Source organism: Arvicanthis niloticus, chromosome 11, assembly GCF_011762505.2.
Source record: "Arvicanthis niloticus isolate mArvNil1 chromosome 11, mArvNil1.pat.X, whole genome shotgun sequence".
In the NCBI taxonomy this organism is placed as follows: domain Eukaryota; kingdom Metazoa; phylum Chordata; class Mammalia; order Rodentia; family Muridae; genus Arvicanthis; species Arvicanthis niloticus.
Window position 1 is genome coordinate 41,569,916 of NC_047668.1, and position 61,972 is coordinate 41,631,887.

The 61,972-nt window shown below is 42.9% G+C and overlaps 1 protein-coding gene across 1 annotated transcript; it reads left to right on the plus strand.

Annotated features, from left to right (window-relative positions):
• The first annotated feature begins 31,958 nt into the window (after positions 1-31,958).
• On the plus strand, positions 31,959-59,633 carry Ywhaq (tyrosine 3-monooxygenase/tryptophan 5-monooxygenase activation protein theta). The gene is made up of 6 exons (XM_034514040.2): positions 31,959-32,137; positions 32,509-32,842; positions 54,246-54,369; positions 56,366-56,529; positions 57,146-57,241; positions 58,564-59,633. Exons 2-6 carry the CDS (start codon positions 32,549-32,551, stop codon positions 58,621-58,623), a joined length of 738 nt encoding a protein of 245 aa, XP_034369931.1. The 5' UTR covers positions 31,959-32,137; positions 32,509-32,548; the 3' UTR covers positions 58,624-59,633.
• Positions 59,634-61,972: the final 2,339 nt, after the last annotated feature.

The following is a 61,972-nucleotide window of genomic DNA, read 5'->3' on the forward strand; positions in this document are numbered from 1 at the left end:
TATTGGAGTCAGCCTATCTGAGGGCAGAGTCTTTAGAGACAGAGCAAGTATCTAGAGAAAAGAAGGAGAGGCACATACCTGATCTCCCCATCCCCCCACCAAGTCCAAGGGCTGTTCTCCTGTGGGATGCTGCCACGAGGCACCTACAGCCTGAGACAGAGATAGCTCGAAATAACCTACAGTTTTATCCAAAGAAATGAAACTGTGACAGCCACATTTTGAATGAGTAAATTTATAGAACAAGCAGCAAGTAAACGTCAAAGAAGAAACAGCAAGCAGAGGAGAGACAGCGCCCAGAGAGGTGGCTGTGGAGACCTCAGGAGATGGTCTTGCTGGAGTTCCCAGCTGAGAGACTTTCAGGCAGAGCAGAATGGTCTCTCTGTGGATACATTTCTGTATTCTTGTTCCTGCTATGAGCATTTTTATATCACTGGATAAACAATAGTAACCTTGGTTAGAAACAGTTTACCTTCTAGCTGTTCTCAAGGGCATGATGTTTTTCAGGCTCTTAGCTGCTTGCTCTTCTCCTTTCTCCCCATTTGAGAGCCAGGAGGCCAGCCTGACCCAGGAGAGAGTTTTCAAGAACACTTAAATTAATCATGCTTGAATCTGAGGTAAAGAAGTCCCATCTCTTGTTCTCAAAACCAGCTCTCAAGAAGCACAAACAGTATATAACAATTTACCAGTATACTTTGTATAATACCTGTCCAACACCTCAAAGGGACAAGTCCTCAACTGGGGCCTGTCCTAAACCATAAGGATGGACAGTTGTATGTAAAGCATACAAGGTGCCAGAGGCTCTGGCTCAAGACTGTATTCTGCTCACTTTTCTTGCTCTTTGGGGGCTGTATGGCCACTGGATATCTCTCCAGTATCTCCATCTACTGTCTCTCAAACATTCCTAGAGCACATAACCTTTATTCCAATTCTTTTCTTTTCCTTAGTATGACTTGCCTCTGAGCCAAAGGCCGTCATTTGGGTTTTTGAATACTTCCAGCTTTCTTTACTCCGGAACCACTTCCAAGTCAGCGCAACAAGTGTTTATTGTCTGTCTATAACTGAACACAGAGAGTAAAGACAGGCTACAGTAGTATAAAAGGGCCATGTGCAAACACCTGCTCTGTATGACCTCCACTCTGTCAGGAAAATGCAATGAATGTTGTGGTATGACTCCTCAGGAAAGCTGATCAGTCTACATGGAACCCAGCAGCTAAGACATGGCCAGGACATTGACATGACCACCATTCGCCAGGGTCTCATAGGTGATCGATCACTTGAGTCACACAGATGATCTAAGCTGACAGATGAGCTGGTCACAAAAGTGTAAGCCAGAGGCAAATAGGAGATTGGTTGGATTCTGGACAGCAAGGCCAATGAGAGGGACGAGAGTCACATATCCCCAAGGACTATCACACTTACTTGCTTCCTACAAAAGTTAGGGTTAGAGCCATCACACACCAGCTTCTCAGGACCAAAGGCTCTCTAGCCTCAGACCTTTAGTAGTCTCTATTAACCTGTCACTTTGAGCTACAGTAAAGTGTTTACTGCACAAGCATGAATATCTGAATCAAATCCCACAGATAAAGAAAACAAACAGAAAATCTACATCACAAAAACGCCAGGTACAACAGCCGCAATCCTAGTGACTGCAATCCTAGTGCCGGGAAGGTAGAGATGGGAAGCTCACTGGGACTGGTCTAGCCTAATCAGTGCTTTCAAGTTCAGTGACAGAGTTTGTCTAAGATGAAGAGTGACAGAGGAAGACACCCACACTGCCTATAACACACACATGTACATACGCACGCGCACACACACACCACACACAAAACCGTTTTGTGCTGTTACTGGAGTTAGGGTCAGAGCCTAGACCCAGACCACACCTTAACAAAACACATAGTGATCACAAGTCCTCAACAGACCAAGTAAACCATTAGGTAACAGTGAAAATCAAATAAAGGATATTTATTCTGTGTAGCCATGTTGGGTGGAAGAGCAAAGAGGTCCAGTGACCCATCTGCTAAGTCTTCATATGAGGTTCAGGCCCCACTGTGTGAAATCTCTTTGGGGGAGACAAACTCTCCCTCTGCCTGACACCATGATTCAGCCTTTTCCTTCTCCCAGCATGAGATTCCTGGGGAAATTCCATTTTCCTGGGGCCCTTTGTTTCATATCTGATAGTCCAAGGGAGAGCACAAATGTCTTTTTAAAATATAATCATTTCCACCAAGATGGCTATGGTATCTCTGATAGGTTATGGTCACCCCAAGAAATCCTGTCCTGATGGGAGATATCTTCCTTTTGTCTACCATGTATTCTTTTAACTAGCTTTGTAGAGTGAAAAGTTATAAAGGCCATTTTATGAAATATGTGTAGATTTCTCGCCTTAGAAAAACTTACTTTCTCGAGAGTACCTGAGCAGGAAAAATGCAGACATTCCTCAAGCCTCTCCCACAGGTGGGAGAGGCTCAAGGTAGGAAGATATTCCTGATTACAGATAAAGATGCTACCACCTAGGTGGGGCTATAGCCCTATAGCCAGAAAAAGTAAAGATAGTAATCTGAAATGGCAGGATAGGGCACAATGGCATGGTAAAAACCACATTTTTGAGAAGAATGCAGGGCGATTTCCACATGATACTAATCATTTAGAGTGAGTACCTCTGAATTGTTCCACTGTTTTCATGTTTTGTATCTTTGACAACCCCTCACCCCCCTTCCCACTCCCCTGGTTTGTGGTTTTTCCCTTTAAAACCCCCCAAGGACTGGCCGAGGAGGTCGGACCTTGACTCCAGCGCGAGTACCTGGTCAGACCGCTGGCTGCCAGCTCTTTCCCTAATAAACCTCTGCTGATTGCATCCAGGTATGGTTTCTTGTGATCTTTGGTTGGCCACAATGTCCTGAGGCTTGAGGAAGGGTCTCCAGAGTTTGGAGCTCTTCAGCTTGACTTGGTCTGTGGACACCCATCTTTGTTACCTTGAAGATGAGACAGGTTGGATATCTTGTCACCTTATGTTTTTAATACATTTTTTCCTTTGAAAGTTCCATACATTTATATTTAGATAGATAGGTAGATAGATAGATAAGTGATAGATAGGTAGATAGATAGATTATAGATAGGTAGCTAGATAGATGAGAGAGAGAGAGAGATCTCCATCAGTACTTCCCTCCAATTCTCTTAAGTACCCCAAACCCCATCGCCTTCTGTGATGTCTAATCTTGGTTGGCAACTTGACATGTATTGGAAGAGAGACCTTCAACTGAAGAACTGCCTCCATCTGATTGACCCATGGGCATGTATGTCCGTGAAGCATTGTCTTGATTGGTGGGCGGGGCCACCTCTGGGCAGATGATCCCTGGTTCTATAAGAAAGCAGGCTGTACACAAGCCGAGACACAAGCCAGTAAACCATTCCTCCATGGTTTGTGCTTCCAGCTCCTGTCTTTGGTTCCTGTCTTGATGCTGATGTAACCTGTAATCCAAATAAACCCTTTTCCCCAAAATTGATTTTGGTCAGTATTTTATTACAGGAACAGAAGGCAAACTAGGACACCCTCCCAGCTTCATACCTTTTTATTGTATTTTGTTATTAATAACCCCCTCAGTCCAATTAATGTGGCCCATACACATAGGAGTGTGTGGTCATTCACTTAGGCAAGAGCCCAAAGGATAATGACTCTATTTTTCAGGTTATTTTGAGACAAGGTCTCTCACTAGGGGCATTTTGTTAAGCTGTTAAATACTGTTAAATACCATCAAGAATGGCAGCGATTATGTGTGCATTTGCATCATCATAGCATCCATTGGGAGTCAGAGGATAACCTTGTAGAGTTCAGTCTCTCTTCTTTCTTTAGATGGGTTCTAAAGATTAAATTCAAGCTGACAGGTTTGCATCATTAGGGGACAGGAACCTTTACCCACTGAGCCATCTCAAAGCCCTGGTGATTCATCTTTACTGTAAACACTTTGAACCTTTACTACTTCAAATAAGCAAAGCTGTTAGGAGTGGGTGGTTTGATTGACAGTAGTCTGATCCTTGCCTGTGACTGGTCACCTGGAACAGGGAGCTGTCACCTGAGTGTTCCCTCTCATGGTAACCGGCCAGATGGTCACTATGGCAACACTTCAAGCAAGACAAGTCTCTACAAATGTTGGGTGACCCTGAAGCTATTCCCACACAAGATGGGTTGTGGGAAGAGGTAGGTGCAATAACAGATGTACTTGAGAGGCTGAAGCAGAAGGTCACAAGTTTGAGGCCATTCTGTCCTACAGAAAAATGAAGAGGAGTGTAAGAAATCTGACTGCAGTTCAGAATAGACCACTCGGGACCATGCGGTTCCAAGGGAGAGGAGGTTTATTCAGGGGAAAGGGCAAAGGTGGGGAGAGGGAGGTGGAAGAGATAAGAGAGAAGAGAAGTAGAGGCCAGCCATGACCACGTGGAGAGAGAGGAAGGTGGGGGAGGGAACAGAGAGGCAAGAGGGTAAGAGAGAGAGTAGGAGAGTAAGAGAATAAGAGAGGAAGAGGAAGAGGAGGGGGCAAACAGCCCCTTTTATAGTGGATTGGCCTACCTGGCGGTTGCCAGGTAACTGTGGGGAGGAGCATACCTGGCTGTTGCTGGGTAACTGTGGAGGTGGAGTTTAGACAGAATACTAACATTGAGGAAAATGAGGAAGAAGAGAAGGAGAAGAAGAAGAAGGAAGAGAAGCTCCTAGTCATTGGTGTAATACTGGACTTGTACTTGGTCCTTATGTGGTGGAACTGGAAGCTGTGTTGTAAATGGTGCAAAAACAATCTTTCATTTGAATGTCACATTCCCTTTCTGACTTTATAAACCGGCCAGTTTGGCTTTCTCTCTGAGTCATCCAGGAGACACCCTCCTGTGAGGCCTTGTGGTTTTGTAACACTGGACCACATAAAAGGCTTCTCCTGGGTGATCTTTGCTTATGTGTGATCTTTATCATGGGTAGCGTAGGCTGACATGGTCACACAAAGAGGAAATAGTGGCAATGACAAGTGGTGGCAGCAATAGTAATAGCATCAAAAAAGTAGCTGGGAGCTAGAGTAGAGCCGAGCTAGTGCAGTGCTTGCCTGGTCCCATGGCATGCACAAAACCCGGGCTCCAGCCCAAGCATTGCATAGACATTCAAGGCCATACTCAAGTTTGAGGACTTCAAAAACAAAAAACAAAACAAAAACAAAAGGGTAGTTGAGGAGTTTCAGAGAGCCACTGGAGGTCAGACACAGATGGGGAGGTCAGACACGGATGGGAGCAGAGACAGCAGAAACAGTAAAGGAACATAGGAGTATCCAAAAGGCTATGAAGAGTTAAAGATGAGGAACTGTGGGCCCCAGTTACTGAACAGGTTCTGTGGAGCTGCGGAGCCCTAAAGGGTAAAGATCCTGGTGTCCAAAGCCCAATAGCTGTAACATAGTCACTGCAGGGTTAGCAGGTCCTGATACCCGAGGCTCCAGAGCTGTGGCATTAACACTTAGGACCTTCACTTAGGCATCGTAGACCTAGAAGGCAGAGATGGTTGTTAACTATCAGCTGCTGTAGAGTGAAAAATTATAAAGGCCATTTTATGAAATATGTGTAGATTTTTCGCCTTACAGAATGCGGAACTGAAAATAAGATTTCAGGCCTTCACATTCCAGGTGAAGGACACTTGCTGGATTACATTCCTCAGGCCTCACCCAAGGCAGGAAGACACATTCCTGACCACAGATAAAAGATGCTGCCACCTAGGTGGGGCTATAGCAGGAAGAAGCAAAGATAAGTTAATCTGAAATAGTTGGTAAATGGCAGGATAGGACACAATAGCATGGTAAAAACCACATTTTTGAGAAGAATGAGTGTGCAGAGTGATTTCACATGACTCTAGATCATTTGGGCTAGATTCCTCTGAAATGTTCCACTGTTATTGGTTACCCCTCCCTTGGTCTTCCCAGTGCTATGTTCAAAATTTGTAAAACAACCAATCATGTGTAAGCGCGCGAAAATGCGACCATTCATGTGTAAGCACGCAAAAATGCCTTCCTTTCCCCACCCCATGCTATAAAAGACCCTTTAACCCACCACTCGGGGTCAAAACCTTGCTCTTGGAGCTAAAGAGCTTGTAGTTTTGACCGCTGGCTTACTTCCCTAATAAAGCCTCTGATGATTGCATCCAGGTATGGTTTCTTGTGATCTTTGGATGGTCGTGATCTAAGACTTGAGGAAGGGTCTCCCGAGTATGGGGGTCTTCACTGCAGCTAAGAGCTGAGGATCACATGAGCTGCTGAACAGTGAGCTTTTAAGCCTGAGTGCCTAGAGCCACCCATCTTTATGAGCCAATGGTTCTCTTGGAGCTATGAGCCAACTTGTTCTGGGAGACCCTCTGTGTCTGCCTTCCAGAGCTGGTATTACAGGAAGGCTGTCTTGTCCACCTGGTGTTTCCCGTGGATTTCTTCATTCTCACACTTACATATCAAGTGCTTTAATCACTGAGCCTCTCTGCCCCAGGCCCTATCCACAGAAACAAAACAAAAGAACCCTGGACTGCTGAGTAGTGAGAGGAGAAACTCAGTTGTAGTGACCCAACAAAGCATACTGGGCTAAGTGTCCAACTAACACTGGGGAGGAACAGGTAAAGATCTAGAGAATGTCATGGACCAGATTGGTTTCCCGTCACATTTTGGAAAGTGTTGGGGTTTGAACAGGTAGAAAGTAGAGGGAGATATTTTAAGTGGAGAGTTAAAGGAAAGCAAACCCTGATACTCTAAGGAGAAAGTTACAAGGGAGAGGATAAGGTAGTTGTGGGTCCCAAGGTGTTCACATAAAGAGACACCAGGGATCCCTTGAAGTGCTCATGCCAGACAATGACACAGTCAGGTATGACTTTAGGAGAGCTTAGCTGGAGGTGGAAGAGGGAGACTGTAAATGTAACTCTTGGGGGGTTTCCAATGCCCCTTTTTGCTACCAAGTAACTGCACTGTGTTTCTTTGCCCCATTCAGCCTATTTTGGCTCCTGAATAAATGACACAGAGATTTGGTATATTTATTAAGCTGCAAGCCTAAGCTAGGCAGGTTCTGAGCTATTCTAACCCATCTAGGCTGTTAATACCCAGATAAATGCCCTGTTACTTGCCATCTGGTCTTGCTCTGGCTCCCTAAGTCCTTATGTGTCCTCATGGCTGCTCTCTCATCACATCCTCCTGGGGAATCTTCCTGTCCTCTCCATGTGGTTTCTCTACATCATCTTCTCCTCCTGGTCCCTCTCTACTCTCCTCCCTTTCTGGTCTCTCTGGGACAGACAGACAGACAGACAGAGCACCAATATACTTCTATCTTCAACAGCACCAGGCCACAGAACACTGTTCAGCAAGCTTCACTGTTGTCTAAAGAAGGGATTTTTCCAAATTCTTTTGTTCCTTTGGCATAACAGCATGGGAGCTGGGAGAACTCAGCCCACAGAGTTCCCTGCAGTGTGTAGCACAGAGCCCAGCTCACCATTAAAGATTAGCTGGAGGCAGGATAGAGGAAGATGAGATGGGAAGAAAAAAAAGAGAGGTTCGTGTTTCCCTGGCTTAGTGTCTGGAGGAGAAAAAAGGAGGAGAGAGGGGGGCAGGCAAAGGAGGAGGGCAAGGGATGCCCACTGTTCCCTGTGCACAGAGTGTTCAAGGTGACATCAAGGGCAGAGAGGCTACTATGACAGGATGAGGTGGCCATGGCAGAAGCAAGTAAGAGAGCGGAGTACAGGACAGAGAAGCTTCTCAGGAAACTGCAACTGGAAGCAGTACACACACCCACCTCACATCCGCAGGATGGAAAACATTCAGAGGGACCAAGCCCTTCCTGCAGGTAGAGGAGGACAGGATGCTGTCATTGAAGACGTCATGCCTTTGCTGCTACTGTAAAAGGGCATTTATCCCCTACACACACACACACACACACACACACACACACACACACACACACACACATACACACACACATTGTCCTTCAGGCATCTTGGAGTCAAAGGGGGTTGTCTCAGACACTGAACACTATCACAAATAAGTTTCCTAAAGAGGTCACTGACCACTTCAGATCAGAAGTCTACATAAGATGAAATATTAAACTGCCCCCTTCTCTGTGAATCAACAGGTGGAGACGGAAGGGATCCCAAAAGGAAGGTCATATTAATGCTGAAGAGTTACACTTTACCTTGATCAAGAATGATCACATTGTGGTCTAGGTATTAACCAAATGGAAGAGACAGGAGCTATTAAAATGAAGAAGTCAGAGGGAGACAGAGAGAGTTTGTAATGGGCAGCCTCTTAATAATTGCAATATGATGTCATCTGCAAATTTGTTGGGCTGTGTTTGGAGCTATCTCTGGATGAGTGTGGCCCACAGGCCGCAGATCGGACACACAGACATGGAGTGATCAGAAGAGTGTAGACAACACATTGGAAATGTCATCAAATAGTACAGCAAGGCCAGCAGTCGTGCAGAACTTGGTGGCCCTACATACCTCTTTTGTTTCTGCCGAAGCTGCTGTTAAAACACCAACCTCCCCATCTTATATATAAGGTTGGTTACATGGGGACAGATTTCCAGTATCTATTAGTACTTTGCAAGACTCAGCTCCCCAGCCTGCATGCTAATCACTGTGACACAAGCCTCCAACCTCAAAGAAACAAGCCAGTAAGGCAGGAATGTCTCCACAAAAATCTTCTTTTTGGAAACTGTAACTCTAGTGTTGAACAGACAGCACTTATTTCTATCCTAGTTGAAGCTAGGTTTGTTGGCTTCTATGGTAGGAGACAGGAGGAGTTGAGATTCAAACTCCCAGAAAACACAGGAAATGACAAGTTGGGGGAAAACCCATCTTTGCTGCTGCTCCTCGGAGTTGGAGGAAATTTATACAGTGGCCATCAGGAACTCAGGCTGTGACAGCTGGGAGAGCAGGAGCAGGAAGAGTCATTTTACAGTTGCTTTGGCTGCCACAGAATATTGCAGCAGGCTCAGCTGATGTGAAACAGGCCACAGGCCACCTCATCGCATTACGGTCTAGGTATTAAACAACTGCTCTTCTGAAAACAGGGAGGGAGACAGGTGACCACCTTGAAAGTCTCTCTCTCTCTCTCTCTCTCTCTCTCTCTCTCTCTCTCTCTCTCTCTCCCTCCCTCCCTCCCTCCTTCATTTTCTCAACACTCATTGTTACTCATCCCAAGCACAGCACAGGACACTACTGAAGATTCCAGTATTGCAAATATCTTCCAAAGATAGGATTTTAATTTACCTTTAAATACAGCTACTAGGACCTCCTGCATTTCTTTTTAAGTAAAATAGCTACATGGCAGCAACCTTAAAGGAAAAGGTATTTAAAAATCAAAAGTACCCATATTGCCACAATTTAACGTCAAACAGCCATTTCCCATTTTACAAATTACTTTCCACATTTATTTTCATGGCCATGTAATCAAGCACACATATAATTTGATGCTCTCCTTTTGTTTTCAAGATATCAGATAACATATGACCATTTAATATATTGTTGACACTATGTCAAAAGTATTCACCTACATTTTCATAAAGTTGCTTAGTAATAACAAATGATTGCATCATATGTCAAAACATAATATACATAGTTTGCATTTTAAGTTCAAGGCAAAATGCTCTGTCCTAACTATTGCACCGCCAAAGGTCATAGGAAGAATGAAGGGCTTGGGGTCCCAGAAGACACAGGAGTAGGTAAACTGGAATCAAGTCTGTCTCCACCCTCTCCTCTGAGATGAAGAAAAGTCATAAGACAGTGGTCAGGGGTTTGGGCTGCACCAACTGGGACTATTTTGCCACCGTTAGAACCTCTCTGTTCCCAAATCTCTGTTGGGAAGTCTGGTATCTGACCCATGAACAATGACAGTGTCAATATTAACCTAGGCTTTAAAGATATCCGTGTGGATGGTGCACGTGCACATTTGAATGAGTAGGTGCAGGTGTATTGGTGTCACAGTGTGAAAGTAGAGGTTAGAAGACAACTTTGGTTGTTGGCCCTCACCTTCTACTTTGTTTGAGACAAGGTGTCTTGGTCACATATGCTAAGCTAGTTGTTAACAGCTCACTGTAGGAACACCTGGCTTACAAGGTTACACTATCACATATGGCTCTCCTTGGGTTCTGGGATCCCATCCCTTGTCCCCACACCTGCACAGCAAGCAGTTTACCCACCCAGCTCTCAAGCTCCAAATCAAAACCTTCAATGGTCTCCACAGTACCTATCTCACTCAGCCCACAACCTTTACAGCTGACTGTCATGGTGTGTCCTTCTCCAGCCTATTCCTCACAACGTAAGTGGAAGCCCCAAAGGCCATTGTCCCAGCCTCCCTAAAGTTGGGTACACGGAGTAATATGGGCCCTGCTTCCAGGATGGAGGCTTGAAAGGGGCAGGGGACCATCTGGAGTTCTAAGTGCCACTGCCTCGGGCCTTGCAGGTCACAGGGGCCACAGCAGCAGCAGAGCCACATTTTCTTGTGTTAAAAAGTGGCTCCAGGCTGGGCATCGTGGTGCACACCTTTAATCCCAGAACTTTGGAGACAGAGACAGGAGAATCTCTGTGAGTGTAAGACCAAAACCAACCAACTCTACAAAGCAAGTTCCAGGACAGCCAGAGCTTTTTTTTTTTTTTTTTTTTTTTTTTTTTTTTTTTTTTGGGGGGGGGGAAGCCCAAAATAAATAAAATAAAATAAAATAAAGTGCCTTCAGCAGCGCCTGGTTTCTAACGCTGTAGCTGTGACCATTGACTGGAGCTCCTGGCTCTTGATAACTTAGCACACGTGGCTCAGCAGGTTTCTGGCAGGTCTAAGACATATCAGTGTGCTGTCGATAAATCTTCTCACGATTTCAATTAGTGCAAGTCTCTTCCCATTGTTTCTGACTAAGAATGCCTTCTGATTCGATCTTCATTTCCTACTCCCATCAAAAGCCATCCAGAGAAAATTGAAAATCTATTCCCACTGAGACATAAAGACATGCTTTCTTCTTTGTACAAGATTTTACTGCTTGCAATATTTCTTTTTCATTATGTGGTCCCTTGTTTGATTTGTTAAATCGAAGCGTTCTAACCTATACATTTTCATCATGTCCAGCTTAAAATTAAGAAAAATGGAGCCGGGATCAGCTCCATAGTAGCCCAGTTTAACACAGTAAATTAATGTGTCTCCTGGGGCTGCCATCTACCTTCGCCTGTTTCACTGGACAGAAGGGCACCAACTGGAAATAAAATATCAGAACAGGGGAAAGAGAGATCTTGGCAATGATTTCTGCCAGGTAAAATGAAAAAAGATCTTGAACACATATGTGTGCATGCCCGAGAACACGCGCATGCGCGCGCGCACACACACACACACACACACACACAGAGAGAGAGAGAGAGAGAGAGAGAGAGAGAGAGAGAGAGAGAGAGGAGAGAGAAACCAATTTTCTCTCTCTGCATTCCCATTACAAGGCGCTAAGCCTCCTGAGAATTAGTTAAGAGCCACCCAGCCAAGCAGAAGCACACCTCTGATGAGCTTCTATTTTTGTGATACTAAGTGTCCTGTCCAAATGGACTTGAACTGTTCTTTGGACAGAAGTGAGTCACACCTGGAGATGGTGGCAAAGTGAAAAAGACTCAAACCCTAGTCTCCTTGCCTAACATATGGCATCACTATGTGCAGCTGAAGGGCACTAGGGATGAATACAGACTTAGCTCCAAAACAGTCTCCACACTACAGACGGCTCCCAGAGTATTCCAGGCAGACTCCTGTCATTTCAAGGTTGGTGCCTGCTCCTGCTTCTATGGCCACTGTTAGGTTCTAGCTATCAGATGTGATAAAAGGAGAAACACATGGTACCATATAAAAAAGTTGACTTCCCAAATATAAAAGAAGGAATAGCCTTCTGGGAAGAGCCAGGGCTGGGGACCGAACCAGGATATACCAGCTCAGGTTTCATCAAAAGAGAAGCCTGAGATAAGGTTCTTACCTGGAAAATGGTTCCTTTAGGAAGGAGTGAGGGAGGGGTCCCAAAAATTTTTTTAAAAGGACAATAAAGCCCTGGACACACACCTTTAATCACAGCACTCAGGAGACAAAGACAGGCAGATCTCTGTGAGTTTGTGGCCAGCCTAGTCAGGTAAGGGTCTAGGTACACCCAGAGCCCTCCAGGAGTCAAGGAATAGATTCTGCTTGGCATTTGTTTTCTGGAATGTGCCTGGGAAGTACATCTTAACCACCTTTCTTCCTGTTTCTAGACCTTTCCAGAGGCTCTAGTAAGGAGCTTTTGAGTTATCTCTATCATTCAAACAGTTACTGGAGATGAAAATCAGAATAAAAATCAGAGCTGTTTGGACTCACGGCCTATTTGACTGACAGTTCTGCCTCCTCTTCTACAGTATGACTGAGAGACACACTGTTGTGTCAGGGAGGTAAGAATCCAAGAGTTGCCGGGAAGGGAAGTGGTGGTGCACACCTTTAATCCCAGCACTTGGGAGGCAGAGGCAGGCAGATTTCTGAGTTCGAGGCCAGCCTGGTCTACAGAGTGAGTTCCAGGACAGCCAGGACTACACAGAGAAACCCTGTCTCAAACAAACAAACAAACAAACAAGGAATCCAAAAGTCATCAGATCTGACCTCCCTCACTGCCACTAGGAGCTTGGATTCTCCTCTCCAGTATCTTGGTCACCAGGTGGTCCAGGCTGGCTGGGAGTATCATTAATAACAAGCCACTCACTACCTTCTAGGCAAGTGTCTGTCATCATAGATCAGCTCTTCCAACATGGAGATGCAGTCTCTCTACCTAGCTGTCCAGCTGAAAAAAAGCTTGGTTCTCTTTCAATGCACAACTCTGCAGCCACTTGATAATACTTTGTCCATCCCCATGGAGTGGTTTCTCTACCAGTTTTAAGTGGTTCATCGGCCTATTTTAAAGCTCATAGCAACACTGTTGTGTTGGTTTAGATAGTTACGGTCCCCATAGACTCATGTGTTTGAATGCTTGGCCATAGGGAGTGGCACTATTAGGAGGTGTGGCCTTGTTGAAGTGGGTGTGGCCTTGTTGGAGGAAGTGTGTCATTGTGAGGGTGGGCTTTGAGGTCATATATGCTCAGGCTAGACTCTGTGAGATGCAGCCCATTTCTGCTGCCTGCAGACAAAGATACAGAACTCTCAGCTCCTCCTCCAGCACTAAGTCTGCCTGGATGCTGCCATGCTTCCCACCATGATAATGGATTAAACTGTAAACCAGCCCCAATTAAATGTTTTCCTTTTTTCAGAGTTGCCTTGGTCACGATGTCTTTTCACAGCAATGGAAACCCAAAAGCACCTGCTGTCCCTATGCATGTGTTTTGAAAACCCATGTGAAGAAGAGCACAATTGTTCGGGGGAGCAGAGCATCTCAGTGATGTTGTAGGATGCTTAAAATGTGAGGTAGCAGTAATCATTGTGGAGCTGTGGAGAAGAGCGAAGGAAATGACTGGGAGAAAGGAAGGGGAGAAGAGGGAAAAAGGGAAAGGGAAGCAAGATCGAACCAGGAAGGAAAGAGAGATGACTTCCATTCAACAAGGCTAGTTGGGTCTAGCAAAGCTGTAGCTATGTGGCTAACCTGCCTCCCTGTGGTGATTTGAATGAAAATGGCCCCCCAGAGGCTTATAGGTAGAGGCACTATTAGTAGTGGCCTAATGTGGGAGTTGGTGTGGCTTTGTTGGAGGAAGTGAGTCACTAGGAGGCAGGCTTTCAGGTCTCAAATGCTCAAGCCAGGTCCAGTGTGACATTCACTAGAGAGTTGAATCAGATGTAGAGCTCTCAGGTCTTTCTCCAGCACCGTGTCTGCCTGCATGCTGCCATGCTTCCAGCCATGATGATAATGGACTGAACCTCTGAGACTGTAAGCCGTCCCTGATTGTTTTCCTTTACAAGAGTTGCCATGGTCACTGGGCCTTAGTGACACTCATTTTTAAAAACATTTTTTTAAAGATTTATTTATTTGTTGTTTATTTGAGTACACTGTTGCTGTCTTCAGACACACCAGAAGAGGACATCAGATCCCATTACAGATGTTTGTGAGCCACCATGTGGTTGCTGGGAATTGAACTCAGGACATCTGGAAGGGCAGTCAGTGCTTTTAACTGCTGAGCCATCTCCCCAGCCCCATGACACTCATTTTTAATCTCAGCACTTTGGAGGCAGAGGCAGGAGGATGTCTGAATCCAGCCTGGTCTACAGAGTAAGTTCCAGGATATCTAGGGCTACACAGAAAACCCTGTCTTGCAAAACAGAACAGAACAAACAAACAAACAAACAAACAAACAACAAAAAGAGTTACTATAGTCATAATGTCTCTTCACAGCAATAGAAACGTTAACTAAGGTACTCCTGAGGCTGGGCTGGGCAAGTCTAGATCTCAGAAATGCCTTCAGCATCTCTGTTCTTGTTTCCATGGAACAGACCCCTGGGCAGAGAAAGCAGTGCAGAGACATGCCCAGGAGAGCCTTCAGTACTCCATATAGTAGGTGCATCTCAGAGAGAGAGAGAGAGAAAGAGAGAGGGAGAGAGAGAGAGAGAGAGAGAGAGAGAACACAGACACCCCCCCCCCCAATTTTGGCATACACACAAATTAAAGGTCAAACAGGCTCACCCAAATTCCAGGCAGTGGTGGCGCACGCCTTTAATCGGGAGGCAGAGGCAGGTGGATTTTTGAGTTCAAGGCCAGCCTGGTCTACAGAGTGAGTTCCAGGACAGCCAGAACTACACAGAGAAACCCTGTCTCAAAAAACAAAACAAAATAAAACAAAACAAAAAAAGAGGCTCACCCAATCTTAACACCATGACATGAAAGGGTCTGGAGAGGAAGATGGCTCAGTGGTTTAGAGCACTGATTTCTTTTGTAGGGTGTTACTGGATATTTGTTAATTATACCTAGGAAACCTAATTGTTAGCAAAATATAAATGCTTAAATAGAAGGCAGAAGTAGTTAGGTGTGTCCTGAAGAGACATCTTTGGGTGTACCTCTAAAAGCTTCCACAGATTAAGAATGCTAAAGAATGGCAAATTCCTGCCTAGTTTAAGGGAAGTTGCTTGAAGAGAGGTCTTGTGGTTGATGTTTGTGCTGTAACCCGAGGCAAAGTCAGCTGGATGGCCTTGAGCTACCCCCACCCTAAAGGTGAAATGGTTTGGCCCCTACTGACTTGGCTTGGAGCCCCCACACCATGAAGGAGGCGTGGTTCAGCCTGCCAAGAGTGTATGGGAGGAGCTAGAGACTTCTTTGATGAGCAACTGGACCGTTGAGAGTTTTTCCTCTCTTTTGGTGTGGAAGATCCTTTATGGAAGGAGTTCCAGGTAACAGATAGAGATTCTCTCTTAGGGCTTGCAGGGACAGAGAAGCAAGACACAGGTAAAACAGTATTGTAGGAAGAGATCTAAGGAGCCCTCGGGTTTGGAAGAGCTCAAGAGAAAGAAGTGTGACACAGATAGAGATTTCTAAAGAGCTAGCAGATTACTTGTAGAATCGGGCTTATAAATACATATTTTGTATATAGTTAAGGAAATAAAGTTAACCCACTGAGCTAGAGGTTTTCATCTCAGTTTATGTCCTGTCGGGAGCCGACTTGTAGCAGAAAGCGGCTATCAGCTTTGCAGGCATCTCGAGTCAGAGACCCTGACATGAGACTTGTTTTTCAACAGCCTACAATAGCTGAAGCACACTCTGATATCCCACATATCTTGTTTTGCTGTTTACTGCCCCCAGCTGCAAGGCTCACGTGGTATCCACGCCTGCAAGAAATGCGGTGCATGTGCTAGCCACACGTGCTAGCCACGCCATACATGACTGTAAGGTGCACGTGCTATCCACGCTATACACACCTGTAAGGCTTACATCATATCCACACCTGCAAGGCACGTGGCAAAAGTGTATAAATACCCCAGACTTCCCTTCAATAAATGAGACTTGAGACTTGCTCAAAACCTCTTTTGTCTCCATTCTTCGCGTCTCTTCCCCTTTATCCTCTCTCTCTGTCTCTCTCTCTGTCTCTCTCTCTGTCTCTCTGTCTCTCCCCCCCGCCCCCCGACCTGCAGACTGTAGCAGCAGAATGGTCCGGGACATTTTGGCCCACAAAGCCGGGCAGTACGGGCCTCAACATTTTTGACCCCCAATGTGGGGCAGAGTGGTCCTCAACTATGTCCCTCATGTCTTCACTAGTAATAAATATTAGCTGATTTAGATAGGGACATATTGTAGAGCACCCAGATTTGATTCCAAAACCTACATAGTAGCTCTTAAAGTATACATAACTAGTTCCAGGGGATCCAATACCTTCTTCTGACCTCTGAGGCCACTAAGCACGCACAAGGTGCACATACTTACAAGCAAGCAAAATAGCAGGCAAAATAAATCTTCAAAAAATATGTTATGCAGAGAACATTATATTAGTTAAATGAAATCACAGAAAGACTAACTCATACGTTCTTGTCACTCCCCAGGAGATGGAAACTGAGGAACAGAGAATTGGGTAAGCAGCCCAAGGTCACGCGGATAGCAAAAGACAGTCTCCAAATTCAAGTATTGGTTGCTCGATCATTCCGGCTGCCAATACTGACACTTGTGTGCACTTGATTTCCATGGGAGTTTTCCTCCCATACAAACAAAATGCCCCATTTTGATAACAATACAAATAATCTGTGTGAAAAGTCTATTCTGTTCTGTTCTTGTGCTAACTCCTCAGTCTGTAGAGCTCGGGAACACAAAGCCTTTCTCAGACACCTGGGAGAAGCCATGAAAACATCTCCCATTGTCTTTTCACTGCTAAGCTGCTAAGCGGAAAACTGATGTGCCAACAAAGATTGGCCCGGAGCACCACATCTATATGAAAGAACAAATGCTTTATTTTTAAAAAGAAAAAAAAAAAAAGGGGGGGGGATGGCATTGCAAACAGAATACAAAATTACACGTTCACAGTAATCACTGCTGAGTTAAATCGCTAGGCATGGAAATGAAGACTGGGGGGAAAAGTGAAAAATTAAATCAGTTCTAGGCCACAAGACGATTTGTCTTTCTTAAGAATGTATTCAAAGGGGGCTGGAGAGATGCCTCAGTGGTTAAAAGCTCTGACTGCTCTTCCTAAAGGTCCTGAGTTCAATTCCCAGCAATCACATGGTGGCTCACAATTATCTGTAACAGGATCTGGTACCCTCTTCTGGTGTGTGTCTGAAGACCCCTACAGTACACTCACATACATAAAATAAATCTTTAAAAAAAAAAAGAGAATGTGTTCAAGTTTTTTTTTTTTTAATCACATTTGTGCCATAACAGGAATAGATCTGAAATACAAAAGATCTCCATGCAGTGGTATTCACCTAAAATGTAGCTATGCTGGTCTCTGAAGCATTGCTGTTTGGTTGACCATGTTTGACCTTGACTGGTACTGGTAATGGTCACCATAGAGATAGACCAGTGGGGGAGGGGAGAGTTGTCATTCCACTCTGCAGTTGTGAAGCTGTTCTATACTATAACATTTTGAGGACAGACTGTCCCCAGAATCTCCTATTTTGTGCACCTCTTCTGCAAGTAGGCCCAGTTCACTGAGTACCTACTATGTACCATCAGCTAAGTTCACTAAGTACCTACTATGTACTGAGCCCTAGAGTGAGATGGAAAAAAAAAAAAAGTAAACAGGTCCCTGTCTGTGGGAGCTCTGTCCTTGTCTCTCAGCCTCCTCACTGCATCCTAAAATAGAAATGCTCCCAGTGTGGGAGGGCCTCCTTGCCGTCCTCTCCTGCGCCTGGCATCTAGATGGTGCCAGGTATCCCGCAGAACAAATTTCAGTGCACCTTACAGCTAATTCCACAAACTGTTTTCACCATCTTGGGCAAATATCCTTCCCCCCCCACCCCCACCCCCGCCTCAAACTCATGGCTGCAGAAGAGGCTGTTGAGGATGGAGCTGAGTCTCATCTTTGTAGAACCACATCTGCCACGCCTGGCAACCGGAGAGCAGCTGTTTCTGTAGCTCAGTTGGGGTCTGTTGAGTTCTCTCAACTTCACTCATCACTGAAAGAGGCTCTGCTGTGGACTTCTGACGCACCGTACCGCGGCCTTGACCCTTACACACTCAGGAGGAAACTGTTGGAGCAGGATTTGAACCATGATTCTAAATCTCTTCTGGCTTGCTTCTCTTCACTGCGCTCCTGTTTGATTTCAGACTTCAGGTCCCTCATCGGTAGACCAGGGGGTAATGAAAGGCTTGCTCAGTGACTCAGGAAGGGCTGTCCTCCTGGGATGGAATCAGGTGAGTAGCTGACCAGGAGGGAGCCGATTTCAGAGGGAGGTGCTTATTATGCACATATCCTGTCTGCCAATTTTCCTCTCCATATATTTGCTGTGTTTTGTGTGTCTTAAAAGGCAAACAGAAAGCTAAGACATAAATGACTTCATGATAAAAAATAAACCAACCAGTGGTGCTACACACCTTTAATCCCAGCACTTGGAAGGCAGAGGCAGGAGGATCTCTGAGTTCAAGGTCAGCCTTGAACAGGTCTACAGAGTGAGTTTCAGGGCTACACAGAGAAACCCTGACTTGAAACAACAAACAAATAAAATTGTTCAGAGTCTGCCTCCAACTGGCTACTGGGATGGGATGCAGATTTCTGGTAGGTGTTGCTACAGGTCTCAGAGATTGCTAAGGCTGAGAGGATGGGCAGCTGAGGGCTTTTCAGTCAGCTCAGTTCTGCTGAGGCATCTTCCTGGTAAGCCTTCACATAGATGAGTCTTTATCAAAAAGTATGAAAACCAGAGATTCAAATGGGCTCTAATCCCACTTCCTGCTCTGAAGGCACCTGAGATCTAGCTGGCATCCCTCCATCCTCCATTAAGGGCATGATCTAAAGCAAGCAGTGATTGTCACCCTTCTTGCTGCCTCAAACCACCCTCATCAATAGTCACACAGCTCCCAAAGTAACTTTAAGTCAAAATATAGCAGAAGAATCCCTGGCCCAGTACCACTTTCCAAGCCCAGAACACTTGAGTACATGGAAAAGCAGGTACCTGGTATCAAGGAGACAGAAAGTGATAGGATACTCAGCAAGCCTTTTCTTGCTGTTCAGACCTGGGGAGGATGTGAGAGGACAAAGCTCTCCTGGGCCCTGCCAAGTCATCACTAATATTTGCCCTGTGTTTGCCAAGTTCCAGGACAATAGACACCTCAAAGGTGTTAGCTCATTTTCTCTTGGCAGGAGCCCTGGGAGGCGAGTCTGCTTTCCAGGTGAGGCATTTAGGTGTGGAAGGAGTGGCTGCTGAGCTCACCCAGAGCCATAGGTGAAGTTCGAGACAGGGTCAGGGCTACAGATGCCCTTGGCTCCCACACTCATTGCAGTCCGTTCTCCATCCCACACAGTTATGGGGCCCTGGACATGCTACCAGGAGACAACCATCTTCAGTGTTTGCTCAACTGGCTCCCTAGAGTGTGGAGGGTCAGCAAGGATAGCCCAAAGTCCTTACAGAAGCTGTGCTACAGGCCTCCAACACCTGTCCTCCAAGGCATTCTGGGAATCTAGCAAGTATGTTCTCTTCCCAAGGGGTGGGGTGGGGGGATGGGGGTGGGTATCATAGCCAAGAGTACAAAACTACAATGATTTCTCAAAGGCTCAAGAGCTAGACGGGGCAGCTTGTACCTAAAAGCTCTCACCCAAGAGGAAGTTCAAGGTTAGCCTGAACTACACAGCAATATTCTATCTAAGAAACAAAAACATACACAGAGGCTCAGAGAGGGCAAGTGATCTGAAGGTCATACAACCAGCAGCAGGCAGAGTTGGGATGGGAGTCTTATCAGTCTGACCCCAAGCCTGGGCAAAGGCCTGGAACCACACCTACAAGGTATCAGAGTGCATGCTTGGATCTCATTCAAAGCATCCCACACAGCAGATAAGAGGCTGCCTATAGACTTCCAGTTCCTGACTATAAAGATGATACCCTGGGGTGATGGGAAAGGAATAGAACAAGAAGATGCAGTCACAATGTTGGTACGGAAGCTGGTACCTGGAGACTACTTGCCCAAGTTTCAGCCACTCTGCCCTTACATCAGACCATGCAAATGGATCTAGTCACAGGGCCCAGAACGTTGCAAGAAAGCCCAGGGTGTGTGTGTGTGTGTGTGTGTGTGTGTGTGTGTGTACTTGGAGACCAGACTATGTTTTGATGTTGGGTATCTGTTGGGGAATATTTAGAAAACGGCGCCCAGTCTGGCTTGTTCCTGGGCAGCCACCATGTTCCTGCTGCTCCTTGGCTCTGACTGGGGCTCTGGCTAGCTAGATGCTCTGCCAATCCCCCACGCTGCATCCACAAAGCTCAGCTGAACCCCCAGACAATATCTGCCATCCTCGCAGTACCCAGTAGAAATGAGACTCTTAAAGCTTAATGATTATCTAAAGGATTCATATATTTAGAAATGCTCAATTAACAAGATGCCCACACAATTAGAGTTGTTACCCAACATCTAACGTTTTGATAGAAGTTACTACCCAGGACAGCTTTCGACACATCTGTTGTTCTCCATGGCTGATAGCCTCCTTCTCTCATCTCCTTTCTCTATTTCTCCCCCCTCCTCTTTCTCTCCCCTCCCCTTCCTCTCTTCTTCTCCCAGCTCCACTTCTTCTTCTACTGCCTAATCACCAAGCTCCACTGTGAATACAATGTAGCAGAATAAATGTCCTGCTACAGGTATCTTCATTTCCACCTTACTCTTTGACAGAGGGTCTCTTAGAGCCCTGTTTCAGTAGAGTGGCTTGCCAGCTAGCCCCTGGGATCCACCTGTCTGCCCCTCCAATAATGCTGCAGTTACAAATACGTTCTGCCCTGACTGGCTATTTTTACATGGAAACACTTTATGCCCAGACAGAGTCACCTTCCCCCTCCCACCCCCATACTAAGCAGAGTCTTTAACCGAACAATATTGCTGTCTCTGCAGTCTAGACCAGCTGCAGCCTGCCAGGAATGTTGATGGGATCAATGGCATCCAAGGGTGACTTTGAGAGAGAACAGAAGGGGGCCTGAAACAGTTTCACTCTGTGACAGTGACTTCAGGGAAAGGGCAGTGCTCTACAGGCAAACTGTTTGCTTTGAGAACTTCACCTGTCTATAATAGAAACCCGCATGACAGGTCTGATACCCCTGATTTTCTGTGTTTCATTAGAGAGTTTGAATTCTTTGTCCTTAGTATCATGGCCCATTTTAGTTTTAACTTTTTTTTTTTTTTTTTTTTTGGAGACAGGGTTTCTCTGAGTAGCCCTGGCTGTCCTGGAATTCACTCTGTAGACCAGGCTGGCCTCGAACTCAGAAATCCGCCTGCCTCTGCCTCCCAAGTGCTGGGATTAAAGGCGTGCGCCACCACTGCCCGGCTTAGTTTTAACTTTTAAGCCTAAAGATGGCTTCTCCCAGTGGGTTTGCATTGTATACACAGTTAAAGAACTGGAGCAGGACTCTGTATAGGGAAGACTGCAGATCTGGGTTCAACCCTCTGCTGTACCACTCACCTGCTATGGGTTCTCTGCTTCTCTATTTATGTGGTCCTTTCAGCTCTCTAACCAGTCCAGGCTTGCATTGAAGTCATTTTGTAGTCCAGATTGGTACTAAATTCATAGCGATCCTGGGGCCTTGGACTCCCAAGTACAGGGACTACAGGCATGAGCAACCATGACCAAGTAAAGGGAGCGTTATAAAGAGGTAACCCGGGTATTCTAAATTTTTGGGAGGTGATAACAAGGAGAACCAGGAACTCAAGGTCATCTTTGGCTATACAGTGAGTTCAAGGCCTGTCTAAGCTACATGAGGCCATATCTAAGAATAACAACAAAAACCAAACAAACAGTAACAAACAGGCAAGCACCACGGTGCTGCACATTTGTGAGCTCTGCACAGGGGAGACAGAATCAGAGCCAGGCAAGACGCTCACTACTAGTTTGAGACTAGCATGGTCTATATAGCAAGAACCATGCCTGCCCCTGCCTCTGTCTCAACAACAACAAAACAACCCAGAGGCTACAAAGATGGCTCAGTAGTTAATAATATTTGTTATACAATCATGAAGACCAGAGTTCAGACCCCAGCATCTACCTACTAAGCTGAATGTCCCCTAAACACACAATACCCTCTTCTGGCCTCCACACACACAGTCATATACAAACAAGTGCAGCTGTACATATACATGCACCTGTATATGCACCAAGACACCCATCTTTCGGAATTCAGAAACTAACATAGACTATGCTGGGACCCTGTGCAGAAAGGGGGAAGGAAACATGGCACATGTCTTAGTCAGGGTTACTATTGCTGTGATGAAAAAAACCATGACCAAACTAGGAGAGCAAAGGGTTTATTTGGCTTATGCTTCTACATCATAGACTATCATAGAAGAAAGTAAGGCCAGGAACTCAAACAAGGCAGGAACCTGGAGGCAAGAATTGATACAGAGGCCATACAGAGGCCATGGAAGGGTGCTGCTTACTGGCTTACTCCTCTGACTTGATCAGCCTTTTTTTTTTTTTTTTTTTTTTTTTTTTTTTTTTTTTTCTCTCGAGACAGGGTTTCTCTGTATAGCCTTGGCTGTCCTGGAACTCACTCTGTAGACCAGGCTGGCCTCGAACTCAGAAATCTGCCTGTCTCTGCCTCCCAAGTGCTGAGATTAAAGGTGTGTGCCACCACTGCCTGGCTTAGCCTACTTTCTTATAGAACCTAGGACCACTACTAGCTCAGGGATGGCCCCACCCACAATGGACAGGGCCCTTCTGCATCAATCATTAATTAAGAAAATGCCCTACAGCTGGATGTTGTGGAGGCATTTTTCTCAGCTGAGGCTCCCTCCTCTCAGATGACTTTAGATTGTATCAAGTTGGCAAAAAACTATCTAGGACAAAACGTGTCTTCTCTGAGCACTTATTAGGTAAAAATCCAGCTAAGAAACTTAAATGTCCCTTAGTTTTTCATGGATGTGTGAGGACCCCTTAGTGAGGACACTATCAGGGAACAACTAGACCTCTGAGATTTAGTGATGCTACCTTATCACTTCTACGCAAAGCTTCAAAATGGCCCTTGACTTGCCATGAGCCGCAGCTACAACTTCCTGTGTTGACCCAAACATGGTTACATGATTACTAAGTTCTTGTTACACTCCCAGTGTGACCCCCTCCCAGTGTGTATGTGTGTGTGTGTGTGTGTGTGTGTAAATTGCTCTCAGTTGGGTTCATGTTTTAAATCTGTTGGCTCAAGAAAGGACAAGCTGCTGTCTTTCCCCTTTTTTCCGGAAGTTTGCGCAACAACTGTAGCAGCCGCTGCCACCGGATTCCATCTGAATACATTCCAGCAGCCCACCCGCTGTAGAATCTTTCAGAGGGAGGCTGTTTTCCTCAGTCTGGTGGCTGATTAGGAGCGGGGAGAATGGCTGGCAATCATTTACTCATTAATATCGATTGCATCAATCGCTTACCCCAGGCAAAGAGCAAGCAGTTCATGGTGTATTAACAACCGAGCGGGGTGGAGACATCTTTCTTCCCGGGGTAGCTTTTGATGGGTTAAGCTCCCGAGAAATCATATTTTGATGAATAAAAGCCTTAGTACCCTGACTTAAGGAAACCCAGAAGAGAAACTGTTCAGCTAAATTAGGGATCTTAGTTGTCAGACTTTCCGGGGCAGTTGGGAATTTGGTTATTAAGCTGGACATGACTGGGAGAAGGGGGGTGGGAGGGGCTGCCTGGATCTTTCACCACCCACCCCACCCCCACCCAGTTAAGAGTCACGGGTGTCTCCAGCTGTGGCTGGATGTAGGCCAAATCCTGAAGCCATCCTGAGCAGTAGCTCAGCTCACCCTGTCCTCTGGGCTCCTCCTTCCTGCCTTTGTTAATTCATCGCTTTCACCAGCCCTTTCTTGGCACCCAGTGTATTCACCGAGTGCTCAGCTAGGAACCGATGCTATGTAGGCAAATCACATAAACAGGGCCCTTGCCTTAAGGTACCTTCAGCCGGTGGGCAAGCAGCCCAGAACTGACCCAAAGTGACTTTTTCCTCAGGAATCACAGGACAGGCTGAGCTCTGCTTGCTAGGAGGCTTGAGGCTAGCTCAGAGGAGTGCCATCTCAGGTAGAATTGAGAGATGAGCAGGTAGCCAGGTAGATGGAAATGTCAGAAGATAGGGGACAGCAAGAACAAAGCCCAGAAGAGGCTGAAGCACAGCAGTGGGGGAGAGCCAAGAGCCAAGACAGGAAAGGAACAGAAGTGAGGACATTGCCGATACTGCTTCAGAAATCTTCAGACGAAGGCAGGCAACTACTACTCTCACCATCTTCACTAATAGGGAAAACAAGGCTGCCAGTGGTCAGGTACCCTGCAGACAATGGAGTGATGGAGTCCTGCTTTGAAAGAAACGGGAAGGTCTCATGTTTGTAACAAGATGGGCCTGCCCAGGGACCATGTGCTGACAGCATAGACAGTTTCTCTAGCACAACCTGTGCTTGCTAATATCTCCCTGTGCTTGGTGACTAAGCTGTCGTGGTGTAACAACAAAGGCAGAGGAAATCCCACGCCCCTCTAGCTAGGACATGGTCTACTGAGCGATCTGCATTCTCATTTTGTCCAAGCCACTGTGTGGTTAACATTGGTTGAGCTTGACAAGATCTGGACTCTGGGTATGTCTGTAAGGGAGTTTCTACGTAGGGTTAATTGAGGTAGGAAGTGAAGTGTTTATAAAAAGATAAAGAGGTAAAGAGAGTATGTTCTGTGGGTGTGTGGAGAGGTATGGGGAAGGGGATGTCTCATCGGGCCCATGTAGAGGCATCTCTTCCCGTGAGGGACCAGTCACACACTGGTATAGTATAGAATAGAGTTTATTGAGGGCATGGGGAGGGGAGCCAGGAGGGTAGTAGAGGCAGAGAGAGAGAGAGAGAGAGAGAGAGAGAGAGAGAGAGACAGAGGAGCAGAGAAGTAGGCCAGCCATGACCACGTGGAGAGGATGGGGGGAGGGGACAGAGAGGCAAGAGGGTAAGAGAGTAAGAGATTAAGAGAGTGAGGAGGGGGCAAGCAGCCCCTTTTATAGTGGATCAGGCCTACCTGGCTGTTGCCAGGTAACTGTGGGGAGGAGCATACCTGGCTGTTGCCAGGTAACTGTGGAGGTGGAGTTTAGACAGAATATTAACAGGAAGTCCATTCTAATTGTGGGTGGCACTATTCCATGAGCTGAGGTCCTGAGTTTAATAAAAAACTTCAGCTGAACATCACTGTTCCTCTCTCTCTGCTTCCTGATTCTGGACTCGATGTGACCAGCTACCCCACGCATCCTCCTCCATGATTTCCCTGCCATGACAGCCTGCATCCTTGAGTTGTTGAGTTTTGTATTTTGTCATAGCAATGAAAATAACTAATACAGCTATTTGGGGTGTGTGTGTGGGGGGGGGGGGGCTTGGCCTCATCCAAATCCAGCATAAAGCCTCCCCAGGGATGGCTCTACTAGGGCAGGAGGCGTAGAGGGGTAGACTCTTGTTTCTATGCCTCTCATGGCTTCCTATCATGGTCCCGTTCACTCTGCAACCTCCTGCTGCCTGAAATCTCTGCCACGGTTCCTGCCCACACTCCTCTCCCTTCTCTCAGCTCCCATGGCACTTATTGTGAGGCACACACAATCAGCTCCTGTGTGCATTGTTCTCTGTTCCCGTTCACTCATCCATGTGGCTCTCCTGAATTGTCTGGAGATGAGTCATAATTTGGGTGACTGTTAAAGGTTTGTTGCTTTATGTGCAAAAACTTTAAAGCCCTGGTACTCTGGGCATGAAAAGGCACATCTCTTACTGCTCGCTCTGTCCATCCATACTCTCTCCTTGCACACTTCTTCGTCATTAGCTAGGAAACTGAGACAGCGAGGGGGCTTTACTGCTAACCACCCACCCACCCCCAAATGGCAAGAAAAAGAGAGATGACGTGAAGTTGGATACAATCATGTCTTTCTTCATGCCTTGGGGGTCTCAGATAAGGAAAAGGCTGAGAGACTAAGGGAGTGTCTGACCTCCACTTTCAGTTTTGGCAGAAGAATTAAAAGGAACTGCTACGGAGCTCAGTTAAAATTTTAAAAATTAAAAACTACACAGTAGAGCTGGGTCTATATACTGCCCAGTGACAGAGTGCCTGTGTAGCTTGCAGGAAGCCCTGGGAATGGTTAATGCATAAATTACACTTGTGGGGCACTCAGAGAGAAGGAAAGAGGAGGATCCCAAGTTCAAGAGTATCTTTGGTTGCATGATGAGCTTAAAGCCAGCTTAGGCTACAGAAGACTCCATCTTTAAAGAAATATGTATGTATGTATGTATGTATGTATGTATGTATGTATATCCAGAGATATGGATCAGAAATTAAGAGCACTGACTACTCTTGTTGAATTCCAATACCCATATGGTGGCTCCAATGACTTCTGACCTCTGAAGGTACCATTCATACACACACACACACGTACAGTACACATACATATGTATATATAGTACATGCCTGATTTGTCAAGGTTGAAAAACATGATGAACAATTTTTTATATGTGTGATTATTAAGGTTCATTGTTGTACATCTGATATATATGGGCCATGTACCCTGATGTCTTCGGTTTTTCTCACTAGCTCTTCCTACGTTTGCTATCTCTTTTTAGCAGATGATTGCTTTGACTGAGGTGTCTGGATCCCAGGGCATCCCTTGGAACAAACCTGAGTTCCATCCAGCACCGCCGGGTGGTAAAAAAAAAAGAGTTGATACTTATACTTTACCATTAGCGACTTCTGGATGGTTGTTGTCTAGGAAACCATGTGAAGGGACCTGTTGTTAAAAGTCCTTCCCCAGGGGAGACGTAAACTACGTATTCCCTTTCTCATAAGGTTCCAATGTCAAATTGAGGTATGATTTCACCAAATTTTGGGAAATCAAAGAGTTTGGGGGGCTTATTTACAGAGTATAGATGAGTGGTTACTTGCAGGAGTGCGGGAGTTCTCCCCCAAAGGGCTGCACTAGAAAGTCCTTTCCTTCATGGATGAGGGTTTCCTGAAGCTGCATAGGTGGAGTCCAACAAACCTAGTCTTTCCTGTTCTATACATATCCTACCCAAGATGACATGCAATTAAGGTAGACTTGCCTTCAACAAGGCGTGTGGAGCAGCTGGGTACTCAGGTGAGGGTCCTTTGACCCTCTCTGACCCTCCTTCTTTCTATTATGGGATGTTAATCATCAACTAGCCTAGCTGGGATGATTTTTTTTTGCAAGGGGACACAACTGAACTCTTGAAGATGTTGGTTGTTGGGCTCAGTGGATAATCTTGTACAACAGGGCCTCACAGAGTTCTGTGGGGTGCTTCCTCTGCCCTTGACTGAGCTCCAAGTTAAGTGGCCTATCTTTTACTCTCTTCTAAGCTTCTTGTAGGCTTCCAAAAACTCCAGCATCTAGGATAGCATCTGGCATGTGGTAGATCCTTACATTTTTTTTTTTAACAGATAGATGAGAAGTTGAGTTAAGGCTTGGACAGTCTACTACTGGGGTGCATTAATACCTCATGCTTATCATGTTCCCTGAGAGATCCAGGACCTTCTGTGTTGGCTTCAAGGATCATGGTAAGCTCTGAGTCAGCACAATGACTGAATACAGCTCTGCTCTCTGCTTCTCTGTGTACTGAGTAGCTCAGTGCCTTTATATATGGTTGGTCACACATTAAGCACACAATACTAACCATCAATGTGACTGGACATGTGTCTGCTTGGTGGTTCAAAGTCATTTGCAAAACAACCCTTCACTGAATGCTTTTTGTGGGGATTAAAAAAAAAAAAAGCACCAGGGACGAGGGTGTGAGATCTAATTTTGCCCACTAGTATGGCACAGTCTGGAGGTTGGAACTGGGGAAAGAAATACAGAAACCACCGAAGAGAATAAGCAAGGGATAAGAGGGTGTCTTGCTTGCTCTAGATACATCGAGAGTGGAACAGAGCTTCCCTATGAAAATAAAAGCACAGCCAAGTCACTGGTACATATATACTTAGCCACCCACCCAGCCTCACATAACTAAACACTGTTCTCATGCCAGCCAACAGTAGTGGCTTCTCCCCACCACTGCAAGCATAGAGTCCTGGCTGTTGTAGAAGAGAGAAGACAGAGCTTTCCTGTTGCTGAATCTTAACTCTAAGGCTTACCAACTGGGTAGGTGATTTAACTGGTGTGAGCTTTAGCAGAACCACTCAGACTGCAGGGTGTTTAGAGGGCATTGGGGAGATAAGACAGAAAAACAACCAACCAACACTCCCCCTCCACCCCCAGGGTTCAGAAAATCTATGATCTGGAAAGGAGGAGGTAAGATAGGTATCTTTGGGTATATATTTAAAGCTATGGAAAGATGTCCATATTGTTTGCTAAGTGGAAAGTTATTGGATGTGTTTATGGGGGCTTCCCAATGAAATTATACAGAATATATATCTATCAGTTACTTTTCTCATGCTGTGGTAAAGTAATTGACCAAAGGAACTTAAGGAAGCAAGGGTTTGTTTCCGCTCTCAGTTTGAGGGTATGGAGGTAAGAGCTTGAGTCCGCCGGCCATGTTACATCTGTAGTCAGGAAACAGAGGGATGCAAGTGTCCAGCTGGGTTTCTCTGTTTATGCAGACCAGGACCTAAGCCTACGAAATGATGCCACTCACATTTAGGATGGGTCTTCCCACCTCAGTTAACCTAATCTAGATGACTCCTTACACACATGTCCACGTGCCTGTCTCTTCCATGAACCTTAGATCTTGTCAGGCTCACATATTAATATCATCTATCACAATATAAAAACAGGAGAGACTGATTATAAATAAATGATTTATTATGCTGAGCCCCAGAAGAGCTGATATTCCCTTTTCAGTCCAAAGGTTTCAAAGGAGCCTCTGTGGCAGTTGACTCTCAAACACAGACTGCCCAAGGGTTCTCAAAGGAACCTGGTGTTTTTCTCTCTCCTGGATTTTAACTGAATGGATGAGGCAGGCCCACAACAATCTACTTACTCAACTTCCACCAATAAAAAACCCCAGTCAATCTCCCAGGGAGGTGGTAGTCCACCCCTTTAATCCCAACAGGCAGACCTCTAGAATTCAAGGCCAACTGTGGCCCAGAGAGTGAGTTCGAGGACAACCAGGGCTATACAGAGAAACTCTGTCTCGAAAAGGTTAAATTAAAAAAATGAAATGTCAATCTCATTAAAAAAAACTTTATGTAAACACCCAGAATCACACTTGACACTAAGGAAGCCATCCTGCAGTCCTTTGCTGATTACAACAATGATGTAAGAGATAGGTTTTCATTAACATTTCACAAGGCTCCAAAGCTCCCAGTAGCAAGACACCATCCCCAGCCCCAAGAGAGGAAAGGAGGAAACTGGGCAAAACTAAAACTACTCACTGGGTACTTGTGAGATGCCCCATATTTTCTTATGTGATAGCTCATTTAACTCTCTTGAGTTAGGAACTGGTATATATATATTATAGGTCTAGGAACTGAGATCCAAAGAGGAACAAGATGCCCAAGGTCAGATCCTAAATATCAAGGACCGAGACTGAGGATCATCTGGCTGCAGAAGCAATGTGTCTTGTTCTGTTCCAGTGACTTCTTACTAGGGAGGTCAGGAAAAAGAAGATAAGTACAAAGTTCTTTCTTTGCTGTCTGTTTCCTAAGAATCCTTCCCAGCACATTGGCGTGATGCTAAATACATCTCCTTTGGGCTAGGATGCAATGCCAAGAAGACAGACACACTAGTCAGAGCCTTCAAATCCTTACAACCCCTATCAGAGTCCAAGAAGACTGGGGGAACCAGCTACAGCAAAGATTCAAGGATGACACAAACACCATGTGTCCATATATATGCAGTTATGCAGTTTTGGCAGCCGAGTTGCTGGGTGACTTGTCCATGAGCATGATCAGGCTGTGCCTTGTTTTCCCTTTTTTTTTTAATTGGAGGTGGTGTTTACCACAGCGTTTCCCTTCTAGTGGCATTAAGTACATTGAATGAGTTAATCCTTGCAGGATTTAAATGCAGTGTGACCCTAAATAAATAAATAATAAGGAATAAATAAAACTACTCTAAATGTCAGCTTTTCTGTGTTCTGGGACTTAAAGTGCTGAGATTTTTCTTTCAGACACAGGCGAATTCTAAGGAGACCCTCAGATATTACAATTTCATAATGTGTCAATGTTTTTAATTTCACATGATCATAACTGTATGAGCTTGTCTGTGGTAAATATTTGGCACGTGCCTCTTTTGGGTAGGTCTCTCAGAAACAACCCTTTGACAATTTCCCTTCGAATGTCTCCATCTCCCTCATTACCTCCCTGGGCGTTTCCTCTCTCTCTGTTGGACTTGCTGCTCTAATTTAGGGAATCTTGAAATTCACTGGTTATACAGAAGGCATTTTATCTGACCTTCCACATGTAAATTCTTTCCTTTGGGATTTCTGTGTGTCCAGCTCCACCCCAACCCACAGGACCATAAATGCTTGTGTGTCTGCAGCCTGGCCTTGGGGATTCCAGAAATAACACTGGGCTGTCCGCCGTTGCACTGGAGCATAGTAAGGCATTTCTGTATTAAGACAGAGTCACTTTCCAACCAGGCCTCTCCTGGTCAAAGCACAAAGCAACCTTTGCAAGTTAGGTAGGGAGGGGTAGCTGGGAGGGAATCTGGATTTCTGGAAGCTTCGACCCTTTCCCTCCCTCCCATCTGTGTTCCCTGTCAGACCTTCCATTCTGGAGTCTTCAGGTCCACTAGGTTCTGCTTAGCATTTAAATCCACTTTGCCTGTGGCAATCACTGAAGTTCTTTGAACCCTTGAGGAATCACCGGAACTAGAATCTCAGCACAGCCCAGGTGGCAATTTCATTCTTTAAGTTCAGTAGGACAGCCACCTCACTTGGACTTGAATTGAAGGGCCAAGAGATGAGGGGAGCCGACTTTAAAGGAGAAAAATGTTAGCTGTGACCCTGAACACCTTACATCTGGGGCAAGAGTTCTCATTTCAGAAGGGTGTTTATCGTGCGGAGAAAAACACGAGAAAATCAGCACGAGAGAATTTTGGCTTTACAAGGATCTTCACAAAAATATCAGGGGGGGAAAAAGCCCCTCAAAACAAAAACCCAAACCACCACACACACAAAAAAACAGAAACATGTATACCTGCTTTACGGAGTACAAGGTGTGTGTGTTGGGGCGGGGTGTATTTAGACATTAACGTGGAAAAGTAGGAAAGAAATGTTTAAGAAAAATGATTCCGGAGAGCGAGTAGTCGACGCTGTGTTTGTCCAAACCGAGCTTAATGTCATTTCCCGTTTTAAAGAAAAGCTTACCTGACGCTGCCACGCGGACCTGCCCTGATCTCCTGAATCTACCTTTCCATAAGGGAATTCCTGGCTTTCGGGTGCCCGTGTGAAAACTTGAATTAAGCCACTTTCTCTGGGAACGAATTCTTTAATAGGAATTGGGATATTTCTGATTTACAGCCGAAACAGGAAAATTATAAGAGTAGCATTTTAACGTCTTGGGGATCGAAGCCTTTGTCAGGAACAGGAAGGTGGAAGAAAGGCGCTTGTGCAACAAAACGGCCAATTATCTCACCCCTGCGAAGTCCAGCTGCAGCCGCAGCAGCCCAAGAACTGCAACGCCCCATCTGCAGTGGCCGCTGCTGCAGGACATGTGGCCGCAGCCTCGGAGGTCGAACGCACCTCCGGTCCCCTGCCGCACCCAGGAGTGCCGGGCTGGCGGGGAGGATGAGGGGAGTTGGTAAAAGCATCGCCATGGCAACAGTGACGTCCATTCACCCTGGATCTAATTGGAGGAAACCCCGTGGCCGAAGCCGCAGCCTGCAGGCCAACCGAACCTACCCGAGCCGACCCACCCTCCGAGCCTCCGCTTCGCTTCCCGCCCCGCCCCCTGGGCCCCCTTCCGCGCGCTCGCTCTTTATTGGCCACTGGAGAAGATGAAGGCGGGACTCCCTGGGGAGGTGCAGCGTTCTATTGGTTGGTAGCGAGCTCATCGGCTCCGGGCTAGGCTGAGACGGGAGGGTCCTCGGCTAAAGCCCAAAGCAGATCAAAGTAGTGGGACTCGCGTCGCGGCCGCGGAGACTAGAAGGTGAGTGCGGGCACAGCTCTGCGGCTGCCGCTGCAGCCGCCGCCGCGAGGAACCGGGGCGGGGGTTGGCGGAGCACGGTCCTCGGGGTTGCTGGGCTACCGCGCGCCTGAGGGTCAGGCTGGGACGGGAAGGTGCGGCTCCAACGGCCGCTTCCATCTTAGGTCGGGCGGGGCCGGCGCTCCGGCCTTGGGGAGGCGCTGCGGGCGGGCCGGAGGGCGCGGGCCGAAGGCGGCGGCCCCGCGAAAGGCCGGAGGACGCGGCCTCGTGCGCCGAGACAAAGCGGGCGTCCGGCTGCATTGTCTGACGTGCTCTCCCCTCGCTCCTTTTTGTCCTCGCCGGCGCCGCCCCGCCCCGCCCCTCGCGGCTCTCAGGAGGACTCCGGATCCGGCTCGGCGCTCGCCCTCGCTCGCCATGGAGAAGACCGAGCTGATCCAGAAGGCCAAGCTGGCCGAGCAGGCCGAGCGCTACGACGACATGGCCACCTGCATGAAAGCCGTGACGGAGCAGGGTGCCGAGCTGTCCAACGAGGAGCGCAACCTGCTGTCGGTGGCCTACAAGAACGTGGTCGGGGGCCGCAGGTCCGCCTGGAGGGTCATCTCGAGCATTGAGCAGAAGACCGACACCTCCGACAAGAAGTTGCAGCTGATCAAGGACTATCGGGAGAAAGTGGAGTCTGAGCTGAGGTCCATCTGCACCACGGTCCTGGTGAGTCGTGAGTCGGCGCCCGCAGGCAGCATTGAAGGGAGTGGGGTGGCGGGAGCGAGACCCTTTTGTGTGGTGCTCCCGATGGCAAGAAACCTGTGGGGTGGAGAGTTGGTGAGATGAGCGCCAGGCTTCCTTCACACCTGTTTCAGAGCTTTCTCGAGGATGGTTAGCTCTGGGTTACAAAAACTTGATAACTGTTCCGTAGGCTTGCACAAGACTGAAAAGGATCTATTTTACCTTGTGCCAGGAGAGTGGTCCTGGAGATCGATCACTTTTGGGGCTTTATGTCATAGAAGGAATGGGGACTTTTACCATAGAGAGGCTCGTATTCCCCCTCGACCTCCCAAGATTTAGGAATGGAAAACCTAGACATAGCTTTATTTTTCATGTAAGAATATGTTGAGCCTTTCTTTGCTAAAGGGGTGTGTGTGTGTGTGTAGAGTTCACTAAATGAAAAGGATACAGATAATCTAAAGAATATAGTGTCCTGGTCAAATTTTATTATTTAAGTGTTTCTTTTCTGTTGCCTCAGTTAAGTCAGGTGTATGAAAATGAAAGCAATTCTGGTGTGAATGGGCAAGGAAGGCTTTCCAGGTATTGCACTATCCAGTCCCAGCAGGGATGTTAACTGCTATGATTCACCTTTATTAGAGGGAGCACTTTTAAAGCTTGGGTCATTGCACAGATCTCTTATTTGATAAAGGCAACTTTCTAAAATTTAAGTAGCATACCATAGAATGTCAAATATCACTGTTGCAGTTACTCGTGTGCACATTGATAGGCAGTTATAAACTGGTATGAAGTAGCTGCTGGGTTTGCTCCATATCTTGTTTAGATGCCTTTGGAAAGTCAAGCATGCAGGGTTTCATAAGAGAAGGGGGAGAAAAAGACTTACCTTTCAGCCTTCATTTCTTCATCATACCAAATCAATGGGACCTAGAACTTCTGTTCCCTGTTGTGTAAAGCTTAACCTACTTGTTTTACTAAAACAAAAGAGATGATCTGAGCAAAATCATGGTTGATAATGCAGATGTTAGGGGTCAGAAGCAGAGTTTGTAGTGAAGTGCAGAAAACTGTTGCGTCGTAAAGATGCCATTTTGTTGTGTTAACATCTGTGTGCTCAGCCGGGCGGTGGTGGCACACGCCTTTAATCCCAGCACTTGGGAGGCAGAGGCAGGTGGATTTCTGAGTTCGAGGTCAGCCTGGTCTGCAGAGTGAGTTCCAGGACAGCCAGGGCTATACAGAGAAACCCTGTCTGGGGGAAAAAAAAAAATCTGTGTGCTCTTAAGTTCTGGTCCCTGCTTAGCATAGGGGAGGCAGGTCTTGGTCTGAGTTTTTTACATTCAAGAGATGTCAACTTGGATAGTAATAGCAGACTTTAATAGTATATATTGATGGCTATTGTTAACACCTTGTGGTTTATTTACCCTTGCAGTTGTTCTGAATCACCAAATTTTTCGTGTAAACTAGCAGTTTAATTCTCAAACAAAGGAATATTTATTTCATCTTGCAGCTCTTAACAAAGAATTGTGGGGTCAGGGGTTATATTTCCTGGAACTGGAGTTAGTTAGCTACCATGTGGGTGCTGGGAACTCAACTGGGGTCTGGGTCCCTCTTCAAGAATAGCAAGTGCTGTTAACCACTGAACCATTTCTCCATCCCCAGAAATTTTGGGTTTTATGGTAGCATAAATGTGGGAGTTTTCCTTTTTTTTTATGTGGTTTGAGGGAGTGACCAGGCATTTATCAGAGACCTCTTATGCATGCATATCCTTTTAATAAGCAAGAACTCTTCATAGAAGAGGTAGGTAGGTTGACTGATTTGTACATTGATGCACAAATTAGCTGAATTTTGCCTTGATGACCAACCTGGAAAAAGTATCCTGGGAAAGCATGTCTTCAGGTTGGCAAGTATACCAGAGAGCTTGATGTACTTTGAAAGGTTAAGCAATCTAGGGAAGAACAGGGCTGAGAACTATTGATATTTCATTTGCCCTCAAGTAATTTATAATAGAGAGAATTACACTAGGTAATTTTTATAAGGTGCTTATGAGTAAAATGCAGTATAGTTAGAAGGAAACAGAAACCACAGATAAGACTTCACAGAGCTACTAGGTTTGAGGGTGAATTTTGAGGGAGCAGTGTTGGAAGTAGTTGTCATTCTAGGACATTGGGAGAATTTGGGATAGAGCTTGACAGAAGGTTTTTTTTGTGTGTGTGACTAGAGGGTGGACTGTTGATAGGAACCATAATTTGGGCAGGACAGAAGGAGAAGATTGAAATTTGGGTTTTTTATATATGTGGGAATTGGGGGCCTTGGAAATGTTAGACATGTGCTCTGCCACCATGAGCATCGCCTCCAGCCGCCTATGGATGTCTGTAGTGGTGCAGCTGGGTCTAGAATTCTTGGTGTGTGAGCTGACAAGTTTATAATCTAAACATATAGACAAGGAAGTGATAAATTAGTCAACAAGAATCTGATGATGACAGATTAACAATTCATTTTTGAGAGCTGGAACCCAGGGCCTTGAATATGTTAGGTAAGGGCTGTACCACTGAACTATAGTCATAACCATACTCTTTTTGTTTTATAATTAGTAATTTAGTAAGGTGTCCAAAAAAAAAAAGTGAAGCCATATGTTTCTAAACAGGCACACAGTAAAATGGTATATCTGTGTGTGTGCGCTCTCGTGCGCGCATGTACACGTACTAGAAAGAAGAGTTTTGATATGGAAGAAAAAGGTGAGATTGATTTGATTTAAATGAATCATCTAGATACCTCGTGGTATACTCCTTTAATCCCAGCGTTCACAATTTCGAGATTTTGACTACTTTTTAGAGTAAATTAGAGATGGATAATTTTAACCAATTGTAGCTGGTGTTTTAAAGTTCCTAAATTGTGGGGCCATTTCAAGTAAAAGGATTAAAATCCAAATAAATATTTATAAAGAGAAAAGCAAATTAAGATTAAATGGTGCAAACTATACTCTTAATGACAATTTTAAAGAAGTCAAAGGACTTTACCAGGTTCCCTATCAGTATAATTTATGCAGACAGTTTTGGTCTAAAATTTTAAAATTAGCTTTAGTTGTAACAATTGGGGACTTACCATTTCACTTCTACTTTAACTCCCACCTTTGTGGTGGTTTAAATGAGAATTATTCCCTTCGGCTCATCCCATTGGCTCATCTGGTTGAATGTTTGAATCCTCGGTTGGTGGAACTGTTTGGGAAGGGTTAGAAGATGTGGCTTTGTTAAGAGAAGTGTGGCACTCATGGGTGTTACTCCCTATTAACTCTTTCTGTCTCCTACTTTTGGGTTAAGAAGAGCTATTGTCACAGCATCATGTGTGACTGCTGTTCGCTTTCTACCATGATAATCATGGACTCTGACTCTCTGAAACCATAAGCCTCAAATAAACACTTTTATAAGTCGTCTTGGTCATAGTGTCTTATCACAGCAACCTAAAAATTTTCAGGTTGAGACACATGTCATCAAAGATAAATGAAATGGTGGAAATCAGTGCCTAGTGTACTGCCTTTGTGAAGAAGTGGTACAAAAGTCATTAGTGATCTGAGTGTTGACAAGAGCAAAGTTTAAGTGAAAACTCAAGCAGTGGATAAATAACAGGTGTGAAATGTTTGAGAGTAATTCAGATCTTGAATGTAAAGTACAAACAGATCAAAGAAATCGGATGGATTCATAACATCTCCCCTAGAACTTGGAAACAAAATCTATCATTTACAAATCTTGGGCTAGGAACCAGAAGCTTAAAGGGTATATATATATGGGACAGCCTCTGTCTCTAACACTTATTTAATACCCTCTCTTCTAGACTTTGAGTAGGTGAGTTTCAGTATAAGCCTGTAATCTTAGCACTTGGAAGGTGGAAGGACTGGACTTTCCATCCTCTGCTATATTTTGTGATTTTGAGGCCTGCTAGAATTCTGTGATACGGTGTCGCCAAAAAAAAAAAAAAAAAAAAAGGCCAGAGGTAATGTACCTAATTTGGGAGGTTGAGGCAGGGTTCAGAGTTTGAAGCAAGCTTTGGGGGTAGCAAGAACCATCCTTTAAAGAAAATGTTACGAATCATATGCCTGGTGTTGTGATGCCTTTAGTGTAGTTTCAGTACTTTGGAGGCCAAGGCAGGTGGGCTCTCCAGGTTTGAGGTCAGCCTGCTCTACATAATGAGTACCAGGAAAACCAGGATTGCACAGAGAAAACCCTGTCTCCAAAAAAAAAAAAAAAAAAAAAAAAAAAAAAAAGTCAAGTACAGTGAGGAAGTGCATACCTTTAATCCTAGTATTCAGGAGCAGAGGCAGAAGGGTCCTCATCAGAATCTATCCTGCTAATTCATGCTGTGGAGTTAAACCTCTCCTGTTTCAAAGGAGGGCAAAAAATAAAATGGAAAAGTCACATAAATTAAAAATGTAGTCAGTTTAGAAAGCTCTAATTCTGAAACAACAACCACCTTTTGTCATTGATAATCTTTTTTTTTTTTTTTTTTTTTTTTTTTTTTGGTTTTTTGAGACAGGGTTTCTCTGTGTAGTCCTGGCTGTCCTGGAACTCACTGTAGACCAGGCTGGCCTCGAACTCAGAAATCCGCCTGCCTCTGCCTCCCAAGTGCTGGGATTAAAGGCGTGTGCCACCACTGCCCAGCAGCAGCTTTTAAGTCACTGTTCCTTCATTGCCCTGTTTGGGCCCTGACAGATCCGTGTTTCTTCATCTGTAAATTGAGGATGGTGTCCACTGTTAGAGGTTTGTAAGTGAAGTAAGTACATTGAGGGACTGGGGTGTGGGATGAGTGAAGTGGGGCGATAAGTCTATCTGAGGTTGGCTTTGAACTCCTCATGGTCTTTCTGATAAGGTTCAATTTAAGAGTTGTGTATGTGTTCTAAAATAGCTGATGATTGAACCTAGGGTCTGTTGAATGCTAGGCAATCAGTCTGTGTATGCCTAAATAAAATTTTGTGTATTTTTTCTATTCCCATAAGTTAATATTTCTATTTTAAAGTTGAGAAAAGAAGAATATTGCATAAGGAAATTAGCAACTTGGTCAAGATCACAAAGTGAGTAAAAGATAGAATAAAGATTTGAACACAAGTTGTATGCTTTACATGAAATGAAACACAGTAGTTCCTAAATGCATGGTAGCTAACTGTAGACTGTAGTGTGCCTCTCTGTGTTGGGGAATTTGGGCACTTTATTTACTAAGTGGAGAATTAACACTCAGAACTTCGGAAGAAGGCAAGTCTTTGGACAAAATGACTAGAACTTACATTACTGAAGACTTCTTATGTATAGGGTATAACAAAATTTTAGTCTTTTGGTATTTTGCCCTTGGGTTATGTAAGTTACTTGATGCTAAGGGTTTTGTAGGGTTTTTTGTTTTTACTGAAGAGTGACTGGAGAGGGCTGGGTGAATCATTGTGTGCTTGTTTAGCACCAACAAGGCTCTGATCTAAGTTCTACCACAGCAATGGGAAAAGAAAAAGTAAAATGGAATAGAATATTGTTAGTATAAATTAGGTCAGTATTTTTTTTTATTTTTATGTTTTAGAGTTATTTATTTTATGTATATGAGCACACTATAACTGTCTTCAGACACACCAGAAGAGGACATCAGATCCATTACAGATGGTTGTGAGCCACCATGTGGTTGCTGGAAATTGAACTCAGGACTTCTGTAAGAGCAGTCAGTCCTCTTAACCACTGAGCCATCTCTCCAGCCCTAGATCAGTATTTCTTAAGCAAAATATTTTATCCTCTCCATGCTGTGGCAACATTTTTTGGTTGTCAAAACCTGGAAGTGAGAGGGTGTGTGCACAAGACTGCTGGCCATTACCCTAAGAAATTTAATTATCAGGTCCGTCCGTCCTTCCTTCCTTCCTTTCTTTCTTGTTTTGGTTTGGTTTGGTTTGTTTTTTTCGAGACAGGGTTTCTCTGTGTAGCCCTGGCTGTCCTGGAACTCACTCTGTAGACCAGGCTGGCCTGGAACTCAGAAATCTGCCTACTTCTGCCTCCCAAGTGCTGGGATTAAAGGCATGCGCCACCACTGCCCAGCTATCAGGTCCTTTCAAAAGCCATTTTATGATTATCTCTGAAGCCTAGAGATCTGCTTTTTGACACACTTGTCACAGAGGAAGTCTTAGGTTTAGTCTCACTAAGAAGGCAGTGAGAAGTATGCATGCTGCAGGTACCCTCCTTTAGGAAAACCACTGTTAACGTCTATGTGACCCATGGTTTTTTGGATCCTGTGGAGTGTTTCTTCAGATGTTGCATAAGTTTTTACTAATGAAGCCACTCAAAACATTTGCCCAGTCCAAAACTATATACATCTCAGTACGATTCTATACAGTTAGAATGGCCATTCTGAAGCAGCAGAGGGAGCTTTATCTTGTTAGAGTGTTAGAGTGCCCAGACTAGGGTGAAGAGATGCCAGTAGAGAGCAGAAAGGTATAACCACTGCATTCTGATAGATGAAAATATAAAAAACATAAAGAAAATCATGGCTGACCCCATCAACAAGCCTCAGTGATCTAATGGGGAGTTTGCAATAATATTGTATCTCATGCTGCTTTTGAGTTAATGGTGGTGATACCTACTTTTTCAAATAGAATCTTGTGTTGGGGCAGGGGTTTTGTTTGTTTGTTTGTTTTGTTTTTGTTTGTTTTTGAAGGGGAGAGTTGTTTTGAGACATGATTTTTCTGTGTAGTCCTGGCTGTCCTGGAATCCACTCCATAGACCAGGCTGGCCTTAAACTCTAGAGATCAGCTTGCCTTTGCCTCCATGCTAGGATTTAAGGTGTGTGTCACCAAAGCCCACCCAGGGCAAATTTTTTAAGAAGTAAAGCTTCCATAGGTTGGCCCTTCCTTTACAATAGGACAGCTAACGTGCTTATACCATATCTGGCCTCTTCCTATATTTTTAGTCCTTTAATTGATATAATGAATTAAGAAGGGTCATCAACTTGCTGTTTTCTTTCTTAAAGAATCTGAATAGTATGGCATCAGAGCCACATGGTAATAAGAGGGCTCTTGGATTTATTTTGTGAGGATTTCATATACCTAAGCTGGTCTCAGACTTGCTGTGGAGCTAGAAATGAACTTCCACTTCTACCCCCAATGCATACAAGGCAAGCACTTTACTACCTAAACATTCTTAACCATAAACTAACCCATGTGCTTTTCACTGGGCACATGAGTGAAGTTTCATTTTGTTCTTTGTTACTACTGATGCTAATGTTTTGTAGCTTGGACTTGAACCTGGGGCTTTGAGCTTGCCAGTCAAGTGCTCTACCATTTCAAAAAGTGATAGCTTTTCTGTGCATTCACTCCCCTTTTAAAAATCCCACATTTAGCCGGGCAGTGTGGCTCACACCTTTAATCCCAGCACTTGGGAGGCAGAGACAGGCGGATATCTGAGTTCAAGGCCAGCCTGGTCTACAGAGTGAGTTCCAGGACAGCCAGGGCTACACAGAGAAACCCTGTCTCGAAAAACAAACAAACAACCAAAAATGAAATTCTGAGACAAGCAAAAACTAATGGGAAATGAGAGTAGGAATAGGCAAGGAAGGGGTGGGAAGAACTTGGTAGGTGATTCCAGTTTCTGTGTGGGTTATGCAGGTTATAGTTAGCAGCACTCAGCAGTTGCATACCTGAGCTCATGTTCCTTTTCATTGGATGTCCCAAGACAGCTGATGATAGAGTTGGCTCTAAGAGTACATGTAATATAGCTACATAAATAATGTATAACCATAGATAACATAATGTAGTGCAAACTATATTCCAAGGTGCTTTAATTTGTTTTGAATGTAAACAAAGCTAAATGAAAGTACATTGGTGTCCTTGCCAGTACAAGTCATTTCCTGTCTTTAGTAGCCTTGTAGACTGTAGTAGAACTTGACTTATATTCAGTAAGCTAACCAAGAAATTTTGATGTTTTCCTTATTGAACTTTCTTTGTATTAGGAATCAGAATACCTGTTCAGTTTACTTAGGACTAAATCAAGATCTTTCCCTTCTTTTATTGTATCCTTTCCCTTGAAGTTCTGTGGCTGAAGGGGAGAGTATAGGCACTAGCGTTTGTTTCATTTTTTTCCTCACACACCAGAAATGTTGGTTGTGTGCAATAGTTTTAATTGATAAAATGGAGGATATTTTTCCTTAATATCTTTGAAATCTTTGAGAGACTAATATTTTTACATGTCAGTTATAACTACTTATTACTCAGCTGCCAACACGGGAGTACAGAAATCAGACAGGACTTTTTTTCTGACAGTACCTGGAATTGTTGCAGCTGCATTAAAAGAGACAAGAATGGTTTATTTATTGAGCATATCGAAGTTTCCCTTTCTTTTCTTTATTGCCTCATTATCAGAGACCACATCTTGTTATATATCTTCAACACTACTGTTGTAATAACTTGGTAATTAAAGCAGAGACTAGATGAACATTTTACATCAGAGTAGTTGTGTGTGTGTGCCTCTGTGTGTGTCTGTCTCTTCCTTCCTTCTAGGTGATTTTGATTCTTAACTTTATTTCTGGAGGGAGTACACCCTGGCTTATTGTTTTCACTGTAGCTAGAATGGTGTATAGAATGGTATATGTTGGGCCTGAGTAGCATATTAAGTCTTTGACATTGTGATGATAGTTCTCAATTCTTGGCACTAATTTAGCAAGCAGTTTAGCTCTGGTATTAGGCTTTTGGTCTTTTGTTACTGTTAGAATCAAATCCCAAAAGTTCAAACACTTTATATGAAATGTTCTGTCTACACAAATACTGGTATTAATCTCATTTCTCCAGAAAGGCATTAAGGAATAAATCTTAGATGGGAGCTTAGATGCTCCATAACACTTTTTCAGGTATGTTTCCCTTTCAGGTTAGGGTAAGGCTTTGCTGGAGGTGCTGTAGTTACACACTTCCAAGGTATGTAGCTTGGATACCAAGGAGGTAGGATGGGTAGTTAGCAATAGTAATACAACCGTATGTGGTGTTGCTTTTAGTTTTAGAAGCTTAGATGTCTATGAGAACATCTTTCAAGTGTAGATCACAGTAATCAAATGCATGTGACTAAAAAAGTTGTTTACTTAGTTTAAATGGAGGAGAAGCACAGAGATGATGGTGCTGGTGCTTACATGACTAGTATGTTTTTAGTCAGGAGGCAGATAAAACTTACTGGGTCCAGTTATAATAAAGAAGTTACCTAGTAACTGGCATTACTTCTGAAATGTTTTTAAGGCCAGCATCTCCACAGCTGGGATGGATTTGTGTAGCTGGCTTTTGCTGCTTTGTGGTTTCTTCTTTCTTTCTTCTACCGTTTTCTCACTCTTTCAACCCTCTAACATTAGATAGGGGAGAAAAAAAGGATAGAGGGAAAAGGAAAGAGGTCCTTGAGATCAGAGGTTGGAAAGGGGACCACATTATCATTAGACTATTTTAAGCTGATCAGAGTTCATCAAATCAAGTTCCTTGGGGTAAGTTTGATCTTCAGTGTTAGGCTATCTAATTTCTTTGTTTCTTTTTTGTGTTTGACAACAAACCATGACAAACAGCCCCCCACCATACACACAACAACCAACAACCCCTCCTGTCAGGGTTTTAGCATTTATATAGCCTCTGAAAAGTCCCCAGAAATTCCAAATTTCACACAATTGGAGAAATTATCTGCAAGTGGCAAAAACATGCATCTGCTAGAATATGAGGCAAATAAAATATTCTTATAACATTTCTGTGTTTTTTAAAGAAACCAAAATTCTAGAATTTTCACTACCGATTTGCTTGGAACATTATGATTCATGTCACCCTGGACCGTAAGTGTCCCTGTCCCTTTCATCTTTTAATTAAGAGAGAGGAAATAGGTGTTTACAGGTGTTCTTATGCTTCCTTGTCTGAGGTTTTTCAGTACAGTCTTGACTTCCTGGAGAAAATTACTTCTGGGGTTTCAGTGATTATACAGAGGGCAGGAAGAATAAAACCAAAAACAGTAAAATAAGACCAGTCAACTGAATGTTCTTTATGAGAGGAAAAATAGGAGAAAATTGGTAGATTGGATGTGAAAGTTAGAATCTTAGAAAACAAGTTGTAGCTGCAACTCAGTTGATAGAATGCCTGTCTAATGTGTATGGAGGCCTAGGATTTGATCCTAGCATCACCTAAGCTGACTGTGGTGCTCACACCTGTAAGCTCAGTGCTTGGTAGGTAGAAGCAGGAGTGCTATTCTTGGCTACATAATTCATTTGAGGCCTCTTCTGAGTATGGACTGCATTATCTTGTCTGAAAACAGTAAAATTAGGGTTAAAATTAGAGCTAAAAGTCTCAGTGACTGATCTACAAGCAGTCAGCTCATTGGATACATACTGTCTATACATTGAAGGATAGTAGTAAACCAAGTAGTGTTTTATTAACTCATTTAATTACAACATTTTTGAGGTAAATTGTCAGTAATGTTTTGTAGATGAGGAAGAACTGTAAAGGAAATAAGGGAAGGGATGGGCTTGTGAACTGTTACCATGGGCACTAACTAGTCAGTCATGTCCATGGATATTTCAAGTGAGCACTTGTGGGGTTTGTTTTGTTTTTTTGAGACAGGGTTTCTCTGTGTAGCCCTGGCTATGCTGCAACTTTGTAGACCAGGCTGGCCTTGAATTCAGAAATCTGCCTGCCTCTGCCTCCCAAGTGCTAGGATCAAAGGTGTGTGCCACCACTGCCTGGCTAGTTGGGGCTTTTAAACAATCAGAGCTGATAGAATGAACTTATGTATTAAGAAGGAGATTTAGACTGGCTTACCTGATGTGGTCTGGATACTCCCAACAATGGCTGTCTCATGCTAGAAAGGTCAAGAATCTGATAGTTAAGTCCATGAGGTCGGATGCTATTACACACACACACAGACACACACACACAGACACACAGACACACACAGACCCCAGTTAAATGCTTTTTTTTTTTTTTTTTTTTTTTTATAAGTTGCCTTGGTCATGGTCTCATCACTGCAATAGAAAAGTAACTAAGGATGACTTCTGAGTAGAGGTGTGGTGCTGGTATATCTGGGGACCTTGAGAATGATGAGCATACAGTGCCATCTCTAAACTGGTAGTGCAGCCTGCGACTTCCGGCTGCACCATGGCATGAATTTGCCTTTCAGGCACCTGTCTGTGGTCTTTGAGCACACGCTGCTGTTAACTGTCAGGTCAGAGGATGTTTGTGGTGAATAAACAAGATTGAGATTGGGAGCCTGCAGAAAAGAAGTGGACTGCCTCTGGTCTGAAACAGAGGACATTGTTTTCTACCTTTCTCGTGGCTTACTTTCTTCTCACCCCAGTCCAAGGCACAAAGGCTTAGGAATGTACTAAGAGAAACTATGGCGAGAGGATTCCCTCTTTGCTCTCTCCTGTATAATCAACACCAGTCCAACCTTTCAAAAACTAAGTAACTAAGACAACAAACTCCTTCCTTTACTTATTATATTCTTTTCTCCTGACTTCATTTCTTTTCCATTTTTAATTAGGGAAATAACAAAAATGTATGTAAAAAGAAAGAATAATACGCACCCATTGCCCAGCTTCAGTAATTTAAGAAATCTGGGTTTGTTGTTCTCGAAACAGGGTCCTCTATGAAGTCTTGCCTGTCGTGTACCCTGCTATGTAGATAAGCTTGACCTTGAACTCAGAAATCCTCCTGCCTCTGACTCCCAAGTGAGATATCTTAGAGAGGGATTGTAGTAAATGAAAGGTGTAGAAGAGAAAAAGAAAGTAGATTCCAAATGTTTTGAATTTCTGAAAAAATACACAAGAAGCTAGTACTAATGGCTGCTTTGCAGGAATTGAAGATCTAGATGTCTAATGAATTATAGGAGGAACACTTCTGTTTTTCTGTTCTGTGTTTTATATGAAGTACATGTATTATCTATTCAGCAGGAGTGATTGTATGCAAAGAGCAAACACATAATCAGAATAAGGGAGGAACACTTGTGTTAGATTTGAATTGGACCTGCTATTGTGAGATGATTTTTTTTTTAATTTCCCCAGGAGGCAGAAAACCATTGGAACTTGATCATAATGCCTGACTCTAGAATCAGATACTGCTTCACTATCCATTCTACTGAAATATTTAGATATTATTATTATTCATGATGTTTTGATGACCAAGAAATTATGTAGGAACACAACTGTTATTAAAAATGAAGAGAGGGCTGTATTTTGTTTTGTCCTAAACTTGTTTTAAGATTTATTTATTTATTTATTTATATGAGTACGCTGTAGCTGTCTTCAGACATATCAGAAGAGGACATCAGATCTCATTGCAGATGGTTGTGAGTCACCATGTGGTTGCTGGGACTTGAACTCTGGACCTCTGGAAGAGCAGTCACTGAGCCATCTTTCCAGCCAGCTTTGTTTTAAATTTGGTTCATGGTACTTGAACAAATTGGTAGTTAAAAATTATATTCTTTGCAATTTTTAAAAATTTACTTTTATGGCTGAGTACTAATCTGCATGTGCACCTGCATGTCAGAAGGGGGCATCATCACATAGATGGTTATGAGCCACCATGTGGTTGCTGGAAATTAGGATCTGTGGAAAAGCAGCCAGTGCTCTTAACCACTGAGCCATCTGTCCAGCCATTCTTTCTAATTCTTAAAATATGATTATACTGTTTATGATTTAGAAATATGAAAGTTTAGATACTGAAATTCATATTATCTATATAGATGTATATTACTTGTTTCATTTTTAGATAGTTAAGAAAGCCTTAATATTAGCTAAAAAGGTGGGCTTTCTGAAAGAAGAACTAAATAGAAAAAGGAAGGAGGTAACAAAGATACTTTAACATGAAAGAAAGTCTACTGAAGTTGTGTTCGTTATTTGGGGTATAGATGAGGTTAATGTATACAGTTGATTGTTACAGTTAACATCTGATTACTGAAACTGGAAACTTTTAGTTGAATTGCTCTTAGGGGCTGGAGAGATGACTGCATTTAAGAATAAGAAGTTGGTCTTCCTGGGATGTTGAGTTGGCTTTCCAGCACTGGTACCAGGAGGCTCACAACCTATTCCAGGGCTTCTGGCACCCTCTTCTGACCTCTGAAGGTTCTAATACCCACCACACACATACCATAAATAAAACATACTTTTTAAAAAGTAATTCTCAAGTAGTAGATGCTCTCAAATGTGATTCTTGGTGTGTAAGAAGCTTTTTTAGTACCTTTTGTATAAATGTTCTTTCCAGTTTTTAAAGATTTAAAAATGTATTTTGTCTGCATGTATGCTGCATATGTGTGTAATGCCTGTGGAGCTCAGATGAAGGCACTGAATTCCCTGTAGCTAGAGTTACAGATAGTTGTAAGCCACCACGTAGATGAGGAGCACCATATGTGTGTCTTCTGCAAGAGCAACAAGCACTTGAGTCATCTCAGCACCCATGATGGAGCAAGTTTTAAATATTGAATAATCCACAGGGGCTGAGGTGAAATCCCCAGCACCAACAAAAACAGCATACTTTGATTTAGAAAGCTGATGCTGCATATCTGGGGGAATGAGTGTGTATTGTCTTACAAAGCAGGGTACTTAAGAGTGTAAAGAAATGAATGGTGTTAGCAATTTATACTGGGACAGAAAGCTTAAAATGAGAAGACAGATCTAGACATGGCTGTCCTGTTTTTCCAGCGTTCGCTACTGCTTTATTGATACTTTATGGGGGCGTGGAATTTAGTGTGGCCTTGATGAAGGAATGCTGACCTTCCAGGGTCTGAGATAGTAAGGACTCCATTAAAATTTCAGTTGAAGCTTGAGTTCTGAGTACCTGGGTTTGCTATGTGATGTCAGCTGACACATCATCCAACTCGTATAAGGAAGGTTTGCTTTTATTTCCATAAAGTTTTCATTTTTTTTTTTAAATTTCTTTTTTGATATGGTTTCATTTAGCCTAGATTGGCTTTGAACTTGCTGTCTGCCTGAGGCTGGCTGGCCTTCAGTTCTTGATGTTTCTGCCTCACAATGCTGGGATTATAGGTGTTTACTGCCCTACCTGGCCTTTTTATGTTATTCTTTTTTTTATTTTATTATACTTATGTGGTATGTAATCTCTCTTATCTAATAATCTAATTTCTTCCTCCCCTTACCTCCCCAAAATAGAGCCTCACTATGTAGTTTTGGCTGTCCTGGAACTTACTATGTAGACTAGGTTGGCCTCAAACTGAAAGATGTGCCTCTAACCCCCAAGGGCTGGGATTAAAGGTGTGTGCCACTACCACCTGGCTAATAATTTCTAAAGCTCATATTCCACAATAACATGGTTCTTCTGTCTGTATTACTAACTATAAGTAAACTTTAAATTTTTATGTCTCTTATATAATGCTCCACTTTAGGATATTTTCTTGTTTCTACTAAATGAAGAAAAGATATTCCCTATTATTAATAGTGAATAGTGTGTTTATTAATGAATTTTAGTCAAGTGGCAGAAACTGGAATATATTTGAACATTTGCTTCCTGTTTCTTATTTTCAAGGTTCCTCTTGAGTTACCTGCTTAGTTAATTCTGTATGAAGTATGTATAAGTTTTATAGTTAGAGCAGTGTATCTGTTTGTTTGTTTGTTTGTTTGTTTGTTTTGTTTTCAATTTTATATATGTGAGTACACTGTAGCTGTCTTCAGACACACCAGAAGAGGGCATCAGATCTCATTATTGATGGTTGTGAGCCACCATGTAGTTGCTGGGAATTGAACTCAGGACCTCTGGAAGAGCAGTCAGTGAGTGATCTTAGACTCTGAGCCATCTCTCTTGTCCACAGCATATCTTGTTAATGAAATAGAAATCACTTCTGGAATGAAGCTAGGTTAAGTTTATTTTGGTAAGTGCTGTAGACTCTCACTACTGAAGGCAAGTGGATTACTTTGGTAAAACTTTTTAAGTGATGGTACAATTATGTGAGTATGTTATTCTTCTAGTCCTTTCTCTAAGATAAGGGAGCAAAGAATAAAAGAAACATTAATCTACATTTGCTTCAGTGATGTTTCTTGGCAGAGTCATTGCTTAGTTTATAGGTTTTGTGTTATTGTGTTCCTGTTACTCCCATCTTGTTTTTCTGAGTGTAAGATGCTTACACTCTTCCCTTGAGCTCTTGTCTCTTTGATCTAGAGCAGTTCACAGTCTTGTGTTGTGACTCCTTTCGGTTATCCTGCTTATCAGATATTTACAAGTCATAACAGAAAAATTACAGTTGTGAAGTAGCAAAGAAATAACTTTATGGTTGGGGTCAGCACAGCATGAGGAACTGTAGTAAAGGGTTGCAGTGTTAGGAAGGCTGAGAGAACAACTGGTCTAGAGTGTTCTCAGTTACCAGATCATCTTGGAGTAGTGTGCTGACAGCTTATGCCTCCTTTAAGTTATTTTGTTTTCTATACCCTTCAGTCAAATAACACTGCCAGTGTCAGAAGGAGCCCCAGTGGGAATCTTTCAAACCTCCCAGTATCCTCGTTGAAGACTGCTGTATGAGTTATAATAAAAATAATCCATGGAAGTAGCTGTGGTGGCTCATGAATGTAATCCTTAAGTCTGGAGGCTTAGGCAGGAGGATTCCGAGCCCAATGCCAGGATTATCTAGATAGAAGGATCTCCCAAAAATAATTACTACTAGTAATAGGAAAACTTTAACTGTAATTGCTAAGTTATTTACTTCTTCCCTTCTGCATTCTTACTAGTACTCTTATCCAGAGATTTTTTTTTTTCCTTCAAGGAGCCAGTTGGCAGTCTCCCCAAATCCTACCTATATGAAGTTGTTAAAAAAAATAATTAAGAATTACTACAAGTTAAATTATACAACCAGGCTGATTATTATTATTGTTGTTATTTGTTTGTTTGTTTGTTTTTTTTTAAGATGGGGTTTCTCTGTCTGTCCTGGAACTCACTCTGTAGACCAGGCTGGCCCTGAACTCAGAGATCTGAGCACTGGGATTAAAGGCATGTCATACTGTCACCTGGCAAAGCAGTATATAAAAAGGAATTATAGCCTATCTAGTTTGTATTAGTAGCTACTATCTGGTATTGATAATTAGATATAGCCCTGATCATTTCAGTAAGGAATGAAACAAAATCTTTGAATATCTTTAAATTCAATTAAAGTATTTGACTCTACTACAGATAGTATATGGGAAGACGGTTATTCTGTACCTCGTTCCTTTCTTGGAAAGCTAGTGGGACTAACAGAGAGAGAACCATGATCCCTGGCTAAAGCTCTAGAAGTAACATATAAGTCAATTTGTAAAAGCCCAGCATTCTAAACTGCATGTAATGGCAGTGTGCAAAAAGAACTGTCAAAGTTGCTAAATTTTAAAAAGGAAAGGTTAAAGTTTTTAGTGACTGTGTGGTATCTGATGGCAGTAGATGGTTGGTAGTTCCTGGAATCCAGGAAGGCAAGTATGCCCCAAGGTGTATGTAATAATAGTCCTGGCAACAGATCCATGAGCGTTGTCCATATTTGGCACAAGTAATTCAGAAAGGACTGATGTTAGAATGGAAATTTCTTCCCGGCTCCATACCTCAAGTCCTTACTCAATGGAAATCAGATTTTTCTGAGTCTCTTCTGCCAGAATTCTATCACAAAATAAAAGCAACAAAAGCAGGGCCTTGTTGTCTGTCTGTCTGTCTGTCTGTCTGTCTGGCCTGGTGCTGAGATTAAAGGCATGTTCTATCTTAAGTTAGCTTAGACTAACTTGCTTACATTATTTGCATGTGTATGACTGTAAGTAATATGCTCACCAGAACTGGCACCTTTTCAGGAATCCTTTGGTAGTTACTGTACGTTTACTCACTCACTTGGGAAAACAGACAAGAAGGAAAAAGCTTTGTATGGAAGTCCCTCAGTAGCTGGGCAGGTGTTTATCTCAGATATGCTGCTTAAGTTGTTAAAAATAGTATGATATTCTAAGGTTATAGGGAGTTTCTTTGATTCACTTTAAGTAGCTACTAATATTGTACTACTGGTGGGTTCTGGAGAGATGGCTTAACAATTAAATTGAGAACATATGTTCTTTCTGAGGACCCAGGTTCAATTCATACCCTCAGGGCAGCTCATGACTGTAATTCCAGTTCCAGGGGATCTAATACCCTCACACAGGCAACACACCAGTGCACATAAACCATTTAAAAATTGTATTGGTGAAGATGAGCTGAAGTTCCTAAAATGGTGTTTGGACTCCATTTTTCAGTTTCCTGAAAGTGGTGTACAGAAATAGCACTTGTTTTAGTCCAGTCTTTAGAGTTTGGGGATGGCTTTTAGGGAAGAACTCTGCTATATTCCTGACTCAGCAACTTTCTAACTTGACCGTAGTTCTCATGCTTGCCACTTCCATAAAAATCAAACTTTTTAAATTTTATTTATTTATTTATTTATTTGTTTTGGTTTTTCGAGACAGGGTTTCTCTGTGTAGCCCTGGCTGGCCTGGAACTCACTCTGTAGACCAGGCTGGCCCCGAACTCAGAAATCCGCCTGCCTCTGCCTCCCAAGTGCTGGGATTGAAGGCATGCGCCACCACAAAAATCAAACTTTTGAGAGTATGTTATATAATTGTATGACTTTTGATTTTATTAGATTTATCTCCAGCCCAGGGTTTTGAAGATAGTTTAAGAATGTAATGTTAATTTTTTAAGAAAAATTATTTTATGTGTATGAGTGTTTTTGCCTGCATGTAAGTGTACCATATGCGTGGCCAGTACCACAGAAGTCAGAAGAGGGCATCAGATCCCCTGCCAACGTTGGATGGTTATAAACCACCATGTGAGTGCCAGGAATTGAACCCAGGTTCTCTGCAAAAACAAGTGCTCTCAATCACTGAGCTATCTCTACAGCCTCATGATAAATTTTTAAATGTTTTAAGTGCATTTTCCCCTATTTATTTCTGTTAAACTGACATACAGTGGTTGCATTTTGTTGAGCATTTTTTATTAGATTTTTTTTCCCCACATGTTATTTGAGATCTGGTAAATAGATCTTTTTCTTGAATAGTAGATTTATTTGAGTTTAAAAGTCTTTTTCTGGGTTATTTTCCAGACTTTTCAATTTGTATTATAGTTGACACTTTATAGCTTGTTCACAGATAGTTTAAGAATTCAAACGTGAGCTTTTGTTTTTTGCTCAGCTTCTCAAAATGAACTGAGGCAGAGGAGTTAACTACTGTTTTCAGAGTTCTTAGCATGTGACACTATTCTAGGCTTTGGCTTCTTTTGATTGGTTTTATTCCCAGAGAATGCTTATTATAAAGGTGATGAGACCATACTATTTTTATAAGAAATAAATTTTAATTAGGCTCATCAGTGAACGGTCATGTGGCCCAATAGAATAGCTCCTGTCTACAGAACACATACAAGGTTGTGCACCAGTTTACTACTTTAATACAACTATTCAATTTAGATCCAGTTGATGTAAATGATGTGACACTCAGATTGCTGTACACATTTGTAAATCTAGTCTCTAGATCCCGTGCTTAATCTTTCTTTAGATAGACACTTGTCTGCCAAGGAGACTGAATATGCCGTTCAAAGCCATAGTGAGTTATCTGTGCTGTCCATATTGTTAGCCCTCATACTTGATGTCTTAAACATTTTGTGTTTCCCCCTAGAAATAAATCACATCTCAATTTTTCTTCTTAGTGCATTCTTGTCCCCTATTTCCTGTATTTTAACTTGAGAGGGAGTGTCTTGCTGTGTTGTATAGGTTATAGACTGGGCTCAAACTTTGGGATCAGGTGATCTTTACTAACCTCCTAAGAACTGGGATTACAGATGTGCCCGGGTTAATTCAGGGATTCCTTTCCTTAAGGAAAAAGGAAAAAAGGAGGGGGTAATATTCATTTAATTTTATTATTCCATTTTCATATTTGTATGTCATGTGTTTTGATGATATTGACCAGCCAATACCACCCTCACTTGTCCCCTTCCATTCACCCCTTCTATTTGTCTCTTTAAAAAATGTTTTAATTGTTTGTATATAGAGTTATGTGTATGAATAAAGGTGCTCCTCAAGTCCAGAAGCATTGGATTTCCTTGGAGGTAGAATTACAGAGAGTTCTAAACTGCCTGGTGTGAACTCTAGTCCTGTGCAAAAGCAGTGTGTGTGTGTGTCTTGCTTAACTGCTGAGCCATTGCCATCCCTCTGGGTGCCCCTCCTTTTATTTATTTTTTTGATGACCCAATGAGCTTCACTGGGGTTGCTTAAATGCCTTACCAGTATCTACACCACTGAAGAAGGTATATCTCCCCTTAGTAGCTATCAACTATCTACAGATCCTTAGTGAGGAATTGTGGCCTTATGAGCCTCTCCCCCAATTGTTAATTGCTTGTAAATCCTGAGAAAGGAATGAGGCCCCGTAAGTCCCTTCTCTGTCCATAACAAGATATTGATGGACCAAATCTTATACAGGTAATCACAGCTAGTGATATGCCTGGAAGACAGCATTTCTCAGCACTCCACCCTCTGGCTTCTACTTTCTTCTCATCTGTCATTCCCTGAGCTTTGAAGTGAGTCTGTAGATATTGGTTTTTTGTTTTTTGTTTTTGTTTTTGTTTTTTGTTTTTTTTGTTTTTTGGTTTTTTTTTGGAGACAGGGTTTCTCTGTATAGCCTTTGGCTGTCCTGGAACTCCACTCTGTAGACCAGGCTGGCCTTGAACTCAGAAATCCGCCTGCCTCTGCCTCCCAAGTGCTGGGATTAAAGGCGTGTGCCACCACCGCCCGGCGTAGATATTGTTTATAGATGAACATCTAACTCACTTATTCTCAGTGACCAATGTTGATTCTCTACCAAGGCTGATAGCAGTAATACTGTATAAAAGTAATTATTTGGAAGGCAGTTTGACAGGTACATTATGTTCTTTTATCAAAACAGCTATAGCTTCCTCACTAGGTTCTGTGACTTCCCCAGTTACAGGATATAGACCAGGTTTACAGCACCAGATAAATGATTTCCCTACTGTGGGGCTAGACTCAATTTTTTGGTTACTCCAGTAGCGGACATGCAGCTACAACTCCAGTGGGAATTCTTGTCCTGCTGGCCAGTGATATAGCAGGCAAGAAGTATAGCTGAGTAATACTGCTAGGTAACAGTGTTCTCTTCAGCGGTCATAATAGCCTTTTAACACTGAAAACCAGACAGATGGAAGTTTTCCAGTACTGTATGTTAGTTGAGTTCTGTTGCCTTGATAAAACACTGATTAAAACTCCCAAATCACACTCCATCACTAAGAAAGTCAGACAGGAACTCAAGGAATTAGCCTGGAGACAGGAAGTGGAGCAGAGACCATAGAGGAACGCTATTTATTGACTTACTCTCCACATTTTGTTCTACTTTTTTATATAACCCAGCACTACCTGGCTAGGGTTGGCACTGCCCCTAGTAAGCTGGGCCTTACCACATCAATCATCAAGATTGCCCCCACAGGCATTCCTAGAGTCTGATTTATTGGAGGCATTTTCTCAATTGAGGTTTCTCTTCCCAGTTGTTAAAAAACAAACAAACAAAACAACAACAAAAAAAACCCTACCACATCCTGTGACTAAAGCATGTACTATTTCTAGCAGTAGGGTCTTACTCTCTAGTATTGATGATAGCCGATTTCAGTAACAACAGTGATACAGTTTTGAAAAAGCTATACGGGTAGGGAGGTGTCCCACCCGTGGTTCTGGATGGAGTTTTTAATGTAATAACCTATATGGTTTTTGAGAGCAGCTTTTATCCATTCATACAAGGTGCCTCTTCAAATTTCTTTATCACTTTTAGCTTGACCCTCTTCTACCTGTTTCTCTACTCCATCCTCCTGCCTGTCCTCAGATTACCTCCCCCTGCCACCTTCCTAACCTAGAGACTGTCTCAGAGGGTATCAGATCCCATTACAATGATTGTTGTGAACCACTATGTGGTTGCTGGGACTTGAACTCAGGACCTCTGGAGGAACAGTTAGTAGTGTTCTTAGCTACTGAGCCATCTCTCCAGCCCCCCAGAGCTAGGTTTAAAGCATTTCATTCATAGATATTTACAACATTCATAGTGTGCTTAACCTACTGAGCACTTCTTGAGGGCAACATGAAAATTATTTCAGGCTTAATGTATTTACTCAAGTCAGGTTCATGGCACCTAAGCAGGTATCAGTTAATATTGGGTAAATGGGTAAATGGGATAACTGTATTTGGTGCTAAGATTTTTGCTATAATCCATGAGCTGAATCATTTAAGGCCTGCCAGGAAAGCTAGTATAACAACCTAACCCTGTCCTAACCCTGTTGTAAGAACATGTTTCAGGTCTAGGTTCGAATGGTAGGCAGAAGTATAAGTTCTTGTCTGTGATTAAATGGCATTTTAGTATTTGTTTCATTTGTTTGTTTGTTTGTTTATTTATTTATTTATCAATTTATTTTTAGGAATTGTTGGATAAGTATTTAATAGCCAATGCAACTAATCCAGAGAGTAAGGTCTTCTATCTGAAAATGAAGGGAGATTATTTCCGGTATCTTGCTGAAGTAGCTTGTGGAGATGATCGAAAACGTAAGTATATTTGACCCATGGGTAAATCCAGAATATATAAAAAGAAGTGGGAATTGTTAGTCACTTGTCATTGGGACAAAATATCCGAGAAAAATAGCTTAAAAGGAGAGAGTTACTTTGGTTTCAGAGGATTCAGCCCATGGTTCACTAATTCTGTTAATGTGGACTCTGAAGTAGGCAAAACTTGACAGGAAATATTGGAACAGAATTGCTCATTTAATTGCAGCCAAGATGCAAGCGGGTGGGAATCTAGAGACAAAGTATATCTTTTCAGGAAACACTCCTTTGACTTGTTTCCTTTAACTAGCCCCTGTCTGCTTCTTAGATTTCATCACATCCCAATAATGCCATCATCAAAGGACTGATCCATTGGTCTGGTCGGTGCCCTAAGGTTGTCATTCATAAAAGCCACACAAACTTGCAACCGTATCCTTAACACATGTGCCTTAGAGAGCATTTCATATTCAAACCATAACAGGATAATTGGCCACATGTAGGATAATAGTCTGTAGGTAGTTTGCAGGTTCTTTGTAACTTAAAAATAAAATATTATGTGTCTTGTCCCATTGGATGGCCCCACACCTATACTCATATGGTAACACTTGATTAGACAGGGAGGAATAATATTAAGTACAATAAAAAAGACAAGTCATGGGGATGATGGGGTAGGGGCACTAGGAGTATTTGGAAAGGATGATGGTGGGTGGATATGATTAAATTGTCTAAATGTATGAAAATTTAAAAGAATAAACAAATGGTATTTTAAATTTTGGGGGCTGGAGAGATGGCTCAGTGGTTAAGAGCAGTGACTGCTTTTCCAGAGGTCCTGAGTTCAATTCCTAGCAACCACATGGTGGCTCACAACCATCTGTAGTGGGATCCAGTGCCTTCTTCTGGTGTGTCTAAAGAGAGCGACAGTACTCAAATATATATAAATAAGTCTTTTTTTAAATTAAAAAATTTTATTCTGTGTATGCATGTTTTGCTTGTATGTATGTCTACACCTCTGGGTGCCTGATGCCCTTGAAGGCCCTGGACTAGAGTTACAGATGGTTGAGCTGCTGTGTGGCCTTGGAATTGAACCTGGGTCCTCTCTAAGAGCTGCCAGTATCTTAACCACTGAACTATTTCTCCAGCTACATCAAAGAATAAATAATATCTTAAAAATGAATACTCGTGTGGTGGTACATATTCTTGGCCCTTGCACTTGGGAGGCAGAAGTAATTGGTCTCTCTGAGTTCAAGGCCAGCCCTGGTCTACATTGTGAAATTTATGACCACCAGGGCTATGAAGAGAGACCCTGTCTCAAAAAAGAAGTATTTTATGTCAAGAAAATTGAATGTTACTTTGTATTCCTGAAAATGAAAATACAGCAGCACCTAGGAGGCTGGAGCAGGATTGTTTTGTCAGGACAAGCCAGACTACATAGTGATACCCTGCCTCCAAAAACAAGTTGAATTTATACATCTTTAACAAAATTGGGCTCCTGGGTGAACTTAATTATACTTTGGTATTACAAGCAGCCTTAATTTTTCATGCTTTGGGGGTTTGTTATAATTATAGCTCTAGAATTCCTTACATAACACTTCTGTGTTTTTTATAAAATTATATGTAGAACATAGAAATAGGATGTTGTAGGTTATGTAGGGTGTGTGCTGGAGCTTGAAACCAGGGCTTCATACAGGATACTTCCTTTTTTTTTTTTTTTTTTAAATTATGTGTGCCTGAATGCCACAGCACACATGTGGAGGAGACTAGAGGACATCTTCTACCATGTGGGTTCCAAGGATTAAACTTGTGTTGTCAAGCTTCGTGGCAAGCACTTTTATCCATTGTCTTGCTGGTCTCCACAGGTTTTTATTTAAATATACTGGAGCTATGGTGATTCAGAATGGCTCATAGCCAGATACCTACGTTAAAGTTGTTAGCATGCTATATATTGGATAGATACTTTTGCTGTTGTGCTTAACTTTTTTTCCCCCTTTTCAACTCACAGAAACGATAGAAAATTCCCAAGGAGCCTACCAAGAGGCATTTGATATAAGCAAGAAAGAGATGCAACCTACACATCCAATCCGCCTGGGGCTGGCTCTTAACTTTTCTGTATTTTACTATGAGATCCTTAATAATCCAGAGCTTGCCTGCACACTGGCTAAAACGGTAAGATCTGTGTTGGGTTTATCCCTCTTTTTCAGAGGGCGTTTGAAAAAATATATCAATTTTTAGGTATTTGGATGGTCAAGGGAGGCCATTTTCATGTGTGTGTTAGACAGTTTCTTTATTAGTCTCTCCCCCACCCCAAACAGTTCTCTTACTGTGATTCAGAAGCATCAAGTATTGGAAAGGAGTGCCTGCCAAGTTTGGGCAGAAGAAACCTCTATTGCCCTCCCCAGTGTTTCAGGAAGAACAGCATAACTACACTAGTTCTTGTAAGAGTTATATTAAGTGTTGTTAATGTACTGTGTATCTTGTATGCTTATGTAAATAGAGTTTCAGGTTTTTTTTGTTTGTTTGTTTTGTTTTGTTTGTTTTTTTGTTTTTTGTTTTTTTTTTTTAGAAACTGCAAGTATAGCTTTAGTAAGAAAAGGTGAGGCCAGAACTCTCCCAAATGGGAGGGACTTGAGGAACCCTCACAAAATCTTTAACTGGGTCTCCAAGGGAATACCTCCATAGTGTTACCCTGTAGCATAATGTGGCTGTACACACGGTTGTATTTGCAGACTGGCTAGCTTCTGTTGTTGAATGTATTACTCACTGTGAGTGTTAACTTTACTAGGCTTTTGATGAGGCCATTGCAGAGCTTGATACACTGAACGAAGACTCCTACAAAGACAGCACCCTCATCATGCAGTTGCTTAGAGACAACTTAACAGTGAGTTGTTCAATATTACATGTCTGTTTTCAGAAACAACAGTAACTTCATTTTGATTTTCATGTCTTTTGGGGGTAGTTATAGAAAAGCTATAGCTTCTTTTTTGTTGTCATTTTTAAGACAGAGTTTTTCTGTATAGCCTTGGCTGTCCTAGAAATCACTCTGTAGACCATGGTGGCTTCAGAGTCACAGAGATCCGCTTGCCCTGTCTCCCAAGTGCTGGGGTTAAAGGTGTGCACTATCACTGTACAACTAAAGCTGTAGTCTCTTACAAAGGTTGGAGAAATGTCTTCATGGTGACAAGGTATTTTATTAGACCTTTCTGTGAAAGGTATTACACTGTAGGAACACAGTATTATCATTGCTGTTAGACATAGTTGAATATGTTAATAACAGTTAACATAGAGAGCTTGTGTAATTATGGTATTTTCTTTCTTTGGGTAAATTAGGTATAACATTCGGGATTCTATATGTGTTGCAATCTTGTTATTTTACTTAAAGTTTACTTGGGGAGGGCTAGAGAAATAATTCAGTGGTTAGGAATATTGATTGCTTTCTCAGAGGACCTGGTTTGAGTCTCAGTGTCCACATAGTGGTTCAAAATGGACCAACTCCAGTCCTAAGGGACCCAACACCCTCTTCTGGCTCCATGGGCACTGCACACATATAGTATGCAGACAGCAATGCCCATGGCTATAAAGGTTTAAAAATTTTTTCTGTTGTGTTTGAACATTTGATAGAGGGTTCCTTGGTTTGCATTCTATTGCAGTGTGAAAACATGATGACTGAAGCATTGGGAAGAGAATTTATTTCAGTTTAGATTTTATGCTCCAGCATGGAGGAAAGTCAGGAACTGGGCAGTAGTGGTGCGCACCTTTAATTTCAGCACTTAGGAGACAGAGGCAGGAAGATCTCTTGAGAGTTTGAGATCAGCCTGGTCTATAAAATGACCCCTCTTTATCCTTGGGTAGGAGACTCTGACTTTATCCATGACCAAGACCTCCTCTTTATCCTTGGGTAGGAGAAGTATGTATTTGGTTTACCTGTTATAATCCATTCTTGAGGAAAGTCAGAGCAAGAACTCAAGGAGAGGAACCTGTAGATGGGTGGTACTGCCCACAGTACACGTATGTATGAATATATGCATTTGTGTGCTTTTGTAAATGTCTGTTAGGCTATGTTTTGAAGTGAAGGGGTGATAGTTCTCAGTTTTGAGAAAGGACAGTCTTGATCATCACCTTGCTTAAAAGGATTGATGTTTTAAGGGACTTAATGTCTGGATGGAAGTAATAACTTACTGTGGTTCTCTTTTTCTTCTGTAGTTATGGACATCAGACAGTGCAGGAGAAGAATGTGATGCAGCGGAGGGGGCCGAGAACTAAAGGCAGCCTCCTTCCCCTCAAGAAAACCTTTTTACATCTCCATTCCTTATTCCACTTGGATTTCCTCTAGCAAGGAAGCCCACTCATGTGTATGGGATCAATTGTTTATAGTCTTTTCACACTGCAGCTTTGGGAAAACTCCATCCCTTGGTTTGTGTTGTCTCCACCTTCCTGGTGTGCAGTTACTGCTGTAGAAAAGTATCAGTAGCTTCATTTCATATAAACACGAGTAACTACCAGACACTTGTGTAGAGGACTGACAGCACATTTGGTATTTAAGTAATCTGAACCAGTTCTGCAAGTGGCTGTGTTTTGTATTACTGTGAAGATATGGAAATGTAGTGCATTACAATTTAAAGTAATTATAATAATAACTTCTTGATTTCTACATTCCTTTTCTGAACCTTTTTGGGGGTTTCCTTTCAGAAGCAACTTTTCCATGCTCTTATTACAAATTCCTTTTTAGTAGGAATCCAGAAGTGTTAGATTGAATGGGAAAGCGCTTAATGCATCTGGGCTTGGGGTCACAGATTGAAATGTCTCCTTGTCACATATTCTGAGGTTGCATCTGTCTGTGACAACAGGAGTTTCCTTATGCATTCTTCATTTGCTGCTGTTTAAGTTGACAACTTCCTTCCCAATAAAAATTCACTTACACCTCCTGCCTTCGTAGCTCTGGTATTCACTTTACCTTGTGATAGAAGTAGCATGTTGCTGCCAGAATACAAGCATTGCTTTGGGCAAAAAAAAAATGCATGTCCTTTCTTAATACACTAGAAAGGAGAAATAAAGTACACAAGTCCAAGTCTAAACTGTAGTACTTTTCCATGCAGATTTGTGCACATGTGCGAGGGTATCCAGTTTGTCCAGTGATTGTTCTTTAGAGAGTTGGACCACTATATTGTGTGTTTGCTAATCATTGACTGTAGTCCCAAAAAAGCCTTGTGAAAATGTTATGCCCTATGTAACAGCAGAGTAACATAAAAATAAAACTACATTTTATAAAACCATTTATTATGGCTTTGTAACAGTTGCATACCTGCATTTTAAGGAACAGATGAATTTACTACTTTTTGAAGTTAGATATTGCTATTTCTCTTTATGTAACATGTAGCGGTGATATTCCTATTTCTGCATTGTGGTACACTTGTCTAGGGTACCTGGCACTGTAAAATTGGACTATATTTCTCCAGGTAGCCTCATGGGTCATCTTCCTTAGATACTGATAATGTAGTGATAATCTGGTTAGGTGTCCTGTGAAATAAAGTGGACATTTGAAAACTAGAACAGATAATGATGTGATGATGAGTGCCTTGGCTGGTATTAGAATTGTGTTTCAGTTATGCGGACATCAGGAGTGTCTAGTTTTCAGATCCCCCACTTAGTGAGGATTCTGTTTACATTCAAAATGATGGTTTTATGTCAGTGATTTTTAAAGGTATTAGTTTGAGAAATGATCTTCAAGGCAACATGAATTGAAGAAATATAGCATTGTAGGTCTATCTTTGGTTTTTTGAGGAAACTAGAAGAATTTAACAGCATTTAAATAAACTTGGTATGGGGTGTAAATCGGATGGTAGCCAGACATTGTTGTGTTTGCCTTTAATCCCATCACTTTGGGAGGTAGAGGCAGGCAGCTAAGTTTTACCAGCCATAGTGAGAGCTGGTTTCAAAACAAGCCTTAATTTTAGAAAGCTCATTTGATCATAGAGCCTCCAGGGTGTGTGTGTGAGACATTTAGTGGGACTACTCTCTTTTAGATTACAAATATTTTAAAGAAAATGAGAATTTGTGAGTTTGAATTGAAAGACTTAAGAGCCAATAAATGGTGAGTAAAGGAAAGTCACGTGCTGGATTGGCAGACCAGCCTCTCTGGTGTGCTTTGGTCTCTGTACTCTGCCCCACATTTACATTGTTATTCTAAGGCTTGCAGTTCAGCGGACCAAGGTGCTTATTGCTTTTCAGAGGATTCTGAACTCATGTAGACAGCTACCTGTAACTCCAGCTCTAGGGATCCAACACTCTTAGCCTCCGGCATTCTTATGCAAAATATAAGTACACACATTGGAAGATAATCTCTAAAAAGAGTGTCTTCTCCCTTTAGGAGAACTTGACATCTAAAGTTCTGGTGTCTCTGTCCTTGTGCTTTATGGGCCCCCTTACACTAGATGGAAAAAATGACATCTTCAGGGAAAATGTATAAGTAATTAGGGTTTAGTGTGGTAGGAGGCTTTTAACACCACAGTGGGGGCTTTCTTCTCTAAACTTCATTTCTGGGGATTGTACCCAGTGCCTCATGCTACTAGGCAATTGCTCTATAGCAAGCCCTTGGGCTCTTAACTTTTGAATTACTCTCTAAGACTGGGTGTGACAGTACCCACCTTTAATCCCAGAACTCGGGAGGCAGGTGGATACTCTTGAGTTTGAGGCCAACCTGATCTACCAGAGCTAGTACTTATCAAGAAAAAGACAGAATTTCCTTTTGCCAGTGTTGCATCTATTTGTTGTTGGAACTTAAAATTGCATTTAAAAATGGCAGTAGGTTTTATCTGTCAGAATGCAGTCATTAAATATCTGAGATAGTCAGCTTTTACAAACATTTGTAGTTTTAAATAATTTTTTATTATGAGACAAGGTTTCTCTGTGTAGTTCTGGTAATTATGGAACTCTGTAGACCAAGGTGGCCCTGAACTCAGAGAAACACCTGCCTCTGCCTCCTGAGTGCTGGGATTACAGGTCTGCATCACCAACACTCAGCAGGTTTAGTTCCAGGAATCCACATGGTGGCTCATAGTCACTTGTTACTCCAGCTCCAGAAGAACTAATGATCTCTTGGTTTCCAGGGGAACCAGGCATTCATGAGGCATACATACATGCAGACAAACAGTCACCCACACAAAATAGAAATACATATATTTTATTTTTATATTGTTTATTGTTGTTTCCCCAGGATATATGTTTTGTACCCTATCTATGTCTGATACCCTGGGATCCCCTAGAAGGTGTTGCATCCTTTGGAACTGGAGCTAAATATTAACTATCATGTTGGGGCTGAAAGTTGGAATTGAACCTGGTTCCTCTGCAAGAACTGTGCCAGTATTCTTAAACACTGAGCCATTTCTTCAGTTCCTATGCTGACCCCTCGCCCTCCCCCCCCCCGTCCCCTTTTGTTTGTTGCTGGTACCTTAATCAGTGTTTCACCTTTCTTAACTATAAAAGTACACAACCTACCTGTGAGCCACTGCATACAAGAATTTCCAGATATAGAGGACTGTATTAGAGGCAAGAGGGTAATAGGCTGAGCATAGTAGCAAGCTCAGCATTAGATTACATGGTAGTAATACTCAGA

Excerpts from the sequence above, each read along its gene's own strand:
- Ywhaq (XM_034514040.2), top strand. The coding sequence starts at position 32,549 with ATGGAGAAGACCGAGCTGATCCAGAAGGCCAAGCTGGCCGAGCAGGCC. Across the intron at positions 56,530-57,145 it reads CCTGCACACTGGCTAAAACG|GCTTTTGATGAGGCCATTGC; the intron begins GTAAGATCTGTG and ends TAACTTTACTAG. Across the intron at positions 57,242-58,563 it reads TGCTTAGAGACAACTTAACA|TTATGGACATCAGACAGTGC; the intron begins GTGAGTTGTTCA and ends TTTCTTCTGTAG.